This window comes from Henckelia pumila, chromosome 4 (assembly GCF_033568475.1).
Source record: "Henckelia pumila isolate YLH828 chromosome 4, ASM3356847v2, whole genome shotgun sequence".
Lineage (NCBI taxonomy): Eukaryota > Viridiplantae > Streptophyta > Magnoliopsida > Lamiales > Gesneriaceae > Henckelia > Henckelia pumila.
Window position 1 is genome coordinate 39,327,026 of NC_133123.1, and position 72,089 is coordinate 39,399,114.

The window sequence follows — 72,089 nt, forward strand, 5'->3', positions numbered from 1 at the left end:
CTGCATATTCTTGGCGCCCTGAGTTATTGTTTAAACCCTTGTTTTAAATACACTTAGGTGCTGCATATATTATATATATCATTGCTTATGTATTGGGCTTAGATCTCACGTCCAGTTTTTTCTGTGTATCTGGACACCCCATTCGACGGGGCAGGTGTAGATGCAGGATTGTGCACCAGGAGCTTGGAGTAGCCAGTGACCAGTGAAGACAGCAGGATTAGCTGTAGGTTTTTTCCCTTTAGGCTTAGTTATTCGATTGGGTTGTATAAATCGAATTTATTTAACCGGTTGTATTCTGTCGGTCTGCTTTTATTTAAGTCTTCCGCAGTAATTTCTTTAATGCATGTTCAATTATGCTCCTAACTCTGATTAGGTAGTGGATCCGGGTTGGGTCACTACATTTATTGGTATCAGAGCATATACATGCAAGAGACTTGGGATATAGTACTAAGACTTTGGGTTATCCTTGTAGGATTGGTAGGACCTAAGGATAATTTTCTTCATTGCCAAGGTCTGCGGCAGGAGTTTTCATTATAAGGAAAGCAGCAGTGATGAGAACATCGGTAGTAGCATGAATATGCTAACTATAGTTCATTATCTGATGCATTAGGATGTTGATCGAAGAACATATGGATTCCTGCAGGAAAATTCTGGGATAGAAGAAAGATATATCACGTCAGATACCTCTGAGGGCTTTTTGGAACGAATGGTGTGTAATAACCCATGTGGTTCCAGTCCAAAGAGATTCTCCACTCGTAGTTGGAGAGATTGTCATGCAGAACATGGTTTTGCCGGTATGCGTGAATTGATGCTTTTGATACGCATACGGGAAAATCCATGTTCAAAAGCATGATTTAGTTGCAAGAAGAAAGCTGACGGTAGATCGTGAGCATAAGAGGTCGATCGACATGCACTGACGCAGAGCATAGCTGGTTAGCTAACACGTGCCATTTCTCCGGAGTTCTTTGCGGGAGGACATGTAGAGAGACTTGGACGGGAGTATGCTTGTATCGATGCCTGTGTCGATTAGAAGCTTCATGCTCAAGGAACGAAGACTAGTACGATGATTTAAATACTGTATTGTTGTAGTTGTAAACAGTGTTTCAGTTGTAATAAATCATCAGATTCGGTTGTATCATTCAAGTTATTGATTTTACATTTTGTATTTTCGGGATACTGTAATTGTATTACACAGGGATTGTAATCAAGAAATTGTACATAACTTGAAACAATGATGCATGTATTATTTATTTTGCAATTCGTGGATGATTGCATGTTTTTGCTAAGGTTGGCTTGGTTTTAGTTGATTAGTGTTCAACTATAGTAGCTCATGGGATTTGAGTGGGCCGACTGTGACTATTTGACTTGTGGTTAGTCTAAGTGTTTTCCTAGGATTGACCTAGTTAGTCAGTGGACTAAAATAGTGCCAGCGATGGGTGGACTCATCTAGAGGCATGGGAATATTGTTCGTTTTCGGACATTGGGCTTTGTTCTAGGTTGTTTCCTTAGAACAGTGTACTGTTTGACCTTTGTTAGGTTGAGACTTGTGATGATGGGATTTCATCAGGATGACAGGTCGAGTATATACCAAGAGTTGTGGACTATGACCATGACTAGATGTGATGGGGCGCGACCCTATGCCAGTGTTACTCTGGGAGTCTTTTTACTTCAGAGGTTACCTGGGAGCCCTTGTGCTTCAGGAGACGGCAGTGGGAAGGCTACTCAGTCTAGGGATTTGATGACAGTCACGACAGGGTATGACCTTGGATTAGATATCAGGTTTGATATTGATGGTTCGATATCGTCAGATGTGTCAGAGATATCAGTAATAGTGTTCTGCTATAGGAACCAGTCTTGGAGGGATTTCCTTGACGAGTGTGTGCTATGAGCAAATAAGTTTGACCTTTGGATTACTTCTAGACGTGTGGATCTAGTAGGTGGATGGAATTCTACCAGCAATGACATGTGGTTGTCATCAGAGTTGTGGATAAAGTTTTCTTGTGATAGGAATTATTCAGGATCCAGGATGGGATGTAGTTTCGAGACTTCGACTCGAATACGAGGACTACTTCATGATGATTGATTTCATCAAGTGTTGGATCATATGATAAGTATTGTACAAAGATTATTGAGATCTGAGGGAAGCATGGCCTATACCCGTGAAGCCTTGGTGATTGTCCAGGTGGGATATCGTGGTAAGCTACCCTAAGTCTTGAATTGTCGTACAGTCTTAGCAAGGAATATGATCAGGAGTGCATTTGAAGATTGTGGAAATCTTTGGTATTCGTTAGTTATGCTTCTTGGACTTAGTTTGTCTTGATGTTCATCTCGAGTGAACAAGACAACGAGTAGTAGTGCTGAGACGGCACAGGATTTGTGCTAATGACTACTAGTGGATATTGATTAACTCTGTCAGAGTTAGATTGGTTAAGTCAGTGTACGAGGCAGCTGTCAGTAGTAAGACACGAGGATGTGTCATTAGATTACTAATAGCTATGGTTCGGTTATCAAGCGTGGGTTTGTTGAAACCAGAGAGTTTGGAGTAATCCAGTGTTTGGAATAGTAGACTTGGGACAGTCGAGTCAAGAGTAATTGATCGAGCCACTTAGGTGTTGACGATCAGTGGTTATCTGATTTGATAAGTGTGAGTATCAATCAGTAAATCGACAAGGTCGATTAGTAAGTCCAATCGGTGATGATTTGGATGTAGCAATCGAGAAATACTTGGGATAGTATTTTGTCGTTCAAATGCTTAAGAGATGAGTACTTGGTACAGTCTCGGAGCAGGTGGTGCTTTGAAATCTCTAGGTTGCCGGAGATGAATTCACCAAAGAGTTTCAATTGAATTGAAGGGTCAAGTTAAGGGTTAACTTGACAGGAGACACAAGTGAAGGAATTGGTAACTTCCAGGATAGTGCTTTTGTGATGATGTCTTAAGTGTACCATTGGAGTTTGGAATCCAACGAGGATTGGATACTCATATGGACATCAGTTGTATGATCGCGAGGTGTGACATTAGCTGGGGTCTATTTTCGAGATCCAAAAAGGGGTGTCACTAAATTTTACCATGTGGTGCGTGAGATCATGGAAATGATCGAAGCAGTCGTTGATCGGCTTAGTGGTCAACAAGATTGTTGTGGGAATTGAAGACTTCGCAAAACAGCGATGCAGCAACTTTGTTCTTTCCAGTCAGTAAATCACATCCGTGCTGACTGTTTGTCAGAGATTTTACGTTCCAGCTATGACGACAGTCAGAAGCGTTGTGTGACCAGCTATTAGAGGACAAGTGTTTCCCAGGATCGGCTAGGGAATCGACGAATTAGTCTTTTCATTGATGTGGCTGATGAGTTCAGCAAGGGAAGCTATTTGACTATTGAGAATCCGTTGGGATTTAGTCCCAGGATCAGTGTGTTTAATCTTGGGAGGTTGGTATGCGATGATGGCTTCATCAGAGACTCCGAGTTAAGTTATACAAGACGCTTGCAACTGTTGAGTTTCGAGAAGGTATAGGAAGCGTTTCCATATGTCTGTGTACTGTGGAATGTCCCAGTCGAACATATTGGTGGAAGCTTGCCTTAGTCTTGATTTGTATACAATGATTACGAGTAAGTATAACTATCGGGAGAATGTATATTGATTGGGAATTCTTGGGTGAATAACCTATGGCTGAGTTATACTAAGAAACATGAACTATGATTTGTACTAGACTGGATGGTCTGAGTTCCCAGTGTTGCCCTTGGGAAGCTGTTTTGCTTCGGTGAGGCATGGGAAGGATAATCAGTCTATGGAATCATGTTAGGCAGTTATGTTGCAGTATAACCCTGTGTCATTTAGATTCTCTTGAATAGGAATTAGGGTTTTGTAGTGTCAGCACAGTGCTGGGATTATTGTTTCCTGACTGGAAGTGTTGTGATACACTAGTACCAGAGGAGTTCGACTGTCGACCAGTAGCGCAGTAATCTTCAATGGAAGAATATTAATGCGGTTAAGCATTAATGGAGCTTATAGGAAATTCGACAAGAGTCTGAGTGTGTCGGAAGCTATTTCGACCAGACACTCGGACAAGTGTCTATAATATATTCTCGAGGGTGGTCTACCCTAGATTTCGAGGATGAATTCTTTTAAGGGGGGGAGAATGTAGTGACCCGTATCTGTAATTAACGATTAATGAGTAATTAATCAAGTAATCATGTTTGGATTAAGTAAAACGTGATTAAGGAAACTACAAAAGGATTAATGGATTCCAGAAATGGATCCAGGACACTCGAAAATGGCTTAGAGGGTTCCAAGACTCGAGTGGGATCAGAATCACCGATCCAGGATCGGAGCCTTCGATCTTGGTGAGATCGGAACCACATCGGAAGCAGGGAGATCGGAACGTCCGATCAGCGATCGGAGCTTCCGATGGTTGTCGGTGACAGGTGTGTGGTTGCATGTGGACCGAATTGACACGTATCGAACGGAGCTTCCGATCTGCACGTTCGGAGCTTCCGATCAGGAACGGAGTTTCCGATCGATGTCTATAAATATAGGTGTGAGGGCTTCATTTCAAAGCGCACCGAGTTCTCTCCTTCACCCACGTGGCTCTATTTAGGGCTTTGGGTACTCTTATTTTAGAGTTGGAGTAGGAAACATATTTTAGTATAGTCAGACAGTGTCTGACATAGTAGTAGAGTAGTGCTCGTGTAGCGGAGCAGTGCTCGAGACTGTGGAGCTGCAGCAGGGGTGTGCCCCTAGTTGCGGGATAGTCGCCATCAGTGGGCTGACGACGGACGCAGGTATAGCTATGGTCTACTTAAATTATTTAGGAGTATGCAATAGCTTAGTTAAGGCTTTTAGAGCTTATTGAATGATGCATGGGTATTTTGCATTGTAGAATTGATGATAGGCTTGGAACCTAGGGTGGGACTGCTAAAAACTGCCTGTAGTGAGGTACGTAAGTACTGACTGAGATGGCCAGCATGATATATATTGTATGTGTTGCATGAGTATGTGCTACTTGTTTTTACCATGATTTTACGGCTTTAGCAAATGCATGTTTTTACGGAGACTGCATCCAGTACGATGTGAGTCTAGACAGTTTCCATCAGTTGAGGCATTTTTTCCTGAGGATTCGTGTCTGGGGACACTCAGACCCTGGTTTTGCTATCACTAGGAGCGACCACGACGGTGGAGCAGACGCTATAGTCGATAGGAGAATATGGGAGCGGCACCGCAGACTAGCTATCTGGCACAGCCCTGCATATTCTTGGCGCCCTGAGTTATTGTTTAAACCCTTGTTTTAAATACACTTAGGTGCTGCATATATTATATATATCATTGATTATGTATTGGGCTTAGAGCTCACGTCCAGTCTTTTCTGTGTATCTGGACACCCCATTCGACGGGGCAGGTGTAGATGCAGGATTGTGCACCAGGATCTTGGAGTAGCCAGTGACCAGTGAAGACAGCAGGATTAGCTGTAGGTTTTTGCCCTTTAGGCTTAGTTATTCGATTGGGTTGTATAAATCGAATTTATTTAACCGGTTGTATTCTGCCGGTCTGCTTTTATTTAAGTCTTCCGCAGTAATTTCTTTAATGCATGTTCAATTATGCTCCTAACTCTGATTAGGTAGTGGATCCGGGTTGGGTCGCTACAATATTTATCTGATCCACATAAGGCACGTTCCCAAACCGGATATGTATTTACTCGTGAAAGAACCGCGATTTCTTGGCGTTCACAGAATCAAACACTCGTAACAATTTCATCAAATCACGCTGAGATTATTGCGCTACATGAAGCAATCCGTTAATGTGTTTGACTAAAATCAATGACACAACATATCCAAATTTCTTGTGGATTATCAGTAGACAAGAAGCCTGTGACGCTGTATGAAGATAATGTTGCATGTATTGCTCAAATGAAAGAAGGATACATCAAAAGGAACAGAACCAAACATATCCCCCAAAATTCTTTGCCTACACTCAAGAGCTTGAGAAGAATAAAAATATTGATATCTGTTACATTCAATCAAGTGAGAACTCATCAGATATTTTCACAAAGGCACTTCCTACGCCAATATTCAGAAAACATATATATAACATGGGGATGCGCAATCTACGAAATATGTGAAGAATCACTCATGTTAACATGAGGGGGAGTTTACGTGGTTGCACTTTTTTTTTCCTTACTATGGTTTTTATCCCACTGGGTTTTTCCTAGTAAGGTTTTTTGTAACACCCGGTATTTTAATATGTAAATTCGCATGCATAATTAGGAAATTTATTTATTTAAAATTTTAGATTATGGGTTAAATAATTATGTGAAATTATTTGTGCATGTTTTAAGTTATTTTTAAGCATTTAACCCATAATTAGTGATTTTTCATGATTTATGGAAATTTAATTATTTTATCGCGTAGACGGGACCGTGGACGAATGAGATGACAACTTTCTATCTAATTTATTTCATGAGCATTTTTAGAGCCCAAAAATATTATTTTGAGTTTTATTTCCTCAAAATTATCAGTATTTAATTTTATATAATTTTAGGAGTCCATTTTTATCCAAATTTAGCCAAAATAATGAATTTTTACTATCTTTAAAATTTCCTTAATTATTTATTTTGGGATTTTATTAAAGTTATCAGATTTTAAATATTATTTAGAGATTTTAAGTTATATATATTGTATATTTAAAACCCTTATTAATATTTTAATTATCCTAAACCTTATTTTATTCTAATTACCCTAAACCTACCCCAAAATCCTACGTTAAATCTTTCAGCCGCCATCCCCTCCCTTTTTCTTCATCTTCTTCATCGGCCATCAGCCCCTAGGACTCCATAGCCACGTTTTTGAAGCTCCAAGTCAAGTTGTCGTCGCCCCGTCGTCTCGAAATCGTTCCACGCGCCTACTTCTCTTCAACCTACGGTGCAAGGCATGTCTCTTTTCATTTTAATGTGCCATATCAGTGTTTATGCATGTGTGTGTGCGTGAGCATCAGTTTCCTTCAAGAATTTTCAGAAAAACGAGATTTGTTATGGTTTTAGGCGTTTGTTCTTGTGATTCTTGATCATATTCATGATTTTCTTAGTCATGGTTCGTACCACTGCTGGTCGAAGGGATTTAGGATGTGTGAGGGTTGCCTAGACTCGAATGGCTTGAGTGGCTCGAGCCAAACGAGCCCAGGAAACCAGCTGTTGCAGGTCGGGTCCCTTGGATGCGCAGAATAGGGCTTCGTGGAAGGGGGCTCGGGTTCGGTTCTGTGGGTTGCATGGGGCTGGGTCAAGGGCTAGGTTCGAACCGCCCAGACGTGGGCTACGTCTGGGCGGCGGCGCTCCGGCCAGGGGCGGCCGGAGCAGGCCGGCAGCAGCCAAGGAGTGGCTGCTGCTCACGGCCGCAGCAGGAACGAGAGTAGGGGCGACGGGTTTAGGGTTTTCAGGGCGGGTCCGGGTCGAATTATGGGTCCGGGTCGGGTCTGGAAGTAAGTGGGTTAAGTTAGTTGGGTCCAGGTCCAGGTCCGGGTCCGGGTTAAGTTAGTCGGGCTCAGGTATTTTATTTTTAAGTAATTATTAAGTTAAAGTGTTTTAATTGGGCTATTTAGATTAATTAAATTAATGGGCTACATTTAAGTTTACTAATGGGCTTGAATAATTATTTTAAGTTAGCCTAATAATTTTTATGGGCTTGGGAGCCCATGAGAATTATTGGACCAGTCTTTGGGCTTTTTGGCCCATTGGGCTAGAATAGAGTGTTATTGGGCCAGAAAATTTTATTGGGCTTAGAAATGTGTTAATGGGCTTAAGTATGTTAATGGGCCAGTCTCAGTGTTAATGGGTCAGAATTTAAGAAATTGGGCTTGAGTGTTAGGGCCAGCAGTTCAGTACAACCCATGAGAAATTGCATGTGTCCTGAATATATATTTAATTATTTTTATGCATGGAAGTTATTTTTAATATTTATATGTTAGTATGAAATTAAATTAAATATATATGAAGGACACACATTTTATTTAAGTACATGCATTCATGAAATAATTTTTATGCATGATTTAATGTTTAAGGTTGAGCAAAAGAAAATAATTTTATGTTGGAAGTTGAAGTAGTGTGACAATTTAAGGGGGATTCGTCCCCATATGTGAACTATTGAAGGGAAGTTTACTGCCAATTTAAGAGGTGATTCGTCACCGCCACGTACGATGGTTTACCACGCTGATCAGTATTTAATGTATGTATGGTTACACTATGGAGACGACCTTTCGATGTTAGAAAATACTTTGCTCAACAATGTTTATGTATTATTATGATATTCAAGTTTAATTTAAGTTTATGTTATGTTCATGATAATTTTTAAGCATGCTCATTCATGTATATGTTATGTATTAGTATTAAAGTGATTTAAATTATTTTAAACTCTTGTTATGTTAGCATGTTGGGCCTCTAGGCTCACTACACTGATATGGTGCAGGTGAGTACGTAGAGGAGGATGTAGTACCCACCGGCGGCGAGGACCTATGAGCGGACATGCAGTAACCCCGTGACCGGTGTCTGAGTCTACGTCATGTTTTGAATATTTTTATCGTGTTATACATTTTTATTTATTTTCAGTGGTGGATATTATTACTCATCTTATTTAAATATTTTCAGTGCATGCAAATTTTATTTATTTTGCTTATGTCAGTATTTTATTAAATGTTTGACTCAGATATTTAATTTATTAAAGGTTGCATTTTTATTTAAGTTATTTATTTTTAAATCTATTTATTCTGTGCATATATGTATGGGCATGTATGTACATATTTTTACTTAGTAAGTATAAAAAAAAATTCGCATATTTATTTATATTTAAAGAGTTAGGGTTGTTTCATTTTTAACGAGGCAGTATAAAACACGTGATAAAGACAGTCATCATATCACGATCATCATCACAAGGGGGAGTGTTGAAAATATGATATTATTATTATTATTTAAAGTTGAATGTTGAATGTTGAATATTGAGTTGTAAAATGTGGAAAATTAGTGTGTGATGATGTAGATGATGATGTTTTAATTTTTGGACTAATTTTCAAATGAAATCTATAAATAGATCTCTCCATTTGTGTATAAAATTACAATTGAGTTGAGAGAAAAATATTATAAAGTGTAGAGTTTGATATATTTTGAGTTTTGGAGTTTTTACTTTTTACCATAAATTTTTACTTTTTCATAACAACAACAACAAAATAATTGAGCTCCAATTTTATGCTATAAATTAAAAGCTATAAATTAAAAAATAGAAAAAAATTCTTCCAAGCGCATTGGATTCTTTCAAGAACACAGCCGGGGCGACCCGTTTGCCAATCGGGCCAAAACCTAATCCAATCAAGCTCCTTTCAAGATTTCTCCTTTTCGCCCATGGCGTCGTCTTCTTCCCTAACGTCTACTATGTCTTCGGTTTTGAATCAACACCACCGTATAAATATCCAGAAACGATGCTCAATTATCACTCTCAGGTTCCTCTCTTCCAGCCCACGAAGTTGTTCGCCGCTTGTCGCGGCGGACCGGTTCTTCCACGGCCGTCGGGACCCCTGTGCATTATCTATTAGATTCTCCAGAAGTTTCTTGAAGTCTCAGCCGCATTCTACGGTATCCGAAGGGCGCAAGAATTCTGAAATTTCAAGTCTACATCATTTTATGCCAAAAGCTACTGCAGCTGTTGTCGACGTTGGCGCTTCTGATACTCAGCTTGAGTAAGTAAGCGCAAGTCTATTTTTATGTGATTTGGATTGATTTAGCTTAATTTATACGGTGGAATCAATGAATTCGAGCTTTGAAATTAGTTGTGATAGGGTGGAATGAGGAATGCTGAAAATGCAAAGAAACAAACAAATTTGTGTTTTGGCAGACAATGAGTGAACAAGGTTGCAGCGAGAATTTCCATCTAAAATGCAATTGAATTACTGATTTTTTGTGTAAGAATTTTGATTCAACTGTACATAATGAAAGCTACTGAATACTGAATTACATATCTTGATGAAGGTTAATTTTTTTGCCGTATTGGATTAACTGATGATGGAAAAAGAATTTGGAAAACAAAAAAAGAAGGATGTGGATCAGCTAAATAATGATTTGAAAGATTATTGTGGTTGCTGAGATTTACAGCTTATCAATAGAGTCTGTGTGCCAGTTCTAGTGCTTGTCCGGTTGTCCCTATTACTTTTAAAAGTTTCTAAGTGGCCATATTTCTACAAGTATTTATTTTCTGAGTCTAATGGCACTTGCAACTTTTTGTTTATCTATGTTTCTCTAGCTCTGAAACCGTCCCTGATGTTCTTCGAAGAGATCGCATATACCATGAAACTTATGGATGCCAAATGAATGTTAATGATATGGAAATTGTCTTATCTATCATGAAGAATGCTGGATACGGTGAAATTGTGGATGTCCCAGAGAGTGCAGAGATAATATTTATAAATACTTGTGCAATCAGGGATAATGCAGAGCAAAAAGTGTGGCAGAGACTTAATTACTTTTGGTTTCTTAAAAGACAATGGAAGAGTAATGTTGCCACTGGGAGGTCGGAGTCCGTGCGTCCTCCAAAAGTGGTTGTGTTGGGATGTATGGCTGAGAGGTTGAAGGATAAAATATTGGACGCAGATAAGATGGTTGATGTTGTCTGCGGGCCTGATGCTTATCGGGACCTGCCACGTCTGTTAGAGGAGGTTGACTCAGGCCAGAAAGGAATGAACACGCTTCTTTCCTTAGAAGAAACTTATGCTGATATCAATCCAGTGCGTATATCAAAGAACGCAATAAGCGCATTTGTCTCTATAATGAGGGGTTGCAATAATATGTGCTCATTTTGTATTGTTCCTTTCACCAGAGGCAGAGAGCGATCACGCCCCGTAGAGTCCATTGTTAGAGAGGTGGCTGAGCTTTGGAAGGAAGGTGTGAAAGAAGTAACACTTCTTGGGCAAAATGTGAATAGTTATAATTACACATCTGCTGTTGAAGAGGTTGAATCTGGGACCAACTGGAAGCATAGCGATGGATTTGTCAGCACATGCAAAGTCAAGAATATGGGTTTGCGCTTTGCTGATCTGCTGGATAGACTTGCAGTAGAATTTCCAGAAATGCGATTCAGATTCACTTCCCCCCACCCCAAAGATTTCCCTGATGAGCTGTTGTATGTTATGCGGGACAGATATAACATCTGCAAAAGCATCCATTTACCTGCACAATCTGGGAGCAGTACTGTACTAGAGAGGATGCGGAGAGGATATACCCGGGAAGCATACATTGATCTGGTAACAAAGATAAGAACCATAATTCCTGATATGGGGATAAGCAGTGATTTCATATGTGGTAAGTTTCATTATGATTTAGTGACTGCATTCATTTTGCTCTATCCCTTCATTGCTTTGTGGAGTATTTACCGAACACTAAATAAGCTATTGCCCTCAATGGAATTATCTGATTGTTGTGCACAATTTGGAAATTTACCCTGAAACTTTATCTTCGGTTATTTATGGTCGATGCCATTATTGATTTTTGTCAGAATCAGCTTCAATATCCCCGCTTCAAGTTTTTGCTCTATTTGAGAATATGTACTTGTCTGAGTTACCATTCTTTGTTCTCTATTGTTTAGCACACTAAGTATAGATGTTTCTGAACATGTCTATTTACTTTGCACATCATTTATATATTCGTTTCTAGCCTATTTACTGTCTCTCAATCTACTTGCTCTACCTGCTTAGTTAAAACATGTTCTTATCATTGCTTTTGGCCTTTCCTGCTCGAATATCCTATTGCTTCGACCTCTGCATCTCTCGTATTCTGTAAGTAGGTGTCATTTCATCTATCCTATTTATTTTGCCTTGCATTTGAGTTTATTTCATGCTGACATGTTGATATGCCCTTGAATCGTATAACATGTCTTTGAGTTACCGTTAGTCTCCCTAAATTTTTGAAGGTTGCTCTTACTTTGGATGTGCAATCTGTTCTTATAATTGCCGTTAGCCTTTCCTGCTTGAATTTTCTATTGCTGCTACTTCTGTATCACTCAAATTCTGTAATTGGAATGTGCCATTTCGTCTATCCTATTTTTTTTTTTATGTTTGAGTTTATTTCACACTGACTTGTCATTTAAATTACCACCGGTCACCCTTAAAATTCGAAGGTGACTTCCGAATTTGGATGCGTACAAATGAATCACTGCTCTTGCTTATTCTACACATTTTGCTCTGTGTGTGTGTGTGTGTGTTTTATATTTTATTTCGCATTGGTTTTACTGACACCGTCACTCATTATACAATCACATAAAGTTTAATTCTTTTGTTTGCCGTTGGCCTATAATATGATGTTCTGTTAAATTTCCTAAATAAATTCAAGCTATAAAATACTGAATTTTTTGTTAATCATATGCTTGTTGCACACCTAGGATAATTTCACTCAAATAAGGTTGCGTTAGCAGGATGTGATTTGCTGTCCCCTGCCCCCACCTCCTTTCTTCAAATTTAATCCGAAGAACCCGTTTTGAGAAATTTAGATCACCCTCGAAATACATGAAGCTGTATTAGTTTAGTTATTACTTTGTTGAAATGTGAAACAAAGGGTAAGCCAAAAGTCATCCTGTTTCGGCAGATGCCATATCTTCTAAAGCATTTGCTCGCTTTGCTTCTGATGATATTACAGGTTTCTGTGGTGAAACTGAGGAGGATCACCAAGATACTCTAAGCCTAGTTCGAACTGTTGTCTATGACATGGCATACATGTTTGCTTACAGCATGAGGGAAAAGACTCATGCCCACAGGAACTATGTTGACGATGTTCCTGATTCTGTTAAGCAGAGGAGGCTAACCGAACTTATTGATGCTTTCAGACAGAGCACAGGTCAACACTACGACTCGAAGATAGGATCCATCCAACTTGTATTAGTTGAAGGGACCAACAAGAGAGCGCCTGATACGGAGCTCATCGGCAAAAGCGACCGAGGCCACAGAGTATCATTTTCTAATATCCCTATTCCGGATAGGATCAAGAATGATGGGAAGCGAAATCCTGAAGTTGGTGACTTCGTGAAAGTTCGCGTACTGAAATCTACAAGAGCATCTCTTCACGGAGAGGCACTTGCGATCACTAAATTAAGCTCGTTTTATGTCAGCACACATGAAGAATCTGTTGCCTGTGCTGACTGCTGACAGAACCTGAACCGTGGTAATAATTTTGGTCTATTTCTTCCATCTAGTGATTCTGTGGGTAACCCTTTTTTGTTCGATGTTATGTGGTCATTCATTCTTTGCTACAATCATTCTGTATATATTAAGGGCGGTCTGAATTTTGGAGTTCTTGGGGGAAAGGTTTTGGGAAAATATTTTGGTGCAACGATTTGGGGAATATTTAGTTTATGTCATGTGAAATGACATTGTTAGGACCATCTTTAATCCATTGAATGCATTATGCACCAAAAGAACATTGTTTCTTCACCAAATACAACTCCTTTTTCATCCATCGATTCTAAAGTTTAAAGTTAAATGAATATATTTTTTTTAAATATTACCTACTATTTCATTTACGACAAATAATTTTTTCTCGAAAATCAGTTCACTAATTTTTAACGTACCAATATATCAAATTTGTATTTAATTAGTTTTTATAAATTAATTAATTTTTATTATATTAATTATCTATTTATATATTAAATTTACATAAAAGTAAATTATGTACACATTTCAACTAAACTAAATTATGTATCAATGTCATGTATTAAATTAAAATTGGTTTTTGAAGAAATTCATTAAATTACCTTTTAATATGATTAATTTTATTTTAAAAAAAAGGAAAAAAGAATTAAAAAAATCCAAGTCTCTTTAACTTATTGGACTATTTTTTCATCAATTATAATACTTTTCTTACATTATAATTATTTACTAATGATAGTATGCTACTATATGAGTTGCATAATGTAATTTTTAGATATTATTATAATATGTTAGTTATTTATAAGATCAAACGTATTATATTTTATCAAAAATTTTAATTGATAATAACAGCGCAACTCAAATCTTTTAAACCGTTTAACAACTCAAATATCACGTTTTGATCTCTCTTCAAGTTGTAGCAATTATTGCATCTCAGCAATCCCGAATTTTTTTTTATTCAAGTTTATGCAGTAAAGAAGCCACATATTTTTTGGATACCCAACCTAGTGACATACAACCCAATCTAGTGAAAAATCTTTGACTTGTTGATTTGTTTAAAGATATGTTACAATCCAATCTAGTGACATACAAAGTATACTCAAAAATTGATGGGCGTTTAATTTGATTTATGTGACATTTTTGTGTCTATGTGACGTACCAGCATTTGATAAACATATGCATGAGAAAATCCCTTCTCCTATATGTCCCTTGTTAAACGACAATTTCAAATCCATTTGTGTTGAGATGAATTTATATTTGGTATGTTTCAAACGTATCTCTTCATTAATTTATGAAATCCAATTAGACAATAAATCGACAAACTGACACATGAAATATGTAAATGACTCCATTGCTATTTGCTACATAACTCAGTTAAAAAAAAAACAAATTTACACTTAACTTAAATTACTTTTAAATCTAATTATTTTTATTAAATTCAATCAGAAACACATTTTTATTTCAAGATTATTTTATTGATTAATTTTAAATATCTTTATTTAAAAATTTTATTATGATAAATATGTATCATATTAGTATATTATACTAGAATTATTAATTCATTTGAATACATCAATTAAATATTCAAATATAATATATTTTTAAAGTATCTCTAAATATATAATAAAATAATATATTTTTCTCTTTCTACGTTATAATGTTATGATTATATGTTAATAAAATTTAAACTCAATAAAAAAATCATACATACAACTAAAAAATATTTTAATATATTGATAAAAATATAATTAAATAAATATATGTCATCGGATTCCAAAGAAATTATTTTCGGACAGTCGAAAGACTCGAAACAAGTATAATCATCATTTTAATTTTTCAGAATATTGTATTAATCTGTTGAGAATTCGGGAAAAAAAAAATTCAACATGAGGATTATAAATCATAAAAACACAAATGTCTTTGAAAAAACAAAACAGCCGTGCATGGAGACTGGATCATCGATATTCGATACGGCTTCATGTGAAAAATGTCACTCATTTTCATTATTTGTGTTGTTCCGATGAGTCGATGACCGAAAGTTTTTGCACTTGATTTAAGTCATTATATTCTAACCAATATATCAAAATATATTTTACCCGTGCTTATAATTTAATAAATATATTATAGTATTAAATATATAATAGTAATACTATAATATATTTATAGAAAAAAAATCTCATTTCATATATTTACAAATATATATATTATATTTGAGAATATAATTATTAATTTATATATATTTATATTGATTATTGAATAATAATTTTAATCTAATGCAAAGAATATGAATCTTATTTATGATAATATAATCTTTTAACTAATATACTCTTTTAAAAAAAATAATCAATAAAATAATCTTGAAAATAAAAATATGCACATAATTAAATTTAATAGAAGCGATTAGATATAAACCAATTTAGATGAAGGATAAAATCAACTTTTTTTAGCTGAATTATGTACCAAATGAACCGTTAAAAATAATTCATTTATCAATAGTTTGTGTACAAAAATATTTTTTACTCATCAACTCCCTCCAAAAATGAAATTTATCGATCCAAACACAACTGAAAATAACTTAAATAATAAGATGGAAAATTTCAAACGCCATGGATTTGAAGATTTTTCAAACAGGTAGTGACTACCACTAAGAGTTTCATATCCTCTTCCCAACATAAAATCAGTAGCAAATTATAGGAGATGTATCAAGCAGTTGCAGCTTTCTTCTTTTCCTCTTCGATTCGTTGCAACTCAATCAATTTTTCTGCCCAAGCTCTGTCTCTGGCTACTGCAGCCATCTTCCGCTCCACCCGTTTCATGAGTTTTTTCTTTGTAGCCTCTTGCAACTGAGCTTTCCGTTTCCTTTTCTCAGACTGCATGGGGATAAAATACAGATTTACATCCGAACCGGGCACAACCAGTCAAGACTAATTAACTTGAACGATCTGAAGAATTGGGCACTCCTAATACCAGAAGAGCGCATGTAGTACAAACCAAGACAAAGTACAGCATAGCAGCTGACATGATAATCTCGAAGAATACAAGTAGTTCTATAAAACCTGATAGTAAAATTTTCTGCGGAGCCCGAGGACAAGAAATTCAAATGTTCAATTCTTGATAGTATCTCATATATAAGTCAACACTTCGAACTCAAACTCGGGTTAAAATGATGACATATGGGGCTTAGTTCATTGGTTCTTTTATGATCATTCCTCAGCTCCAGCTTGAAAAGCACACAACAAATTGCACCATGCACTACTACTAGATGAAGGCAAGTCTGAAACATTTTGCATTTTTTATAGTGTATACGTACCAAAATATATCACATATGTTCTGATGTTCAGCATTGTAAATTGATCGCACGATCATATTTAGTTCACATGTTGGTTCATTTAAAGTCAAACATGCAAAAATTAATGTTCAAGTCAATTCGTACTTGAGGTCAACTTGCAAAGGCAGCTCAACTCCAACTCATCAAGAGACCCTAAAGCCTGCATAGGTTCAGTTGCTTCAAGATGATAGCAAACCAAACTCACATGATTCTTTAATTGCCAAACATAATGTAGGCACAAGCAAAATTGACATCAGTTCTACATGATATTTTCTAATGAAAAAAAGGTTTCTCCCCACTACAGTCCGTGTTTGTTGGCAAGCAACAAATGTCTCTAATGTACTATATGACACGACAATCCAATCCCAACACTTGAACCACCACACAAGAGCTTTAGATTTCGGTGAGTTTTAAATTAGTGTAACTATTCAAAGGGGTTTAGATAAAACATTAAAACCCACCCATTATCTTCTTGATATTGTGTAAACCCCAGAACCTAGATAAGGACATCCCAAGATTTTAAGGATAAAGTGCATTTGATTTCTAGTAATCCTAAAACCTACTCAGAAAAATCAACATAAAACGAAATGAAGGAATCGCGAGAAGAACAAGAATTGACACGCAATACCATAATAAATGCACGACGCTGTTTGATTCTCTTCTTCTCATTCCTTCTCTTCACACTTCCCTGATTCGGTTGGTTGGCAAGTATAGGCTCTCCAGGCACACATTTCACCCATGCATACGGCCCTAACAAATTTCCCCAGTAACAAATTATCGATTGCATTTTACCTTTGATTAACATCTGATCCCATTGTAAAATACTAAGAGCATAAAATGAGGTTAAAAGTTTCATTAATCGAACCTGGGGGCTTCAAGCTTGCTCTTTTGCGTCGAGGTTTATCCATGGGTCTGCGTTTGGGGTATCGGGTCTCGGTGAGGCTGTGGAAGGCTGAGGACGGTGGAATCCACGGGAGATTGCGGTGGAGGGGGGAGAAGATGCGGCGGAGCTCCGGCGATGATATGGTGGAGAAGGTTGATTGGGAGATGCGTGATGCGGGTGAGAGGATTCGGGTAACGGGTCGGATCATGGATCTTAGGGCTCCGAAACCCATAGCTCTGAGCTGAATTTCTCGCGCTTGTGAGGAGCTCAACTTCGACGGCTTAAACGAGAAATGTTGATGTAAGATGCAATACGACGTCGTATACCAATAGTAAAACTAATAATAATAATATATAAAAAAACTTATGTGTTGAAAATATATTATATTATATTAGAATTGTTGAAAATTGAGTTGTATTATTTTGAAAATTAGTGTGTGATGATGTAGATGATGATGATTTAATTTTTGGACTAATCTCTCATTGAGATCTATAAATAGGTCTCTCCATTTGTGTAGAAAAACACAATTTGAGAGAATAAATTTAAAGTGTGGAGTTTGAGAATATTTTGAGTTTTTGAGTTTTATAAATTTTACTTTTCACAACACGTTATCAGCACGATCGCTCGAAGGTTCTCTATAATTTCCGATGCTCCAAAATACAAGAAGAAGTCAAAAATATTCAACAAGTAAGAATTTTTATTTTACTATTTATATATTTTTATTGTGTATATATTAATATATAATATCATGTTATGAATTTTTTAAAAAACTTGTTATAAATCCTATGAGGATGTTAAGACGACATCCCACATTCCCGGTAAGGGATACGACAAGTATAAAAGTCTCTAAGGTTTTTAAAACATTATAATCATATTTGTATAATGTCATGTTATTATATAAAAGGTTGTATATGACACCGATCTTATAATAATGTGATATGATATACATAATTATTTAATTATGATTATCATTATATGCATTGTATCATTATCACAAATTTTTATTCAACACATACTCGATTTTTCTTTACCCCCAACGGTCACAAACGGCTAGTTTTTGACCTATAAATATTTCACTCAAACTCATTTTCAATCACACCAAAATTCATTCTTCATCTCAAAACATTTTCTCCTCGGTTTTTTTTTTCGAAAAAGAAGAAGATGGAGTTTTTGGCTTTTCTAAGGATATTTTTCATAACGATTATGATCATCATGCTCACGAGTTTTGTACTCACCAGCGATTTTCCACCACATGCTTTTTCTCTATTTGTACACTTACTTGTACTCATCGTTTATCCATTATTTTGTATTGTCATATTAATGGAAATTAACTAATAAAATGCATTGTTATTTTTCTAGTATCACCATGTCAAACTTGGCAAAGCTTGAATTCGTTGCATTCGATATCACTGAAAAAAATTATATGTCATGGACTCTTGATGAAGTCCTCATGGTATGGCTCATTATGCAGCATTGTATGGGAGGAGATGCAGATTTCCTGTGTATTGGGATGAGGTCGGCGAGAGGATCTTACTTGGTCCTGAGATCGTACAGTAGACAGCTGACATTGTGACTCAGATTCGGGATCGTATGAGAACTGCTCAGAGTCGTTAGAAGAGTTATGCAGATACTCGACGACGAGATTTGGAGTTCGCAGTAGGTGATCACGTGTTTTTGAGAGTGTCACCTATGAAGGGAGTAGTGCGATTTGGCCGGAGAGGCAAGCTTAACCCTAGATATATAGGGCCATTCGAGATCTTGGAGAGAGTTGGCATGTTGGCCTACCGTTTAGCTCTACCACCAGGGCTAGCGGCAGTGCACAATGTATTCCATGTATCCATGCTTCGGAGATACATCTCAAACCCATCACATATGTTGGATTTTGAGCCTCTTCAGTTGACACCGGAGTTAGCATTTGAGGAGAGGCCTATACGGATCTTGGCTAGGGAGGAGCGCAGATTGAGGACGCGGGTCATACCGATGGTCAGAGTCTAGTGGCTGAATCATTCGGAGGAGGAAGCTACTTGGGAGACCGAGGCAGACATGAGGACTCGCTACCCAGAGTTGTTCGGGTAAGTACTTTAATTTCGAGGACGAAATTCAAATTAAGGGGGGAAGAATTGTAACACCCAGTATTTTTAGTACGTAAATTCGCATGCATAATTAGGGATTTTATTTATTTAGAATTTTAGATTATGGGTTAAATAGTTATGTGAAATTATTTGTGCATGTTTTAAGTTATTTTTTTTTAGCATTTAACCCATAATTAGTGATTTTTCATGATTTATGGAAATTTAATTGTTTTGATCGCGTAGACGGGACCGTGGACGGACGAGATACCAAAATATTTAGCCAAAAATATTTTATGAGTTTTATGAGCCTTAAAATAATATTTTAAGGTATTTTGTCAAGAAAATTTTAATATTTAATTATATATTTATTTAAGGGTTGAATTTTAGCCAAAATAAGTCATTTTAATGACTTTTATTAAATTTTAAAAATTTCCTATTATATTATTTCGGGATTTATACTTTGATATCAGATTGTTATTATTATTTTAAGAGTTTTAAAGATAAAGTTAAGGTATAATTTATTTATATTGAGTAATATCTATTATTAACTTATTATCTACCAAAAATTCAAACCTAAAAATCTATTTCTACCCTACACAAATCTCCATAAGCCTACACCATCTCCTTCTACCCCCATCCTCACGTTTTATCAGAAAACCAAGCCCTCATAACCGAGTTCTTCAAGGAAAAATTGAGAGTTGGTCGTTGGTTCGTCGTCCGGGTGTCGTACACGCGATAATCTTCATATTTAATCATAAGGCATGTTTAATTCCTTCCTTGAACACCATATAAGCTATTATTCTGTTCATGTCAGATTTTTTATTTGAATGTTTATGGTTTGGTTCGAATTAAATTCAGAATTTTTAGGTGAGAACTCGTTTGACACATGGTTGTTGCACTTTTCATGCTCATCCTCACGTTTCTTGTTGTTGGGCGTGCATGGCTGCTGGTCCACGGTTCAGAGGGGGTCTTAGGGTCCCTAGGATGGGTTTTGGCTCGATGGTTAGGGCTGGAGTCGGCTGGTGAAGGGCTGGGTTTAAGGTTGGTCAAGGCTGCGCAGGTTTAGGGTTTAATGGAAGAAGGCTTCGGCTGGTCAGGCTAGGCTAGCCGAGCCATGGTATGGTTCAAACCGGTAGGACCCTGGGAAGGTCCTGCCAGCGGCTCTCCGGCCGGCCATGGCCGGAGCAAGGCGGCAGCAGCCCTGGAGGGACTGCTGCTCGCGGCCGAGGGGAAAAGGGAAAGGGGGGATCGGGTTGGGCTATGGGTGGGGGTTGGGTCGGGTCCTGGGGGTCTGGGTCGGTAGCCGGGTCGGGTCAGGTTGTTCGGGTCCGGGTTCGGTGGGTCGGGCTTGGGTATTTTAATTTCTAAGTATTTAATAGTTTAGGTGTATTTTGGGCTTTATTAATTAGTTAGAAAATTATTTGGGCCTCTAAATAATTTTATTTGGGCTTTAAATAATTTATTTAAGTTAGCCCAATGATTTTTATGGGCTTGGAAGCCCATGAGAATTTTTGGGCCAGTCAGTGGATTTTTGGGCCAGTCTAGAGTTTTATTGGGTTTAATTAAGTTAATGGGCTTAAATATTTTTATTTAGGCCCAATTAAGTTAAATTAAGTTATTTGGGCTAAGATATGATTATTGGGCTTTTATTTAAGTTTAATGGGCTTAGAGTGAGTGACCAGCAGTCTGGACCAACCCATGAAAAATAAATAAGTCCGAAATATATATTTAATTATTTTTATGCATAAAGTCTATTTTAAGTATAAGTATATTATACTATGAAAAATTAATTAAATATATATTACGGACATATTTTCAGTGCATGCATTCATGAAATAATTTTATGGCATGATTTAATGTTTAAAGTTGAGCTAGAAAATAATTTTTATGTTGGAAGTTGAAGTAGTGTGACAATTTAAGGGGGACCAGTCTCCACATGTTAAGGGCAGTTTACTGTCAATTTAAGGGTAGTTTACTACCATTAAGAGGTGATTCGTTACCGTCGCGTACGTTGGTTTTAAGAGACTGATCAGTCGAACTTTTAAGTTTAAGGTTACACTACGGATATGACCATGCGATGTTAGAAAATGTTATGCTCAACAATGTTATGTATGTATTATATGATTATATCTAAGATCAAGTTTAAGCAAGATTTTCAGTCATGATTCATGATTTTTAAGCATGCTCATTCATGTATATGATATGTATTAATGTAATTATGTGATGTATTATTTTTAATCTTGTTATAAAGGATTAGACATGTTGAGTCTTTAGGCTCACTACACTTATATGGTGCAGGTGAGTACGTAGAGGAAGATGTAGTTCCTACCTGTGGTGAGGACGTATGAGCGGACGCGCAGTGATTCCCCGTGACCGCCGGCTGAGTTTTTATGGATATTTTTAAGAATTTTTAAAAAACTCTATTTCTTTTATGTTTGTCAGTGGTGAATTTTAGTACTATTTTTATTAAATAATTTTTATTGCATGCAAACTTTTAAGTGGATTGTTTGACAGTATTCTATTTAAGTTTGACTCAGTTATTTAAGTAAGAATGTTGCATTTTATTTATATTATTTTTAAATCTGTTTATTTTGTGCATATATGTATGGGCATGTATGTACATCTATTTTACTTAGTATTATTTTAAAAAAAAAATCCGGATATATTATTTTAGTATGTTTGGGTCGTTTCAGAAAGATTTGAGCATATAAGGGAAGTGATACTCCCGACCGCCCGTGATGAATGGAATACGTTGAGATTCCAAGACTTTAAAAAAGTCAGTGATTATTGCGATGTATCGAATAGTCTCGCAATTAAAATTCTGTGGACTTGAAGTCACAAAGATGAAAATGCTTGAGAAAACATTTTCCACTTTTCACGCATCGAATATAACTCTACAACAACAGTATAGAGTGCGTGGATTTTCGAGATATTCCGAACTAATCGCATGTCTTCTTGTGGCGGAAAAGAACAACGAATTGTTAGTAAGAAATCATCAATCCCGACCCACTGGATCAACGGCATTTCCTGAAGCAAATGTCGTAATGAAAAATGAAAACAAAAATCAAAGGAATAAACCAGATTTTGGTCGTGGACGAGGTCGAGGACATGGGCGTGGACGTGGACGTGGATGTAGAAATGACCGTGGTCGTGAACGCGATCGTGGATATGAAAATAATCGAGATAGTTATTTCAGTAACTCATCTCAAAAGAGCGTCACGCACCACCCACTAAAAAGGCAGCATGAAAACATGAGTGAAAATAAAAATCACTCAAAAAGAACCGAGAGTGTTTGTTATAGATGTGGCACTCCGGGACATTGGTCACGAACTTGTCGAGCCCCCGAGCACCTTTGTAAGCTCTATAAAGAATCGATAAAGGGGAAAGGAAAAGAGACCAATTTTGTTGAAAATAGTGACCATTTAATTGGTTCAACTAGTTTCAGTGCTGCAGATTTTTTGAATGATTTCGAAGACATTGATTAAAAGATTGGTGGGACTAGATTGTAACAAATTTGTATTTTTCATGCATTTTTGTATTATAAAGCATGTTATATTTTACATTTGTATTGTACTTAATTTTTTTTTATTACATTTTTGTGAAGTTTGATATATGCTATGAGCAAACATGGAAGTAATATCATGAAAATTTGCATACTGGATAGTGGTACAACGCACACTATTCTGCGAGATGAAAGATATTTCTTAGAACTAAAACCAACAAAAACAATGGTGAATACAATATCAGGTCCTGTAGACTTGATTGAAGGTTTTGGTAAAGCGAAATTTTTGTTACCTAATGGTACAAAATTTTTGATAAATGATGCTTTATATTCACCACGATCGAAAAGAAATTTGTTGAGTTTTAATGACATATATTCTCATGGGTATGATACTGAGACAATGACTGATGGAAATCAGAAATATATATGTCTTACCACATATAAGTCAGGAAAGAAAGTTGTAGTTGAAAAACTACCAATGCTCCCTACTGGATTGCATTATACACATATAAGTCCAATTGAATCAAATATGATGATGGATAATTCATCAATATTAAAAAATTGGCATGATCGATTGGGACATCCTGGTTCAACAATGATGCGAAGAATTATTGAAAATACACATGGTCATCCACTGAAAGACCAGAAGATCTTTCAGAATAATAAGTTTCAATGTAAAGCATGTTCAATTGGAAAACTTATTATAAGACCATCACCAGCTAAAATCCAAACTGAATCACCCATATTTCTTGAACGTATTCAGGGTGATATTTGTGGGCCAATTCATCCACCATGTGGACCATTTCGATACTTTATGGTATTGATCGATGCCTCTAGCAGATGGTCACATGTATGCTTATTGTCAACTCGGAATGTGGCATTTGCAAGATTGATGGCTCAAATAATAAAATTGCAAAATCAATTTCCCGATTATACAATCAAGAAAATAAGACTTGATAATGCTGAAGAATTTACATCCCAGACTTTCAATGATTATTGTATGTCAATGGGAATCACTGTTGAACATCCTGTAGCTCATGTTCATACGCAAAATGGATTAGCTGAATCATTGATTAAACGTCTACAATTGATTGCTAGACCAATGATTATGAAAACAAAACTCCCTATTTCTATATGGGGACATGCAATTTTACATGCTGCGGCATTAATTCGCATCAGACCAAGTGCATATCATAAATTCTCCACATTGCAACTTGCATTTGGTAAAGAACCAAATATCTCTCATCTAAGAATTTTTGGATGTATGGTGTATGTGCCTATTGCACCACCTCAACGATAAAAAATGGGTCCTCAAAGAAAAATCGGTATTTATATCGGTTATGATAGTCCATCAATCATTCGATATCTTGAGCCTCAGACAGGCGATGTGTTTACAGCACGCTTTGCTGATTGTCATTTTAATGAAGAAATATTCCCAGTGTTAGGGGGAGAAAAGAAACACATCGAAAAAGAAATCACATGGTATGTACCATCATTGTTACATTTAGATCCAAGGACCAAACAATGTGAAAAAGATGTATAGCAAATTGTACATTTGCAAAGAATAGCAAATCAAATGCCAGATGCATTTGCAGACACAAAAGGGGTGACAAAATCATATATACATGTTGTAATGCCCCAGCTCAAATTGAAATTCCAAAGAAACAGATTGAAGACACTCATGATGTCATTAAACGCCTGAAGCGTGGAAGGCCAGTCGGTTCCAAAGATAAAAATCCTCGGAAAAAAAGGCATAGAAAAGCACGATGATCATAAAATAGAAAATGGTGTTCCAGAAGAAACACCTGATGATGAAAATGTTCTGTCAGAACCACAAACTGACGAGAATCGTGAAATCTCTATCAATTATATTAATACTGGAAAAATATGGAACCGAAAAGACATAGAAGATATTGATGAGATATTTTCTTATAATGTGGCTTGTGACATCATAAATGAAAATGAGGATCATGAACCAAAATCTTTTGGTGAATATAAAACTCGTCATGATTGGGCCAAATGGAAAGATGCCATCCAGGTTGAATTGGATTCGCTGAATAAACGTAATGTTTTTGGACCTATAGTCCTCACACCTGAAGGTGTAAAACCTGTTGGATACAAATGGGTTTTTATTCGAAAGCGAAATGAGAAAAATGAAATAGTCAGATATAAAGCTAGACTTGTTGCACAAGGTTTTTCTCAAAGGCCTGGAATTGATTATGAAGAAACGTATTCTCCTGTTATGGATGCAATTACGTTTCGATATTTGATTAGTTTGGCAGTGTCTGAAAATTTGGAAATGTGTCTTATGGATGTTGTTACAGCTTACTTATACGGATCACTTGATAGTGATATATACATGAAAATCCCTGAAGGATTTAAGATGTCTGAAGCACAAAGTTCAAAACCCAGAGAATTTTATTCTGTAAAATTGCAAAGATCATTATATGGGTTGAAGCAATTAGGCCGAATGTGGTATAATCGGGTATAATCGGCTAAGTGATCACTTGATGAAAAAGGGATATGAAAATGATTCAATATGCCCTTGTGTTTTCATCAAGAAAACAACATCAGGATGTGTAATCATTGCTGTATATGTTGATGATTTAAACATCATTGGAACGAATAAAGAAATTCAAGAAGTTATGATGTACTTGAAAGAAGAATTTGAAATAAAGGATCTTGGAAAAACCAAGTACTGTCTGGGTTTGCAAATCGAAAAAAAAGAATGTGAAATTTTTGTTCACCAGGCAAATTATACATAAAAGATCCTTAAACGTTTTAATATGGATAAATCAAATCCATTAAGTACTCCAATGGTTGTAAGATCATTAAACATAGAAAAGGATCCATTCCGTCCATGTGAGGATGATGAAGTTATTCTTGGTCCAGAAGTACCATATCTAAGTGTCATTGGTGCCCTTATATATCTTGCAAATTGCACTAGACCTGATATATCTTTTGCTGTAAATTTATTGGCAAGATTCAGTTCATATCCAACAAAGAGGCACTGGAACGGAATTAAACATATATTCCGTTATCTACAAGGAACGACAGATTTGGGACTTTTGTACTCAAAAGACACCAATCAAAGTATCATTGGTTATGCTGATGCTGGATATTTATCTGATCCACATAAGGCACGTTCCCAAACCGGATATGTATTTACTCGTGGAGGCACCGCAATTTCTTGGCGTTCACAGAAACAAACATTCGTAACAACTTCATCAAATCACGCCAAGATTATTGCATTATATGAAGCAAGTCGTGAATATGTGTGGTTAAAATCAATGACACAACATATCCAAACTTCTTGTGGATTATCAGTAGACAAGAAGCCTGTGACGTTGCATGAAGACAATGTTGCATGTATTTCTCAAATGAAAGAAGGATACATCAAAAGTGACAGAACCAAACATATCCCCCTAAAGTTCTTTGCCTACACTCAAGAGCTTGAGAAGAATAAAGATATTGATATCTGTTACATTCAATCAAGTGAGAACTCATCAGATCTCTTCACAAAGGCACTTCCCACGACGATATTCAAAAATCATATATACAATATTGGGATGTGCAATCTACGGAATATGTGAAGAATCACTCATATTAACATGAGGGGGAGTTTACGTGGCTGCACTCTTTTTTCCTTGCTATGGTTTTTATCCCACTGGGTTTTTCCTAGTAAGGTTTTTAACGAGGCAGCATAAAACATGTAATAAAGACAATCATCATATGACGATCATCATCACAAGGGGAAGTGTTAAAAATATATTATATTATATTAGAATTGTTGAAAATTGAGTTGTATTATTTTAAAAATTAGTGTGTGATGATGTAGATGATGATGATTTAATTTTTGGACTAATCTCCCATTGAGATCTATAAATAGGTCTCTCCATTTGTGTAGAAAAACACAATTTGAGAGAATAAATTTAAAGTGTGGAGTTTGAGAATATTTTGAGTTTTTGAGTTTTATAAATTTTACTTTTCACAACATTATGAAATTTATTATTTTTAAGATAATCCTTGTTCTATTTTCCCTCAAGTGGTGAAGTATTTTCTATTTCTCCTTAGATAATCCAATATTGTGTTTAAAGAAGAAACATTAGTTATTTTACAAATTATTTAAAAAAGCCAATATCTTTTAAATTTTTTTTCTAACTTATTAATATTTTTTTTCACGATCTGGACGGTAAATATCAAATTATCGAACATAAATTTATACTTTTTCCATTGTTTCACCCACAATATATACTGTATAATTCTCCAAAAGACACAAGCGAGTAATATTTTGAATTTGTGAATGTGGAGCAAGAGGTTCCTCCTATTTAATGCAAGCATGAGCTTTCAACGATTAAACATTAAGGGTGTGTTTGAATAGAAGAATTTGGCTTTATGGGAGAATTTTAAATCAAATGATTAGGTTGATAATGAATTTGAAATTGAAACGAAAAAATAATAATTGAACAACACTCGGTTCATTCTAATTTTGAGTCAAATAGAAGAGGGATCATGTATTTGAGAATTGGATCTGCAATCAAATTCAAACCCACTCAAATCCAAATGCAACCTAAGGTAATCTGAAGCCAAAGAAGGAAACATGAAACAGATCGATTCATAGAGATCAATTACTTCCATCCCCAGCTAACAGCAGGAAATTAATAAATAAAATCCATTATGTGCAAACAATAAATCTATCCTAGCAAAATCAGACAACTTTCAAGGGTTTAGCGCAACAGGAATGCATTACAAGTCGATTGGTGTAAGGTTCCTCTGGGTTAAGCTGCTGCAGTTCCTAATCGGTGCATGTAGATTCCACATCTTCGACACTGACTGGTTGATGCAGCTACATTCACGAAGACAACCTTTTAACATCATGACTCAACTAGCAGAAAAGTACTTCCCAAGAAGATGAAAAATATCGTCAACCAATCATCAGGGAACTTACCGCTTGTGCAATGGGAAACCAGTGAAGGGCACGCAAAAATGCGTCTTCTTTTGAGGGAATGGCATCGTGATTCCATATCGTTAAATTTTCAAATGTAGCACATGTCTTCCAGCAGTTAGAACCGTTTGCATTCTTATCAGCACTTTTCTTCCCCAAGATAGACCCTAAAAAATGTGTAATGTAAATAAATCGCATAAAAACAGCACAGTTCAACAGGCTTGACGCTTACATATGCAGAAAACATCAATGATTCAACTATTTGATTTATAAGAAAAAATTGCTTTGGTCATCACTGTTTAGTATCCCTGCAGATATAGGATCAGCATTTGCTGCTTGACCAAAAAACCATAAAATAAGATAGAAAACGAGCAATTATAAATACCAGAATAGCCTTGGGGAAGGGAAATGGTGGTGCCATGCAATTTCCTTCCTCTAAAATATGCCTCCTCCACTCTTAGGCCATCCAGCTCCATTTCTGTAAGTCAACCAATCTCAAAATCAGGAAACAAGGCAGGTGAGTGCAGTGCATCAGTGTATAGAGTGTACCTCCAGAGGGTTTCGGCTTGAAGTAGTGAGAAACAGATGTGGGGCCATTGTACTTGATGCAGCAGGGAAGCTGATGTATCTTCCCCGTCAGGTCCGTCACAATCTCCCCATCCCGTCCCAGATCAATAGTCGACCTCTCATCCGTGCTGTCCATGCGATCAATGATAGAACTAGGTATTTCTCTAGGAAAATCCCAGATAAAATCCCCTTCTTCCCGCGCCTTGCGTGACAAAATAATGATCGCAGCACATATGAACAAAGTGACAACAGCAACACTTATTATTTCAAGATAAAACGATATAATTAGACTGCAGTATAATGTTTATAAAAAAAACACCGAATTCATCGTCATTCTTATCCTCCTTACTGATTTGTAACTAAAAACATTGTGTCATAATGATGTAAAAGTACAAAAATAAGAGTATTAAAGTTCATGTGGTTTTAGTAAAAATCCAAGTGAGATGCGAATTTTATGATCGCAGTTTGATTTCTCTTTCTTTTTTTTCCAGCTACATTACTTTAGGAATATAATCCAAAAGGCAAAAAGTAGCTTATGTAAGTTTGATACTAATAACAGGACTTGCAAGTAAGCAAAGGACAGCCCATATTAATCGTAACACGGCAATAAACCAATATGCTGCCCTAAAACCAATCAATCCCCAGCCGCACTGAATCAATTTCAATTGTACATGAACTAGAGGTAACAGAGCAACCTTAAAAATGAAATTACCCGTCGTAAACGTTTAATCCAGCATAAAGTCCGATGAACCAACAAAAGTACACAGTAGGGAGATTCAAACACTTCACAAAACACATACACTACCCAGATTTAATTTGACCATGGACTTAGTTTCTGGGATAACCATACCAAGCTCGGAACCCATTAAAATTCCGACAAGAAAAGAGAAAAAGAACGAAACCCATGAAAATTCACGAACCATTCGAATGCTAATTCTTGCAAAAATAAAACCAGTTTACCCAAACATCCATTTGAACAGAAAATAAGAAAACAGGGTAAAAAACGAACCGCGATTTTCGTCTCCTACCTTGCAAGCTTCGAAATGGAAAAGGTAGACGGATTAATTCGCCTCAGCTTCCTCCTCCAATTTTCCCTCCAGTCCAGTGTTGGAACCAGGATGGGTATGGGTTGAACCCGATTTGTACCCAATGTTAACGGGTGGGTCAGATAAATCCATGGAACCATTTCAATTTTTTTTTTTTGACGTATCTCATTTTTAGGTAATAAATAAATTAATAACAAAATTCGAAAAAATAATCAACAACCAAATTTGACTCTCTTTTTTAATTTCCAAACAAACACTTTCTTTCTCTATTTTTCATCAAAAATATTTTTGACTCCAAAACACGCATATTATTTTGTTTCTTCAACAGATAAAAATTTTACTTCTCCAATAAACAGGAGCAAAAATAACATAAACACAACCAAAAAAATTTACACACAATATGAATACCAAATCTAATTCTAGATTTAGATGTCATGGTTCGAAGAATATTATTACAAGTTTACAATCATTCACATGCTAATATCCTTTCAACGTTGTTCCTGAAAAAACAAAAATATATAACCAATTCTTAAGCCCATGCTACCTAAATATTTAATGATATTTACAAAGAAACACAATTATTGTAACAATCTATGAACTAGACAATAAAACTGCTACTGCATTTCATGAGAGCATGAATCAGATCCCTGCAGGCCATCCGCCTTTCCTAGGATCACTGACAGCCGTTAGTACTCCATGAATAACATTGTCGTTTCTCACTTTTCGACCAGAGTTCACCGAGCTGCTTAGATTTTGAACCACAAGCTGACATATTGCCCCTCCTGTCTTTGCCTTCAGTTGATGACCTCTGTCTCTCAGGAAATGCTTGTTCTCTTCGGAAAGTTCGATGTGTTCGCCATCCACAACGGTCCAATTCTCATAAGACACGATGTTTGGAATCAGCTGGATGAAAAATGTTTAACCAAATTCATGATTTGACAAATGCTTCCTAAATTTTAGGATTCAAATTTAGAATACGGCAATACCCTGTGGTAAACTCTTGCACTCTGTACAGCTGCTAAGGGTTCCATTCCTAAGATAAAATGGTTGATGAAAACCTGCACAACTGCAGGTATTATGTCTAAGCCACCGCTGCCGCCAAGGACCCCTACCAACTGATCATCCTATAAATGGTTTACAAATAAATTGCATTAGCACATAAAATAGAGTCTCATCCTATAAATGTGCTTCATCTAATCCTGATCATGGCTGAAAAATCGTTCGAAACATGGTCCAACACCTTACCTTGAGGACGATTATGGGTGTCATGGAAGATAAGGGCCTCTTGTTTGGTGTAATAAAATTAGTTGGAGCAGGAGGGAGTTTGTCAAGGGATGCGTCAGTCGGTATCGAGAAATCATCCATTTCATTGTTGAGAATGATGCCAGTACGCGGAGAGAGCACACCGCCTCCAAATGCATAATTTACTGTGGTTGTCATGGACACGGCATTTCGATCTGAATCCACCACACAGAAGTGGCTTGTTCCATGATCCCTAAGTTGGCTCCACCTAAAAAGAACGAATAATTTTAGAATCATTTTGATATCAAAAAATGATGTGCGATCCAGTAAGGGATGCAAAAAAGAACCTGTGCATATAATACTCGGGAGGAAATGTAGTATTGTCAAATATCTTTTTTTGAATTATCTTTGCGAAAGAAGGGGAAAGCATGTCGGACACAATATCATTGATACTGACAAATTTGGGATCTCCAAGATTCATTCGAATAGCAAACATGTGTTTCAATGCTTCAATAAGACGATGCAATCCCAGAGCACCCTTCATAGCATCTCGATGACTTCCATAACTATCTAAGATATTCAGAACCTATAATTCATCAATCATCAAATAGTAATCAAATATAGACATCTTCGATCCAGTTATAAGGTTCAAATAGAGCATAAACCCACCAAAGAAACGCCAACTGTTCCGCTCGAAGGAGGAGCCATTCCTAGTATCTTGTATCCCATAACATTTACAGCCACAGCATCAATGGCATTTACCCGGTAGTTTCTCAAGTCTTCCATAGTCAAAATCCCACCAGCATTCCTCACATCTTCAATCAATTGTTCACCAACCGTGCCGTTATAGAAAGCTTGGGGCCCTTGTTTGGCTATTGCCTCTAAGCTGTTCCCCAGCTCCACGTTGTGGCACATTTGGCCAGCTTTTAATAATTCACCATGTGGTGCATAGACTTGTCGTAAGCCAGGATCAACCATTATCTTTTCCACATTTTTAGCAATGCTTGCTCCAAGGTATGGTCCAACTGTAAACCCATTTCTCGCAAGCTCAATCGCAGGTTCGAACAAAATCCTCCAAGGCAACCGGCCAAATTTCAACCAAGCTACGTGAAGGCCTGCTAACTCGCCAGGAACACCCATGGACAGAGCTCCTCGAAACTTTGCGGCTGCATTGTTCTCATACATATTCTATGCAATGTAAATGCAAATCATCAGTATCAAGCAACCATGGATGAAACCTTACACACTATATACCAATTCACAGTAGTTTCCATTAAAGATGTATGAAAATAACTTTCTTTATGGTAGTTAACTTTTCGTAACGAAGAAAATAAGGAAAAACGGAACTTCAGAAAATTTTCGACCTCATATGTATGCTAATGAAATTTTGATCTTGAAAACTTGAGCTGCTCATTGTACTGATTTAAAGTTTATTTGAAACTGTGGGAAAATAATGTCATCACACATTGTGTTATGAACAGAATATAAAATCAATACTTTTTTACACACGGTGACAAGTGTAATTTATTTTTTCATTCTTGTAGCATTTAACTGATATAAAATGTACTATATATTCAATGCATAAAAAATAGGAATCGTCATCAAAATCTCAATTCACAAGCTTTTGAATAATCACGCAAAGCTCAAACTCCTCAATTATATACATTTATTATCAAACGGCTTGCAAGCCAGATCAGGACATTACACCCCTACCTGTGAGGCAGCTTCTGGAGCAGTTTCTCTCATGTCAATTGCAAGGGCATCGGATGATGACGAGGATCGAACAACCATAAAACCACCGCCTCCGATTCCACTAGACATTGGACTAACAACTCCAAGGCAGATTGCTGTTGCAACAGCAGCATCCACCGCATGGCCGCCTTTTTCAAGCATCGAAACACCAATTTCCGAGCAACGGCCATCATCAGCAGCAACAATTGCATGCTGAGACTGAACGACGTCACTTTTGCCGAACCGCAATCTCCCATTTAACTTGTGATCGTCTTTTCCCAACCAAGGGCTCAAGTCACCTCTGAGAGAAATGCCTGGAATCAAATACACATCAAATCAACTTGGTAATTCATCTGATTTTGATCTAGATTAATCGGTTTCATTTCTCATCCCCTTTTCCCCCCCAAACTGCATGTAAAACAAATAAATACATACAAGAACCAGCACTTAACACAATTTTGCTATGCAGATCAAATAAGAATTACATTGTATGGATCTAAAAAATCCCCCAAAATAATATCTAAAAAAAAAAGTAAAATTTTTCAAAGGAAAAAGGAAAAGTAACAAGAACTCACATGCTATGGCTAAAAGAACAAGAAAGACACATAAAGTTGAGTTGTTCCTCCTTTTGTGATTCAGAAGTGAAGCCCGGAAGTCCTGCTGCCCCATGGAATATACTTTCTTGCGCCTCTCTTTTCTTCTTTCGTCTGTTTGTGTACAGTTTTGGTGAGACGGAGAAAGGGAAAAGCAGTCTATTTGTGATTACGAGTTAAGGAGTGTAGAACAAGAAGTGTGTCATCTTTCTTTGGGGGCTAGCGTATCGTATTTTGATTCTCTGGCCATGTTGGCAGAGAATCAAACTAAACTCAACTTTTTCTGTATCCAAACTAACCCATAAAATAATAATAATAATAATAATAATAATTATAATAATAATAATAAATTTTAAAAAACACAAGTCACCTGAAATATTTTTTTATATTCACCACGACATTATTTGTTCTCACCAAGCACACATTGTAATAACTGTAGATGCCCTAAAATTTTTTTTAATACCTGTTACAGTAATCGATGGTGACAATTGATGCTCTACGAGTAAATTCAACTAATTAATACTATTAAGGCATCGTTTGATTTGAGTGATAAGATAATTAATCCATAGATAAGTAATATAATATAAATTAAAAATAAATAAGAAAAAATAGTTAATACATTATTTGATTTGATGATAGATTATAATTTATTTGATTTAATTGATGTAAAATTATTAATTAATAAATAGATAAATAATTTGACGAAAATAAAACGAAATTGATTAAGATGAGTTATACATAGATTAATAATATATCAAACCAAACAATGCCTTAATGGATGAGTGACTTTGTTATTCATCATATCGAAAATATTGACCAACATTTTTTTTAGTTCCACTTCAACATTATATTACAAGAAATTTTGTGATTTATTAAATGAAAACGATATATCTGGTTAAATTAATTCATATTTGGTCTTGTATTTGTTTTCACATTAAACGACCAGGTCTAAATAATCGTTTTTCCATTTTTATTATCTCTTTATAATCTATAGTTATATTAAGACCATGGTATTACTTTTTGTTATTTGTCAATATTATTTCTGTTCATTTTAGTATTGCCACTTTATATCTGAAAAAAAAAGGAGTAATTGAAAGAAACGTTTATAAAACCAAGCATCCAATTTTAAAGAAATATTGAAAACAATCATTAGTGGACAGACAAAGTTTTGAAAATGGGTAAAAAATTTAATTTTTTTTTTAAATGACAATTTTATTAGTTGTTGGGGGGGGGGGGGGGGGGGGGGGGGGGGGGGGGGGGGGGCGGAGAATAAATCTTCTTCTTCTTTTTTTACCTTCCAAAAAAACATCATGACAAAGGAAGTCGATATTTAGTAACCTCATTTTGTGTTATTCATATTTCATTTGTAAATAAATTTACACTTCATTTTAAAGTTGAGTATAATGTAGATAACATGAAATAGAATGTAAATATCAATTCCACGTGACAAATTACACATTATAAAACACAACATTGCTTGTTTATGGTTTTTTTTTTTAATGCTTCATGGGTTGGATGTCAAATTGTCGAGGGCAGTAACGGGAATATATTATAACTGATCGGCGGATGATTCAATGCTTAACATTTTTTGCCCGAGATGTTCGTACCGAATTTCATCTCGTTTGAGGTTTTTTTTTCGATAGAAATGTTTGTACAAAATCTCATACAAATACACAGAACATATTTTTCCGGATGAAACATAAAATCACCTTGATCGGGTAACCGAAACATATTATTTAAGACACGTAAATTATACCGGCTTTCTTATTTTATTTCAAATGTTTACAAAAAATTATGCCTACCATAAATAAATTATGTATGAAATAAATTCTATATAATAAATATTTATTAAAAATAATCATTTTTTCATAAAACTAATTTTCAAATTAGAAAACTCCATGAACCACATTCAAATATTATCACTTTCTCATAGGAATTTTTTATATATATATATATATAAATTATCTTGATTTTTGCATTATTTTGAACGGGAGAGGACCTATGTATGTATAAGCGACTGAAACAACACATTCACATGCAGTCCAGTTCAATCAGGCTGGGCTGAGTCTGGTCAGGCTAATGACCCCTCTGTTTGTTATTTAAGCAAAAATATACTGAATTTTTTTTTTGGGACGAAAATTGATTTCTCAACATAACCGATTATTAGAAACTAACTGAGTGTTTGCAAAATATTATGTTTTAGTTTGCAAAAGATTATGCTTTTATAAAAGTGATTAAATTTATAGATTATAAAAAAAATTAAAAAAAAATTAAAAATTAGTAGTGTTTGAAAACAATTGTGAAAATCTAAAAATCAAAGTTGGGTAGTATTTGATAAATAAAATAAGTGATTAGAGTGCTTTTAACATTAATCTTTTATTAAAATCACTTTTGGAAAATAATAATCACTATATGACTAGCTTTTGAATTTTAATTATGTTAAGCATAAGTTAACACATAATTTGGGTTTAAGGGAGTGTTTTGGAGAGCTTTTACTTATTTAAAAGTGATTCTAGTAGAGATTATTTTGAAATTGGTGAGAAGCTAAAGTAAAAAGTGTTTGGAAATAAGAGTTAAAAGCTAATACAAGCTAAAGTTTAGTGTTCGGAAAATAATTGCTTTCAAACTTAATTTTTTAACTAAATGACAATCATACTTTTATTTGATTATTTAATTTTTTATACTCACACTATAAAAAATAAGTTTATATATTATTTTACATTATAAATTTTGTATCAAAAATATTTTATTTGTTATAAGATGAATACTTGAAAAAATATATAAGATTAATAAAATAAAAATATAAAAAATGAAAAAATTTGTATAAATATACAAGATATGCACAAAAATGTATGAAAATGCAATATATATATATATATATATATATATATATTTATTTAAATAAATGCTTGAAATAATAATGTAAAATTTTTTAAAAAATACTTGTAATAATAATGTAAAATTAAAAAAATATTTTTTTTAAAAAAATACTTGCAATGATAATGTAAAATTAAAAAATATTTTAAAAAAATAATAAAATCATATGTAATATGATAAGTTTATTAAGAGTATATATATCAACTTGTAATTTTATACCTTAAAAAAAAACAGAAGCTAAAAAAAACATCAAATTTTAGCTTCTTGCTTTTGAGTAAAAGTTGTAGAAGTTAAAGCAGAATTTAACATTCACAAACATTGAAAAACACTTCTACGCAACTAAAAGTTAAAAAACACTTTTTACAAGCTCTACCAAACACTTACACTCCCTAAGAAACATACAAAAATGATTTTTAGTGATTGCAAACACTCCCTAAAAATAATAGCATATTGTTTAATATTCTATTATTAGAAACTAAAAATAATATCATATTGTTTAATATTTACTCGTGAAACAATAGTAATAACAACATTTATAGTTATTATATTTGACATATGTTAAAAAAAATGGATTCTAAAATATAATCTTAATTTAAGACAATAAAAAATTGAAAAGTGAACAGATTCAAGAGTACTGTTTGAATTGAGTGATAGGATAAGTAATACATAGATAAGTAATATAATGTAAATTAAAAATAAATAAGAAAAAATAATTAATACATTATTTGATTTGATGGATAAATTATAATTTATTTGATTTAATTGATGTAAAATTAATAATTAATAAATGGATAAATAATATGACGAGAATAACACGAAATTGAATGGGATTAGTTATACATAAATTAATAATATATCAAACCAAACAATGCGCACATTACCTAAAATAATAGACAGTTCCCAAATCCCACATGATAATTCATAATTTTATTTATCTTATCTATTCATTCTCTTTTACTAATATAGCTAAAAGAAAAAAAAAGTGTTGGGCTAGACAAAGTTTCCTACGTTAAAATTACAAATTTTAGATAGTATTGTATTTTCAATGATAACGTTATCAGTGAAATTACCAAATTTGGGTACTTTTGTATTTTCAAAATAGCGTTACCAATAAAATTAAAAATTTTGGATAGTTTTGTATTTTGAAAACTAACGTGTAAATATAGCATCTTTCAACAAAAAATTGATAAAAATCCATATACATATAATCAATATTCACAAGTGTCCGTCGGTTACCTGGATTCTAGCTAATGCTGTGGATGCCTTGATTGCTTTCTGTTCCGATTCAATTTCCCTTTCACTGGCAGTCTAATTTCAGGGTTGAGAATCAAGATTTCAAAGTTGATGCAAAGCAACTAATATTTGGAAGAAATGAGAGAAACCAGACAGCACACAAAATGAATGCAGAAGAAACGCACATCCAAGTAAGAAGAACAAATGAATTCACATGCACTAACCAGCTTGAAAGCGTTATGGGCCGCATGCTCTTCTTCGGCTCTCCGTTCAGTGGCAGCCAGTTCCTTCCTCAAAGCCTGATGTTGCACCAACCTTGACGACATTAGAACTCTACTATAACCAGTCTCCTTACACCATTAAATTATCAATAACATCGATTTCAGATACATGTGTAAACCTCTAAAGCTCTCTTTATACCTTCCCACAATTCATTTATAAAGTATCTTGAATCTCATTTTGTTGCTAAAAATTAGCTCAAGAGGTTCATAACTATTGCACCAAACCAAATTGACACTTTAAGATGTGGATTATATTCAATTTCAGCATCACTATTCTTCGTTGTTTTAATTTTAACTCCTTCAATACTCGACCAGAATTGGGACTATAAAACCAACTCAGCGGAGAACATTTTCAACACTTTTAAGTGTTTTGGTCATATTCCATGGTTAAAATGGGCCGCAACAGACCTAGTACACGAACAGAGCAGCAAAGTTCAAAAGTTCATTACAAATAGAATATAACTTCAAATCAGTCCCATTTTTTTTCACTCCATATTTCATTAAACTTGATTACTTGAACGTAGTATTCTCTACTGAATTTATTAAACTATGAAATATTCCAAAAGAGCTAAAAGAGCAGCACAAAATTTCTGTCAAGAAGACGAAATCACACCCCCTTGCTAAATTCAACTAAAACGAATTATCGAGCTAATTTCGTTTCTAAGAACTTATGCCACTTAAATATATATTCAACAGCTCAAACCAAAATGCAATTTATAGAAACAAAGACTATCCAAATCCCAAAGTTTCACTGAACCAGCCACCCTAAACCTTCGAATTCTAAATAGCAGTAGCACAATCCCAGTGAACTAACCATTCTCATCAATATCTAATTATTCAAGTCATATAAAATACATAATCATAAAAGTAAGCTCGAGAGATGGCTATAAATTCGTCCTACATAAAAGCAGAATTCGAGCCATGTAACTCGTAAATTCTCAAGTTCCGAGTAAAATTTTCCATTAGCCAATCTCCACTCAGTTCCTAGTACACTCAAAAACTTGATGAACGTATTGTAGGCTGCCCTACTTCATCAATGAATTGAAATGGGCCGGCCAACACAAACAGCACCAAATTTGTATTTCCACAGCAACCCCCCACAAACAACGTAGTAATTCCTTGAACTTCAACTGTGTGTTGTGTACCGCCCAATCCACCACTTCAGTCAGAAATTTACACTAAGCAAACTCTACCTACAATCATTTCCGGCAAACAAAAAAAAGAGAGAGGAATAAAACCAAACAACAGCCATTGTTCCTCACCTGGTGTATCCCGAACGGAGATCTGAGCGGATCAAAGAAGAAGCAACACCACGATTTCAGCCCCTTTTTTCCTCGCGCGGGGTGGGTGGGGGAAATGGACTGGGAAGGAGTTTCTGGCGTGTGGGAGAGCACAAAGAAGAGTACCAACCACCGGTGGGGGAGAATGATATTTAGCCTTTTTTTTCGCCAAGTCAGAGTGCCATGATTGGCTGGAGCAAAAAAAAAATGGGGACGAAATCCGGTCCGCATTCATCTGGTGTACATTATGCTCCAAATCATGCTGTATTTTGTTCACGAATTTTTAAAATTTAAACACATTAAACGCTGTATATAAATAAAAGACAATAAACCACAGCAAAAAAACAAAAATGTATATCTTTAAGGGGTAGCTTTCAGGCTTTGATTGACCCAAATGATGTGAGCCCCACATAAAAATATGTGGGGCTCACATCATTTGGGCCAATCAAGATCTAACACGCTGCACACAAGGTATAACATCGAATTTTTTCATTCGAATAATCTTGAATACAATCTTTGGTGGATCGTTTTATGTCTTAAAGCAAAGTCAAAGACGTCCCGATGAAAACATTTCCATTGTGATCCGATAATATTTATTGAGGATAAAACGTAATTGTGCTTAAAGAGCTGATAGATATTTCATGGACTTTAATTGGATTCTACTACAAATACGTGTAATAAATGAAAATAATTGGGTCGTAACCATCACATCTTAAGCACGGGAAATTCGAAGCTACAGAGGGGTATTACCCCCTCTGCAGCATGGTTGATATTCATTGGCCCAAAATCATGAATATTAAATATTTAAATTAAATTTAGCTAACACACACTATTTTATTTTAAAATAACAATTTTGTTAGTAGGTATACCTTTTCTTATACATATTATTTTATGAGACAATTATGAATAAATCCCCAAACCTAAACCTTTCTTTCTCCCAACTCCCTTCCTTAAAGATTCTTTCTTTGCACTCCCTAAGGACCACAAAACTTGATTATTTTAATATTTAATTCTTGTACTCAATATGGGTTGTTTTGTGCTTAGATCTGAAAGTTTTATACTTATATCTAAAGATCTCTGTGCTTATATCTCATGTTTTAATGCTTATTTTGGAACAAAGAATTATGTGCAAAAAATAGTATTAGAGCTTTAGGTTAAATATTCAGACTTAATATTATTCGTTAACTCATATTTTTCTTTGTTGAGGAGAAGATTTTTACAAAAGATGACTTCAAACGAAGGTTTGAATCAAGAGGATTTTATTTATATGAAATCCTATAAACAAGTTAATCTGTTCACAATAGATTACTTACGACAGAAAGATGATTTCTAACTCTCAATTTTTAGAAATTACCCCAGATTCCTCTAAACTCTCCGGACATCTTAGAGAAATTCAAAAGACGGTACAATATTACAGCAATCAGCTGTATGAAATACCTCGGCAGATTGAAGGAATCCTTAAGAAACAAGAAGAAATTCTTGTAACCCTAAAAGATCTTCAAAGTAAAATCACAAATCTAGAACAAACTTCAGGTTCTAGAAAAGGAAATACAGGAGGAAGGTTACCACTCTCGTTTGGTACCGAACCGTTGTTACATCAGAAAGATAAAATCAAAATGGTTCAAAAACCTTTAACTGATGATGAAAGGATGATTAATCTTATAAAAGCAGTATTAGAGAAAAACACTATCTGATGACTACTTTAGAGAGATTAAATCTCGAGGATCTACAAGATCTCGCGGATTCTTTTGCGAATCTCAAAGTAGTAGATCTAAAAATGAACTCCCTTGAGGGTGAACAACCCATAGGGAATCCCCCAAGATATGCGGTTAAAACAGAAGAACCACATAGTGAGTTTCAGGTTGGAGAAAATTCACATCCAGCAGGAACCAGATCAAGAAGGAGTAAAATTCCACTCCATCAAACTCCTTACGGAAAAACTGTTTTAGATCCAATACATCCTTACGGGGTTATGTTAAACCTTGATGTTTTGGACTTCAAAAATAGAGAAGATCTTATAGATGATTGGACGTCAGCTATGAGAATTGCAGCAGGGACATTAGATATCAATAAAGAAGGATTTATTAAACTTCTAGAAATGAGTCTCATGGGATCTGTCAAGATTGCTTGGGAGATGACTATGCCAGATACGAAGGAATCAATCTTAGCAAGAGAATCCCTCAGCGAAATTGGAGAAAGAATGGCCACCCTATTTAAAGCACAATTCATAGGGGTAGACTATTTCAACAATCAAGATACAGAGAAAAAGAGAAGATATACTCAAGCTCTGTATAGCCTCGAGTTACATGATATCTGTTTAGTTGATGAATACATTATGTTATTCACTAAATACAGATGGAATTCAGGAGTCGAGGAAAATGTAGCTATTCAGCTATTTTTCGCAAAAATGCCAAGTCCCTGGAGAGAAATGCTGATTAAAGAATACGTTCCAGGTCATCTTGACACTTTGGCAAGACGCGCGTCCTTTTTGAAAGGAAAATTGGCAGAATGGTGCCATATGGCAGCATTACAGAAGAACTACAAGAAAATAAGAGGTATAAATATACGTACACCTTTATGTTGTAAAGATAATGATCTTCCAACGATCATTGGAAACAGATCACAGGGATTTAAAAGGAATAAATTCAGAAGTAATCCCTACAATAAAAGAATGAGAAGTTCTTGGAAACCAAGAACATTTTGGTCCAAACAAAAGGCCAGATCTTATAGGTCAGGAAGAAGAAGTGGACCTACAAGAACATCCCCAGTAACAAGCTCATCACAAAGCAGGGGAAGAACACCATCAAGAAGAACTTTCAGAAGAACTCATACAAGAGCAAATGAAAGTTTCAAGGATTGCAACTGCTGGACGTGTGGAGCAAGAGGACATATATCTACAAATTGTCCAGAAAACGAGAAAAAAGGAGTTAAACTCTTTGAAACAACACCAGATATGGATGATGCGGTCTTCTTTCAAGATCTAGTCCAAGTATATCAATTTGAGGATATCCCCTCAGATGAAAGCATATACGAAGAAGAGATATTGTTTAGTCAAGAAGATTATGAGGATGGATCAGAATCAGAATCAGAATAAAGAAGAAGTGTTTCGGCATGAAACACATGAAAGTTTGGCTGGATTCTTTAGCCAAACCACGATATCTCATAATATGGTCCAAAGGATTATGAGAGAAAATCCAACGTTACAAAAGTACCAGGGATTTTCGGCAGGACAAGTAGAAAGAGTCTTAGGCAACCTAGAGCTTAGACAAAGAAGACATAATTTGATTTACAAAGTATCCAGAAGGAAAATGGCATTCCCCATGGAGTTAACAAGTAATCAAATAGAGATGCAGTTAATTCCTTTTGAAGAAATAAGAGAGGAATTGCAAAAGTTGAAAGGTGAGGTAGCAAGGACGATGTCTTGGATTCATATTGGAGCAATCCAAATAATGATCAAGGCAACTTTTAAAGAAGGAATAGATTCACCCATAGATATCGTAGTATGCGATAAAAGAATGAGGAATATTTAAGATGTTGTCCTGTGTACTGTCTCAGGAAATCTTTGTGCAGGAAAAATTGTAGAAGTTATCTATCCAAGAATAGCCTACAATTTAGCTGACAGGGACTTTAGTCGAGCCTTGACGTTGCATCAAAACTTCAAGGAAAAGAGACTAATGAAGGAAGGTAATAGACCATATTCTATTACATATCAAATTTCATATGCTCTTTCTAATACTCATCATTTTGAATTATTTATTAGAAATGAGTTCATTGAAATTCCAGAAATCTTTGGGAAAGTTTCTCATGCAATATACCCAGAAAGAATCGAGTTTCCTTTAATTCAGGAAACAGACATTCAAATCCAAGACAGACCGGTTCTATACAGAGACCTTAAAATAGAACCTCGAAGATTATATTTTCAAGGAAACCGAATGACAAGTAGGAGATGAGACAAATCTCCTATTCAAGAAATTCCACCAGAAGAAAAAGATTTTTCTATAATAGGAAAACTTAGATCTCCAGAAGGATGGAAAGAAGTGAAAATAGTATTCGATATTACAAGTCATCGGAACCAGTTCCCTTGTAACTCGATTTACTATTTGGAACAACATGAAAAAGGAACTTACCAAAGATTGATAAATATTGGAGAATTGGAAGTTCAAATATGTGGAATTCCAGGAAAAGAAGTGGATCAACTCATTCTTGGCCTAGAGTTTCTGGAGGACCATAAACCATGGAAACGCCTTGAAAAAGGAATAGAGTTCATGGCAAAAGAAAAGACTTGGAGGATTCAATAAGAATTCTACGAAATGGAAAACCAAGAGAATTGGATAAGGGACAATCCCTTAATCAGATTCGAGAACTCTGTTTAAAAACAGAGGAAGAAGCAGCTGCTGAAATTAGTAAGTCATTAACATAATTTACTAGATCGCATTGAAGAGGTAGAAAGGAGTAACCATACTCTACCTTCTGAAGCCTTAGGAAGACTAAAGGTGAATAGTCTTAATCGGATTACTAAGTTACAACACAGTCTGTTAAAAATGGCAGGGCCATTTAGTAATCCCTTTAAAAAATTACAACAAGTCCTTTCTCCATATACATTCCGATAGGGATGTTGTATGAACAATATAAGGCTGAATACTTTGCAGCTTATATTGATTCGGGAGCAGGAATTTGTACAACAAAAAGAGGAGTCTTCCCTGAAAAATGTGAAGAAGATTTGCCAAAAATTGCTGGACGATATTTCTCTCGAAGAATTTTAATTCTTTGCAAAGGAATAAAACAAGCAGAGATCCTTATAGGAGGAGCAGGTCAGACACCTTGGTACAAGGTAAAGACACCACCAATCTATTTCCATGATACAGGAGCTGATATCCTGTTAGGAAATAACTTCTTACAAATGTTTAAGAAGTACACACAAGACAATGAGTCAAGAAGACTTATGTTCACTACTGAAACGCCTAATACTAATAAAATGCGGAAAAACTTTTTTTTTTTTTAAATAATACTATACATATACGCCCATACATATATGTATATAAAAATAACATATATTTCTTAAATAACCTGAAAAATATTAAATAAATAAATAAATCCTTAAAATGTTTCTTGCATCAATTTAAAATGATAAACAATGCTGCTGAAAAATCTCATATGCGGAACAATAATAAAATAAAACATGTTTCAGAATTTCATCATAATAGACTAAATAACTGCGACGGTCACGGGGCCACTGCCATGCTCGCTCATACGTCCTCGCCACCGGTAGGAGCTACATCATACTCACCTGCATCATATAAGCGTAGTGAGCCTAGAGGCTCAACATGTCTAATCCTTTATAACAAGGGTTAAAATAATGCATCACGTAAATACTAATACATATACATGTATATGAGCATGCATGGAAACATTTTTCATAACATAAATGCTGAATCATAAATCTTATACATAACATAACTTTCTTCATCATACATAACATAATTGAGCATGTCATAAACATAAAAACTGTGTATGGTCATATCCATGAATGTGACTAATAACCGTGCCGACTGATCAGTCTAGAAACCATCGTACGTGGCGGTGGATAAATCCACCTCTATGCTGGTAGTAAACTACCTCTGTGCCAGTGGTAAAACCACTTCTATGCCGGTAGTAAAACTACCTCTGTGTCAGTGGTAAAACCACTTCTATGCTGTCACATCACTTCAATTTCCATAAAACTATTTTTCATGCTCAATTCTTAATCATAAACACATCATAAAATATTTCATGTATGCATGCACTTAAAATGTGTCCGTAATATATATTTAATTAATTTTAATAATAAATATATTTTTACTTAAAATAGACTTCATGCATAAAAATAATTAAATATATATTCCGGACTTAGTTTATTTTTATGGGTTGGTCCAGACTGCTGGTCACTCACTCTAAGCCCATTAAACTTAAATAAAATCCAATAATCATATTTTAGCCCAAATAACTTAATTAAACTTAACTTGACCTAAATAAAATATTTAAGCCTAATTACTTAACTTAAGCACAATAAAACTCTAGACTGGCCCAAAATCCACTGACTGGCCCAAAAATTCCTGTGGGCCTACGAGCCCATAAAAATCATTGGGCTAACTTAAAAATAATTTTGAAAGCCCAAATAAAATTATTTGGAAGCCCAAATAATTTTATTTCTAATTAAATGGCCCAAAAACCCATTAAAACATTAAACATTTTAAAATTAAAATACTCGAGCCCGGCCCACCTAGCCCGGACCCGAACCTACCTGACCCGACCATAGACCCTACTGACCCGACCCACTACCCTGACCCGACCCGGAACCACCCAGAACCCCCAACCCGATCCCCCCTCCTCTCCTTACCTTCGGCCGTGCGAGCAGCAGCTTTCCGGGGCTGCTGCCGCCGTGCTCCGGCCGTCCCCTGGCCGGAGCACCACCACCTACCCCTAGCCCTCTTCAAGACGTTTCCAACAAGCTAAAAACCAGCCCAAACCGATCCCTAACGAAGGAGAACGAAGCAAAACCATCTATCCCTTAATCTGCTCGCGTCCTGCGCGCGACGCCGGACTTCCGACCGTTCGGCCGCCCAGCTCCGGCCACCACTGGCCGGAGCACAACTTGGATTACCTTCCCCTATGTCTTGTGGTTCTAACCCAACTGGAATCAGTCTAAAAAACGCCTTATGGACCGAGAACGACCCAATCTCCCAACATCGCTCAACCTGCGCACCCTAGGACCTGTTCTGAACCAGCTCCTCTCCTGGCCATGCATGGCTCGAACCACTGGACCCAGCTCGACCCTAGGCACCCTAGGACACCCCTTGACCGAGCCACAACCTCTGGACCGAACCATGTTGGTTAAAAAAACGTGAGTATGACCATGTGTCCACCAAATTATGCAACAAGCAACCAAAACTCCCATAGAATTCGAAATATTCATGAATAATTCTGAAATAAAAATATCATGCATGAATAGTAGCTTATATGGTGGTCAAATAAAAGTTTTAGACATGCCTTTGATTTTTAAAACGAAGCTAGACCGCGTGAACGACTCCGGGACGACGGACCTACGAAGAACTCGAATTTTTCTTGAATAAATCGGCTATGGAGGCTGAAATCTGCTGTGGGGCGTGAAGAAGATGATGGAGAAAGGTTGGAGGCAGCTAAGGGAGTTGTCGGCTGATAAGGATTTGTGTAGGGTAGAAATTGATTTGTTTTGGTTTAAATAGAATAGATAATGATTTAAATAAATAATAAAAATCAACATAAAGATAATATACCAACAAAACTTTATTTAAAAGTCCTCATAATAATAATAATCTGATGTAAAAGCATAAATCCCGAAATTAAAATTAAGGGAATTTTTAAAAGTGATTAAAAGTCATTATCTTGGCTAATTTTGGATAAAAAGGACTCCTAAAATTATATAAAATCAAATACTAAAAATTTTGAGATAATAAGACTCAAAATAATATTTTAGGGCTCTAAAAAGGCTCATAAAATCATTTGGGTGGAAAGTTGTCATCTCGTCCGTCCACGGTCCCGTCTACGCGATCAAATATTTAAAATACTAAAAATCATAAAAATCACTAATTATGGGTTAAATGCTTAAAAAAATAAATTAAATCATGCATATAAATCACATAATAACACATAAATTCATTTAACCCTTATTTTAAAAATTAATTTCTCCTAATTATGCATGCGAATTTACGTATTAAAATTCCGGGTGTTACAATTCTCCCCCCCTTAAATTGAATTTCGTCCTCGAAATTCGACGGAATCTGTCTGGGAGGCATTCTGTACCACCACATATTTCTTTACGTAAATCGCAATGCATAACTAAGGGTTTCAAAAGTCTTACTGAACATGAAATACTTAAAATTAATACATATGCTCCTTCTAAATCTTATTAAAACATTTAAAACTTACAGACCAGTAGCAGGATTTCTGAGCTTCACGTGACAGATGGACACCCTCCGAGGACCGTGCTCTGATACCAATTGAAACGCCTAATACTAATAAAATGCGGAAAAACTTTTTTTTTTTTTAAATAATACTATACATATACGCCCATACATATATGTATATAAAAATAACATATATTTCTTAAATAACCTGAAAAATATTAAATAAATAAATAAATCCTTAAAATGTTTCTTGCATCAATTTAAAATGATAAACAATGCTGCTGAAAAATCTCATATGCGGAACAATAATAAAATAAAACATGTTTCAGAATTTCATCATAATAGACTAAATAACTGCGACGGTCACGGGGCCACTGCCATGCTCGCTCATACGTCCTCGCCACCGGTAGGAGCTACATCATACTCACCTGCATCATATAAGCGTAGTGAGCCTAGAGGCTCAACATGTCTAATCCTTTATAACAAGGGTTAAAATAATGCATCACGTAAATACTAATACATATACATGTATATGAGCATGCATGGAAACATTTTTCATAACATAAATGCTGAATCATAAATCTTATACATAACATAACTTTCTTCATCATACATAACATAATTGAGCATGTCATAAACATAAAAACTGTGTATGGTCATATCCATGAATGTGACTAATAACCGTGCCGACTGATCAGTCTAGAAACCATCGTACGTGGCGGTGGATAAATCCACCTCTATGCTGGTAGTAAACTACCTCTGTGCCAGTGGTAAAACCACTTCTATGCCGGTAGTAAAACTACCTCTGTGTCAGTGGTAAAACCACTTCTATGCTGTCACATCACTTCAATTTCCATAAAACTATTTTTCATGCTCAATTCTTAATCATAAACACATCATAAAATATTTCATGTATGCATGCACTTAAAATGTGTCCGTAATATATATTTAATTAATTTTAATAATAAATATATTTTTACTTAAAATAGACTTCATGCATAAAAATAATTAAATATATATTCCGGACTTAGTTTATTTTTATGGGTTGGTCCAGACTGCTGGTCACTCACTCTAAGCCCATTAAACTTAAATAAAATCCAATAATCATATTTTAGCCCAAATAACTTAATTAAACTTAACTTGACCTAAATAAAATATTTAAGCCTAATTACTTAACTTAAGCATAATAAAACTCTAGACTGGCCCAAAATCCACTGACTGGCCCAAAAATTCCTGTGGGCCTACGAGCCCATAAAAATCATTGGGCTAACTTAAAAATAATTTTGAAAGCCCAAATAAAATTATTTGGAAGCCCAAATAATTTTATTTCTAATTAAATGGCCCAAAAACCCATTAAAACATTAAACATTTTAAAATTAAAATACTCGAGCCCGGCCCACCTAGCCCGGACCCGAACCTACCTGACCCGACCATAGACCCTACTGACCCGACCCACTACCCTGACCCGACCCGGAACCACCCAGAACCCCCAACCCGATCCCCCCTCCTCTCCTTACCTTCGGCCGTGCGAGCAGCAGCTTTCCGGGGCTGCTGCCGCCGTGCTCCGGCCGTCCCCTGGCCGGAGCACCACCACCTACCCCTAGCCCTCTTCAAGACGTTTCCAACAAGCTAAAAACCAGCCCAAACCGATCCCTAACGAAGGAGAACGAAGCAAAACCATCTATCCCTTAATCTGCTCGCGTCCTGCGCGCGACGCCGGACTTCCGACCGTTCGGCCGCCCAGCTCCGGCCACCACTGGCCGGAGCACAACTTGGATTACCTTCCCCTATGTCTTGTGGTTCTAACCCAACTGGAATCAGTCTAAAAAACGCCTTATGGACCGAGAACGACCCAATCTCCCAACATCGCTCAACCTGCGCACCCTAGGACCTGTTCTGAACCAGCTCCTCTCCTGGCCATGCATGGCTCGAACCACTGGACCCAGCTCGACCCTAGGCACCCTAGGACACCCCTTGACCGAGCCACAACCTCTGGACCGAACCATGTTGGTTAAAAAAACGTGAGTATGACCATGTGTCCACCAAATTATGCAACAAGCAACCAAAACTCCCATAGAATTCGAAATATTCATGAATAATTCTGAAATAAAAATATCATGCATGAATAGTAGCTTATATGGTGGTCAAATAAAAGTTTTAGACATGCCTTTGATTTTTAAAACGAAGCTAGACCGCGTGAACGACTCCGGGACGACGGACCTACGAAGAACTCGAATTTTTCTTGAATAAATCGGCTATGGAGGCTGAAATCTGCTGTGGGGCGTGAAGAAGATGATGGAGAAAGGTTGGAGGCAGCTAAGGGAGTTGTCGGCTGATAAGGATTTGTGTAGGGTAGAAATTGATTTGTTTTGGTTTAAATAGAATAGATAATGATTTAAATAAATAATAAAAATCAACATAAAGATAATATACCAACAAAACTTTATTTAAAAGTCCTCATAATAATAATAATCTGATGTAAAAGCATAAATCCCGAAATTAAAATTAAGGGAATTTTTAAAAGTGATTAAAAGTCATTATCTTGGCTAATTTTGGATAAAAAGGACTCCTAAAATTATATAAAATCAAATACTAAAAATTTTGAGATAATAAGACTCAAAATAATATTTTAGGGCTCTAAAAAGGCTCATAAAATCATTTGGGTGGAAAGTTGTCATCTCGTCCGTCCACGGTCCCGTCTACGCGATCAAATATTTAAAATACTAAAAATCATAAAAATCACTAATTATGGGTTAAATGCTTAAAAAAATAAATTAAATCATGCATATAAATCACATAATAACACATAAATTCATTTAACCCTTATTTTAAAAATTAATTTCTCCTAATTATGCATGCGAATTTACGTATTAAAATTCCGGGTGTTACAACTACAATTTGTGATCATAAAATTATCGTTCAAAGACTCAAAGTTGCTTTTTATCGACAATTGCCGATAATATTTCGTAGCCAGCGTGGTGATAAGGGTCAACTTTTTCACCCAAAAATGAAAGATCCAAGAAGGTTTGGAGAAACCATGTTGAAAATAACAACAGAACAAGAACTCCAAACAGAGGATATGGAGCTTCTCAAGGTAACTCTAAATCATAGAGATATAGAGTTAGAAAATAAGGTATCCCTTGAAGATGTCAAAAAGAGGCTCAAAGAAAGTTATAATGAGCATCCTTTGGCATGGTGGGATAGAAATCAATTCAAAGACAGTCTTACTCTAAAGGAAGGCAAAGAGTATGAATTCGTCAGATATAAGCCTATCCCGATGAACATAACAGATCAAAGGGATATGAGAATGATTATCAAGGAACATTTGGACTTTGGTCTAATCAAAGAAGGAGTTTCACCATATAGTAGCCCAGGTTTTCTGGTCAGAAATCATGGTGAAATAAAAAGAGGGAAACCCAGGTTAGTTATTAACTACCAAGGTATTAATAAAATCCTGGAGTTTGATGGGTACTTCATACCTAGTAGAGAACATCTAATTAGCTGTGTACGAAATACTAGAGTGTTCTCAAAATTTGATTGTAAGTCTGGATTCTACCAGATAAGAATGGAAGAAGGCAGTAAGAAATTCACAGCCTTCTTTACTCCACAAGAACATTATATTTGGGAAGTTATGCCTATGGGATTGGCTAATGCACCCCAGATATTTCAAAGAAAGATGGATAACCTTTTTAAAGATTATTTCAACTTTATGTTTGTTTATATTGATGATATTCTTATAGCATCAAAAAATATAGACGAACGCGTTAAACACTTAGAGATTTTCTCAAAAATTTGTAAACAAGAAGGACAGGTGTTATCTGAAAAGAAAGCAGTCATAGCAACAAGGAAAATTGAATTCCTCGGTATTGAGATTGATGAAACTGGAATAATTCTACAACCCCATATTGTGGAAAAAGTAAAGAATTTTCCAGATAAACTCAAAGATGTAAAACAACTCCAGAGTTTTCTTGGAGTAGTTAATTTTGCAGGGATGTTCATTAACAATCTAGCAATGTACAGAAAGGTGTTCAGTCCTTTGTTAAAAAAGGATGCTAGGTTTATATGGACCGATGACCATACTAAAGGGGTAAATCAATTAAAAGAGATATGTAAGAATCTTCCAAAAATGGCTATACCCGTAGATGAAGATGATCTGGTATTATTTACGGATGCCAGCGACGATTGGTGGGCGGCAGTCCTTACCAAAATCACTCCAGATGGGAAAATACCATGCAGATACTGTAGCGGTCTTTTTTCAGAATCTGAGGCCATTAGATGACATATCAACGAGAAGGAATTTTATGCGGTTAAAAGGGCTTTTGAAAAATGGCCATTATTTTTACTTGCTAAAAAATTCACTCTGAAGGTTGATATCACCCAGGTAAAAGCTTTTCTAAAGAATAAGATTGAATCTAAACCTGAGAAAGCTAGGTTATTAAGATGGCAAGCATTATGTCAAAATTATATTTTTGATATTGTTATTATTAAATCTCATGAAAATATTCTTGCAGATTTTTTAACAAGAGATGGAAGGCAGTGACGTGGATTCCATCCTGAAAATGCAGAGGCATCTCAGGGAACACCTTGGGTTGCTTCAAAACGAGTTCAACCAGTTAGCCATTAATGCTGAAATGGCCGGCAGGTTACAACAAGCTGATCGGATCAAAGTATCTAATCAAATTACAGGATGTATGCAAGCTCAAACACAACTATGGGCTGCTATTCAAGGACCAATTGTGAAGGCTATAGAGAAACCATTGGTTTCTCATAAACAAGATATACTAAAACCATTGGTTTTATAAGAACAAGAAATACAACCACCGGTTGTGAAACAAGATGTTGAGGAATCTAAAACTCAAGAAACAAGAGCTAATCTATCATCAGCCTTTGATGATCTGGATGAAGCAACAATTGATGAGGATAACTCATCAAGTCAACCCTCCGCCTCTGGGGTAAAAGAGGAAGAGATCAATCTTAGGCCCAACACTGACAAGGACAAATATAAGATTGATACTAATCCATCTATTATTTCTCCATTCCAGGTTTATCAACAGAAGTGGGAGAAATTGAATACAAGGAATGAAATCAACCCGAACACTTGTAGGGTTGATGTTGCAGGAATATATCCAAGGGTTTGGATAAAAAACAATGTCAATCCTAAAGATGTAAAACTCTGGTATGAATTTGGGGCTTTGGCCTCAGTTTATACAACGTCACCAAGCTTTTTGGAGATATCACAGTTACCAAAATGGATTCAGGAAGCAGTCCAAGAAACATGGGCAAATAATGATCATTTGTCCAGAGGAGATGTGCTTGAGTTATATTTTTTCAGTGCAGCTCCAGAACCAACAGTGAAAGGATCACACGAACCCTTTCATTTTATCAAGCTGAGGAGACCTGATATAAACAGTCATAAATTTATCAAGGATCCTAAAACTGAAGAAATACCCTTGGTGTCCACTTTCGGGGAAAATGAGATCTCAACCAGAAGGGCATGGGGTATTTGGGTCTGTCTTACTGAGATGGAAAAAGTCAAGTTTCCATTCAAATTTTATCAGAATTCTATGAACGGATCGTTCCTGTTGAACACAATGACAAGAAAAACTACGGCATTTGCGGAAAAACTCTTCGAAAAGAAGAGAAATCTTTTGTGGAACAACAAGCTGCCGGGGAGTAAAGAAACTCGCCGAAAATTTTGTAACATGGCTCATATTGGACGATGGTCAGAGAATATCTGCCCAGAATGCCCAAATCAGAAGGAGCCAGAATTTGGAAAAACCTTTAGACCCCGAACGGATCGAAAGGATTTTTCCGAGACAAGCAAAGGTGGACAAGGACCACCAAAGATGCGTTTTCACAGGGGTCTACTTCAAAAGCAAAAGATGCCCCGACAACAATAAAGCAGGCATGTGATGAGAATAAAGCCAAAAGAAAGTGGCAGGCATATGATTCCTCCACTAGTAAAAGATGCCATCAATAATGGCATAAAAAATTCAAGACAGCTGCCTCCTCCACTAGTAAAAAATGCCATCAATAATGACATAAAGAAATACAAGACACCTTTAAGATTCCCTGAAGTTTCTCGGTGAAACGAGTGGAACTACAGCTATAAATACAGGCATTTGAGGAAGCTGAAGACATCGATCATTCCCTTCAATTTTCTTACGAATAAAATTGTTGTAATATTTCTCTTTCTATTGTAATAAGTTTTCGTTTATGTATTTCAAGAACGAGGCTACTATGAGTAGCTAAACAAGTTGTCTTCTCCTCTTCAAAGGAGTTGATTTATGTAATAATATTATGTCTGAATAATTTTTCTAAAGTCTCTTGTTCTTTCATGTTCATATTTTATAATTAAATTTATATACCATACGCCTTAAGGTAGAAAACGAATTAAGGCTATGCTGGGTGTCGTTGAAGGAGCTTGTGTAGAAACCATCTGTTGCGACTGCGTGGTTGGAGTGTGAGGAGCACTTCGTAAAACTCGGCAAGTATGACCTGACGACATTATGGTCAAAGAGGTATTTAAATTTGATTTACTTTACGAAAGCATGTTGGACCCTAATCTAAAGTATATAGGCTGGAAACCTTGCGCAACCAATAGTTCTTTACGACATGAACTGGTTCGATAGGTAAAACAACGCCAAAGTACAAAAGATTAGTTGAATACTTGTTTAATCAAAATTGGGGACCACTAGGGAGTGCAAACTAAAAAATTTGAATGTATGGAGTTAGGAGAAATTTATGTTTAGGTTTAGGGATTTTAAAATAATTACCCCTTATTTTATATGTAATTTCGTTGTATTGAAATTAGGTATATTGTGCTATACACCCTCGTTCTACTTTTTCATGGTGGAATCCTCTTTGCTGTTGGTTGCCACGTAAGTAGATTCTTGGAATTGAACCATGTAAATCTTTTCTTGCTATTTGTTAGTAGCTGGTCTCCTGTATGAGTGTACATAATAAATAACCGGTGAATGAGAGTTGGAAGAGTGCATGTGGCTTTATAATTGAGCCGGTCTCAAGCACACAATAAACTGCTTGTGAGTGGGCACCAGAAAACTTTTCCGTCGTGGTCACTCTGATGCCTAAGAGTGCTTGGATTAAAAAGCTAGAAGAGAAAAAATATTTTTTTTAAAAAAAAAATACTTTTATTACGTACTTCAAATGTATTTGGATACATATGCAGTATTTTTAAAAGCACTTATTTAAGCCAAAATAAGATAGTATTTGAGAGCGGTAGCTTCCTAAAAGCTCTCCCGCCCAAACACTAAAAGATCATATGTATTTATAGTTTTTCGAATGATTTTTTCATAACTCAACTAAAAAAAATGTTTTGAAACTATTTATATATCCAAACACAAAATTACTTACAAAAATACTTTTAAAAACCAACTTAAAAAAATACTTTTTAAAGAAAAATGCTTCTTGAACCAAACTGATCCTTAGGGCTTATGAAAAAGAAAAACTATGAGAGAATATGCACTAAAATGCAATATTTTAAACTTGAACCCTAGAAAAGTTTCAAATGAGAAGATTATAGGAAGATTTTGTTTCCATTTGGAATTCAAACTTTCATTTTTATCAAAAAAATATTTTTGTCTTGAAAGATATGCGGATATCTAGATAAAAAAATAATATATTTGATTCATCTTTTCCGACCCATAGATTGAGTTCGGGTCAAGAACCCAGCATTTACGGGGATATCACTATTCTTTTTCGTGAATTTTTATGGATGCTTGAATTGATACTGGTATTTTTTTTTATTCTTGTCTTTGGGTATCATACTGTTCGAATTTATTATTATATCTAATCATTTATTCATCGTAACAAATTTTCTTCGAATTTATTCATTTTAAGATTGACACGTGATACGATACAAGTGGATCAGGATGGGTATGAAAACGCATGGTGGGAGCTAAGAACTTTTCCTCTCTGTAACTTGTCCTTCTTCCTACTAAATACTAATCCTTCTTGTTCAATCTCAGGTCTCGAATTATTAGATTAATCCTAGCTAACACATTCAAATTACCTTTGATCGATTTGACCGTGGATAAATAGGCAATTTTTTTGTAGTGCGGATAACATATCTAATTCTCAATTTAGAGAGCATGCTTAGAATATATAAAAAGTAACAATCATAGGCGTATATACTCCGGTCACAATCTTAGGGATATCTATCATGCATGCATATGCGTGTTAATATTCGGACGATGTTGTTCATTAAAATATATATATATGCTTCATAAATCTTGAGCCTTTTTGCATTGCTTTGCTCAAATTTGATTGATGCAATCGTGCTCTAGACTTTTCAGTTTCATATATGGGCCAAATTTTGTTGAAAAACTGGCATCAAACCAAAATGGATCAATTATATATAATTTCTGAAATCATTGAAAAAAATCGGATCAATATATTGTTGGTGTTAAATATTATTGGGTTCGACATACTTACTTTCTCGAGTTTTCTTGCAGAATAGAAAAGGAATTGAGCGGTTTGAACTTTGAAACTGGAAAATCGATATAAATAAAATGAACCCAATAGATGAGAACACTCAGTTAATAGGACAAAATGATATATAGATATACCCTTTTAATTTGTTGTAGTTTTTATAAGTTAATTGTGGTGAATGTACAATTTAGGGGTGGGAAAAAATGCCGAATTTTCGATATACTAAGGTTAACATACAGAATTTTCGGTATACTAAGGTTAACATACAGAATTTTTTGTATACCGAAAATTTCGGTACGATAACGATATAAAATTTAAAAATTTCGTTATATATTAGAATACCAAAATAATATATAATTTTTTTAAAATATATAATATTTTTAAGCAATAAATTTATAAGTTTTTAAAAATATAAGCTTTTTTCGATATAAATATATCGATATTCTATCGAAATTTCGGTATATTAGTTAATTATGTTCATAATATTATATTTTTATAATATTTTCTTAAGTTTTTTGTATTTTTTAATATTGGCTTCAAGCGTGTATTATATAATTTACAATTACATAGTTATGTATATTACTTAATTTGGCTATCAATCAAATAAAATTAGGTAAATTTATTTCGAATTAATAAAAATATTACAAAAATAATAATAAACTTTAATGTCAACAAAAATTTATCTCAAAAGAAATATCCCAAAAACTTTTGCGGAAAGAGAAAGGCTAGTGTTCGCTCGGCTTGAGGAAGACTCCCTTTCAGTCAACCGTATAATTGCTTACAATGTACGGACAAAATATAGTAATAATTGTTTTTCTTTGGAGAAAAAAATATATTTAGGTATACATAAGTAATGCCTCATATTCGACGATTGTCCCAACTATACCAATATGGATTTTTTTGAAATGCCTCTGTCTTCACTCATACACACTTTGAAAAACATTTCAATGAATCATTCATTTCATAATTATTTCAAGTCAAGCACATTTGACTTTTGAAGTTCTCATGTGACGAGCTCTCGAAAATAAGATACACATTGTTGATATGAGTAGTATCCAGAAACGGAACTATATGGGGGGTTAGGCTGGGGTTCAGCCCAGTCTAGCCCAACTCATATAGTTAGTATATATATATATGTATTTATTTATTGAGTATTATATATATTTATTATTTGTAGTTAATTGGATTTTTTAATTTATTGATATATATGAGTTTTATTTCAAGTTATTTAGGCTTCTAAATTTTGTGTATATATAGACCATTTCATGAAACATTCAATATATTGAACATTATATGCTATTGAGTAGAAAATAACATCATAAATACAAAGTAAATCTATAATTATGTACATTATCAAATTCAAAATTTTATACTTTATAAAATATAAAACAATTATTCAAGTTATTTCAAAGATAAAAAATATTTTATTCATTAACACATCAAATTTTCATGAAATTTTTTATAAAATACAATTAAATTTTTGAATTACATTCACTATTGAATATAGAAAATATTTATAAGGATATTGACATATTAAAATTTTGTGTCATTACTAGCATGATTGATGTTCAAACTTTTTTTAAATCATAAACAAGTTGAAAGATATATGAATAATAAATATTAACATATATCTAATATGTATATTGATCCAATAATTTTTATTCATATTTTTTTCATATAAAATTAGCCCCCCGGCCCCTACGGAAAAATCATGGTTCCGTGCCTGGTAGTATCTGTCAAATCTTTTAAACTCTTCTCAACTGTCTCAAATCTACACTATCATGATAATTGCTAAGTCCTAGCATGCCGGAATCCCTCTTCTTTTGGTGTGAGATCGGTTCATTCATTTACCCTCTCCTAGAACCCTACCAAGAGTCGCTCCCCGTCCATGCAATCTCTTGGTACCGACGATCACTTCTCACCCTTTTATCAGCATCGAACGTCACAAATTCAAATTGTGGAACAAATTTTAAAACACAATTCATTTTTTAACCATGATTACAACTTCAAAAGGTACACAGTGATTAGGTATATAAATAGAATATTATAGTTAAAGGTAGTTCTCTTGTGAGATTGTTCACGGATTTTTATTCAATAGACGTGTCAATTTTACCCATATTTATAATAAAAATATAATACTTTTGGCATAAAAATATTTTTGAATATATAATCCAAATAAGAGATCCGTCTCACAAAATAATCAATCCATGAGACGGTCTCACATGAGTTTTTGACTATAACTAGATGCCTATCAATTTTCCAACGTAACTCTAATTCTGTCTTAATAATTTGCATTGTAATAATTATCTACAAATAAAAATGCAATTCATATTATGAATCATTTCAGTGTTAATAAACAATTGAATTAATAAACTAAACATGCATATTATTATATCTTTCGAACAAACTCTTTCTTTTATATCTTGAACTTTTATCTTTGTCCTTATTTTTTTCATTTTCCATCTGTTTTTAATTCTGTATAAAAGAATCAATTATAATCTCATAAACATTAGTAGCAATCTTGTGATGTCATCTCTATCAATCATTTGTATTTTTCACTCGTTATTATTTTATTCTTTTGTTGGACGATATCTTTTTCATGCTAAATATATTTACTTGCAAGAATAATAATAATTTCATCATTCACAACTGCATTCTGGTGTTACGTCTTTTATCAGTTGTATGCATTGTTCTAAAAGGCGCCGCCTAGGCGCTAGGCTGTTGCTCACCGCCTCGTTTTTTTGCTAGGCTATGCCTCTAGGCGTTTTCAGCCTAATCTCCCAGTTAGGCGGCGCCCAAGCCGCCTAGGCGAACAAAAATCCACTTAGGCGGTTACTATTTTTTGCAAAAAAAAAATAATAATAAAAAACTAAAAGAGAGAGTGGCGACGCGAGAAACAAACACGGAAAAAAAGAAGAAGCGCAAAAAAAAAAGTCAAACAAAAAATTAAATCTCATATTACATATGAAGACTTGATATCTATTAATATCTATGTAATTATTTTTGTTGTTATTATTATTATTATTAATAAAATTTTATAAGAGTTTCGTATAAAAACTGAAAAACATAAGGCATAAAATTTATATTTTATAGTAAAATTCATGAATATTTAAAAGTATTTATTATTTAGGTTTAAAAATAAAAATCGCCTAGGCCCTGCCTAGGCGGTCGCCTAGGAGGCTAGGCGCTAGGCGGTGGGCCACCGCCCGCCTACCGCCTAGCGATTTTTAGAACATTGGTTGTATGTCAATATCGTTAATGATTGATGTATTTGTTGAAAACCATATTTTCTTTTTAATTTCTTGTTTTTTGAAATTTATTGGTATCCTTTTGCTTACAATGCTTTCGTTGTTGAAATTTTTTATTGAATTTTGAATGTTAGTTACAAATGTTAAAATGTCATCATTTATTTCAACTGTATTGTCTATTTTGAGAGTAAATGCATATTCATCTTTATTTGATATATCTAAATGCTTGTGGCATATTGAAGTGTTTTCGTCCTATATATAAAGCAAATTTTATTAATAATTGCTATCATTATATAGTATTTGTAAGAAAAAATTATTTGCCTTAATAATGGATCAAATCGATACAATATTCAAAGTGCAACAAAAAAAAACATTTGAAACATTTTCGAACAATGTAACTATTGTAGTTTCATTGTCATCATTTATGTTGGAGATCAAACTCTAGAATTTCGGTGATTACAAAGTCAAAACAAAACCAAGTAAATAAATTAATCGGACTTATCAAATATTAAAGACTAAAGATTTCTACGAAAGTTTCCAGATCAAAGTATCGTGATTAAATCAAGATACAGATCAAGCTCCACAGATCTTATTACACTGGATCGATTGACACAAGATCAAATGGTCAACAACCAGATCGAAGCTTCATCAGGAATCTATCCGTTGCTGTAATTGAAGAAAACGACAAAATCATTTAATGAAAATTTGAACGTTGATCGGCCTTCGCTTTAAGTCAAGATTTATGAGCTATTTATGAGATATGCTGGCAGCCCAATATCAGAAATTGTTGGCGGCTCACTGTCTACTTTTGGAAACTATAAATACTCAATCATTTCGAAGATTCAAGACACGAGACCAAGAGTGAAAATTACAAAGCAATCAAATTCAAAGTCGAAAAAGCATTTACTCAATATACCAACTCAGATACTTATTTCATCATATCAAAGTCTCGATATTCTGAGTTAGAACACAACACATATCGATCAAGCTCAAAGATACACTTCAAATCGATCCAGATCAAAGCTACAGCTTCCCAGTTCAAATCATCGAAGCATACTCTGTTGCTTCATCTTGTAAACTCTAAGTAGAAAAACTGTTCTACTTCGAGTTAGAGTATTGCTAGGAGTTCCTATCAAAGGATTGATTGGATTGGATTTGTACAAAGGAAATGTATAAGTCAAAGTCTTCTAGTGGAATCCTTCTGGAAACAGAAGAAGGGATGACGTAGGAGAATTCATCTCTGAACATCCAGAAACAACTCTATCTCTTTACTGCAATTATTTCATTTCATTTGCATTAGTACTATTAGGCATTGGGGTAATTATTTTAAAATCCCTAAACCTAAACATAAATTTCTCCTAACTCTCTACATTCAAATTTTTTAGTTTTCACTCCCTAGTGGTCCCCAATTTTGATTAAACAAGTATTCAACTAATCTTTTGTACTTTGGTGTTGTTTTACCTATTGAACCAGTTCATGTCGTGAAGAACTATTGGTTGCGCAAGGTTTCCAGCCTATATACTTTAGATTAGGGTCCAACATGCTTCCGTAAAGTGAATCAAATTTAAATACCTCTTTGACCATAATGTCGTCGGGTCATACCTGCCGAGTTTTACGAAGTGCTCCTCACACTCCAACCATGCAGTCGCAACAGATGGTTTCTGCACAAGCTCCTTCAACGACACCCAGCACAGCCTTAATTCGTTTTCTACCTTAAGACGTATGGTATATAAATTTAATTATAAAATATGAACATGAAAGAACAAGAGATTTTAGAAAAATTATTCAGACATAATATTATTACATAAATCAACTCCTTTGAAGAGGAAAAGACAACTTGTTTAGCTACTCATAGTAGCCTCGTTCTTGAAATACATAAACGAAAACTTATTACAATAGAAAGAGAAATATTACAACAATTTTATTCGTAAGAAAATTGAAGGGAATGATCGATGTCTTCAGCTTCCTCAAATGCCTGTATTTATAGCTGTAGTTCCACTCGTTTCACCGAGAAACTTCAGGGAATCTTACAGCTGTCTTGTATTTATTTATGCCATTATTGATAGCATCTTTTACTAGTGGAGGAATCACATGCCTGCCACTTTCTTTTGGCTTTATTCTCCTCACATGCCTGTTTTATTGTTGTCGGGGCATCTTTTGCTTTTGAAGTAGACCCCTGTGAAAACGCATCTTCGGTGGTCCTTGTCCACCTTTGCTTGTCTCGAAAAAATCCTTTCGATCCGTTCGGGGTCTAAAGGTTTTTCCAAATTCTGGCTCCTTCTGATTTGGGCATTCTGGGCAGATATTCTCTGACCATCGTCCAATATGAGCCATGTTACAAAATTTTCGGCGAGTTTCTTTACTCCCCGGCAGCTTGTTGTTCCACAAAAGATTTCTCTTCTTTTCGAAGAGTTTTTCTGCAATTGCTGTAGTTTTTCCTGTCATTGTGTTCAACAGAAACGATCCGTTCACAGAATTCTGATAAAATTTTAATGGAAACTTGACTTTGTCCATCTCAGTAAGACAGACCCAAATACCCCATGCCCTTCTGGTTGAGATCTCATTTTCCCCGAAAGTGGACACCAAGGGTATTTCTTCAGTTTTAGGATCTTTGATAAATTTATGACTGTTTATATCAGGTCTCCTCAGCTTGATAAAATGAAATGGTTCGTGTGATCCTTTCACTGTTGGTTCTGGAGCTGCACTGAAAAAATATAACTCAAGCACATCTCCTCTGGACAAATGATCATTATTTGCCCATGTTTCTTGGACTGCTTCCTGAATCCATTTTGGTAACTGTGATATCTCCAAAAAGCTTGGTGACGTTGTATAAACTGAGGCCAAAGCCCCAAATTCATACCAGAGTTTTACATCTTTAGGATTGACATTGTTTTTTAGCCAAACCCTTGGATATATTCCTGCAACATCAACCCTGCAAGTGTTCGGGTTGATTTCATTCCTTGTATTCAATTTCTCCCACTTCTGTTGATAAACCTGGAATGGAGAAATAATAGATGGATTAGTATCAATCTTAGATTTGCCCTTGTCAGTGTTGGGCCTAAGATTGATCTCTTCCTCTTTTACCCCAGAGGCGGAGGGTTGACTTGATGAGTTATCCTCATCAATTGTTGCTTCATCCAGATCATCAAAGGCTGATGATAGATTAGCTCTTGTTTCTTGAGTTTTAGATTCCTCAACATCTTGTTTCACAATCGGTGGTTGTATTTCTTGTTCTTGTAAAACCAATGGTTTTAGTATATCTTGTTTATGAGAAACCAATGGTTTCTCTATAGCCTTCACAATTGGCCCTTGAATAGCAGCCCATAGTTGTGTTTGAGCTTGCATACATCCTGTAATTCGATTAGATACTTTGATCCGATCAGCTTGTTGTAACCTGCCAGCCATTTCAGCATTAATGGTTAACTGGTTGAACTCGTTTTGAAGCAACCCAAGGTGTTCCCTGAGATGCCTCTGCATTTTCAGGATGGAATCCACGTCACTGCCTTCCATCTCTTGTTAAAAAATCTGCAAGAATATTTTCATGAGATTTAATAATAACAATATCAAAAATATAATTTTGACATAATGCTTGCCATCTTAATAACCTAGCTTTCTCAGGTTTAGATTCAATCTTATTCTTTAGGAAAGCTTTTACCTGGGTGTTATCAACCTTCAGAGTGAATTTTTTAGCAAGTAAAAATAATGGTCATTTTTCAAAAGCCCTTTTAACCGCATAAAATTCCTTCTCGTTGATATGCCATCTAATGGCCTCAGATTCTGAAAAAAGACCGCTACAGTATCTGCATGGTATTTCCCCATCTGGAGTGATTTTGGTAAGGACTGACGCCCACCAATCGTCGCTGGCATCCTTAAATAATACCAGATCATCTTCATCTACGGGTATAGCCATTTTTGGGAGATTCTTACATATCTCTTTTAATTGGTTTACCCCTTTAGTATGGTCATCGGTCCATATAAACCTAGCATCCTTTTTTAACAAAGGACTGAACACCTTTCTGTACATTGCTAGATTGTTAATGAAAATCCCTGCAAAATTAACTACTCCAAAAAAACTCTGGAGTTATTTTACATCTTTGAGTTTATCTGAAAAATTCTTTACCTTTTCCACAATATGGGGTTGTAGAATTATTCCAGTTTCATCAATCTCAATACCGAGGAATTCAATTTTCCTTGTTGCTATGACTGCTTTCTTTTCAGATAACACCAGTCCTTCTTGTTTACAAATTTTTGAGAAAATCTCTAAGTGTTTAACGTGTTCGTCTATATTTTTTGCTGCTATAAGAATATCATCAATATAAACAAACATAAAGTTGAAATAATCTTTAAAAAGATTATCCATCTTTCTTTGAAATATCTGGGGTGCATTAGCCAATCCCATAGGCATAACTTCCCAAATATAGTGTCCTTGTGGAGTAGAGAAGGCTGTGAATTTCTTACTGCCTTCTTCCATTCTTATGTGGTAGAATCCAAACTTACAATCAAATTTTGAGAACACTCTAGCATTTCGTACACAGCTAATTAGATGTTCTCTACTAGGTATGAAGTACCCATCAAACTACAGGATTTTATTAATACCTTGGTAGTTAATAACTAACCTGGGTTTCCCTCTTTTTATTTCACCATGATTTCTGACCAGAAAACCTGGGCTACTATATGGTGAAACTCCTTCTTTGATTAGACCAAGGTCCAAATGTTCCTTGATAATCATTCTCATATCCCTTTGATCTGTTATGTTCATCGGGATAGGCTTATATCTGACGAATTCATACTCTTTGCCTTCCTTTAGAATAAGACTGACTTTGAGTTGATTTCTATCCCACCATGCCAAAGGATGCTCATTATAACTTTCTTTGAGCCTCTTTTTGACATCTTCAAGGGATACCTTATTTTCTAAATCTATATCTCTATGATTTAGAGTTACCTTGAGAAGCTCCATATCCTCTGTTTGGAGTTCTTGTTCTGTTGTTATTTTCAACATGATTTCTCCAAACCTTCTTGGATCTTTCATTTTTGGGTGAAAAAGTTGTCCCTTATCACCACGCTGGCTACGAAATATTATCGGCAATTGTCGATAAAAAGCAACTTTGAGTCTTTGAACGATAATTTTATGATCACAAATTGTAGTGAACATAAGTCTTCTTGACTCATTGTCTTGTGTGTACTTCTTAAACATTTGTAAGAAGTTATTTCCTAACAGGATATCAGCTCTTGTATCATGGAAATAGATTGGTGGTGTCTTTACCTTGTACCAAGGTGTCTGACCTGCTCCTCCTATAAGGATCTCTGCTTGTTTTATTCCTTTGCAAAGAATTAAAATTCTTCGAGAGAAATCTCGTCCAGTAATTTTTGGCAAATCTTCTTCACATTTTTCAGGGAAGACTCCTCTTTTTGCTGTACAAATTCCTGCTCCCGAATCAATATAAGCTGCAAAGTATTCAGCCTTATATTGTTCATACAACATCCCTATCGGAATGTATATGGAGAAAGGACTTGTTGTCATTTTTTAAAGGGATTACTAAATGACCCTGCCATTTTTAACAGACTGTGTTGTAACTTAGTAATCCGATTAAGACTATTCACCTTTAGTCTTCCTAAGGCTTCAGAAGGTAGAGTATGGTTACTCCTTTCTACCTCTTCAATGCGATCTAGTAAATCATGTTCATGACTTACTAATTTCAGCAGCTGCTTCTTCCTCTGTTAGTAAACAGAGTTCTCGAATCTGATTAAGGGATTGTCCCTTATCCAATTCTCTTGGTTTTCCATTTCGTAGAATTCTTATTGAATCCTCCAAGTCTTTTCTTTTGTCATGAACTCTATTCCTTTTTCAAGGCGTTTCCATGGTTTATGGTCCTCCAGAAACTCTAGGCCAAGAATGAGTTGATCCACTTCTTTTCCTGGAATTCCACATATTTGAACTTTCAATTCTCCAATATTTATCAATCTTTGGTAAGTTCCTTTTTCATGTTGTTCCAAATACTAAATCGAGTTACAAGGGAACTGGTTCCGAGGACTTGTAATATCGAATACTATTTTCACTTCTTTCCATCCTTCTGGAGATCTAAGTTTTCCTATTATAGAAAACTCTTTTTCTTCTGGTGGAATTTCTTGAATAGGAGATTTGTCCCATCTCCTACTTGTCATTCGGTTTCCTTGAAAAGATAACCTTCGAGGTTCTATTTTAAGGTCTCTGTATAGAACCGGTCTGTCTTGGATTTGAATGTCTGTTTCCTGAATTAAAGGAAACTCGATTCTTTCTGGGTATATTGCATGAGCAACTTTCCCAAAGATCTCTGGAATTTCAATGAACTCATTTCTAATAAATAATTCAGAATGATAAGTATTAGAAAGAGCATATGAAATTTGATATGTAATAGAATATGGTCTATTACCTTCCTTCATTTGTCTCTTTTCCTTGAAGTTTTGATGCAACGTCAAGGCTCAACTAAAGTCCCTGTCAGCTAAATTGTAGGCTATTCTTGGATAGATAACTCTTACAATTTTTCCTGCACAAAGATTTCCTGAGACAGTACCCAGGACAACATCTTGAATATTCCCCATTCTTTTATCGCATACTATGATATCTATGGGTGAATCTATTCCTTCTTTAAAAGTTGCCTTGATCATTATTTGGATTGCTCCAATATGAATCCAAGACATCGTCCTTGCTACCTCACCTTTCAACTTTTGCAATTCCTCTCTTATTTCTTCAAAAGGAATTAACTGCATCTCTATTTGATTACTTGTTAACTCCATGGGGATTGCCATTTCCCTTCTGGATACTTTGTAAATCAAATTATGTCTTCTTTGTCTAAGCCCTAGGTTGCCTAAGACTCTTTCTACTTGTCCTGCCAAAAATCCCTGGTACTTTTGTAACGTTGGATTTTCTCTCATAATCCTTTGGACCATATTATGAGATATCGTGGTTTGGCTAAAGAATCCAGCCAAACTTTCATGTGTTTCATGCCGAAACACTTCTTCTTTATTCTGATTCTGATTCTGATCCATCCTCATAATCTTCTTGACTAAACAATATCTCTTCTTCGTATATGCTTTCATCTGAGGGGATATCCTCAAATTGATATACTTGGACTAGATCTTGAAAGAAGACCGCATCATCCATATCTGGTGTTGCTTCAAAGAGTTTAACTCCTTTTTTCTCGTTTTCTGGACAATTTGTAGATATATGTTCTCTTTCTCCACACATCCAGCAGTTGCAATCCTTGAAACTTTCATTTGCTCTTGTATGAGTTCTTTTGAAAGTTCTTCTTGATGGTGTTCTTCCCCTACTTTGTGATGAGCTTGTTACTGGGGATGTTCTTGTAGGTCCACTTCTTCTTCCTGACCTATAAGATCTGGCCTTTTGTTTGGACCAAAATGTTCTTGGTTTCCAAGAACTTCTCATTCTTTTATTGTAGGGATTACTTCTGAATTTATTCCTTTTAAATCCCTGTGATCTGTTTCCAATGATCGTTGGAAGATCATTATCTTTACAACATAAAGGTGTACGTATATTTATACCTCTTATTTTCTTGTAGTTCTTCTGTAATGCTGCCATATGGCACCATTCTGCCAATTTTCCTTTCAAAAAGGACGCGCGTCTTGCCAAAGTGTCAAGATGACCTGGAACGTATTCTTTAATCAGCATTTCTCTCCAGGGACTTGGCATTTTTACGAAAAATAGCTGAATAGCTACATTTTCCTCGACTCCTGAATTCCATCTGTATTTAGTGAATAACATAATGTATTCATCAACTAAACAGATATCATGTAACTCGAGGCTATACAGAGCTTGAGTATATCTTCTCTTTTTCTCTGTATCTTGATTGTTGAAATAGTCTACCCCTATGAATTGTGCTTTAAATAGGGTGGCCATTCTTTCTCCAATTTCGCTGAGGGATTCTCCTGCTAAGATTGATTCCTTCGTATTTGGCATAGTCATCTCCCAAGCAATCTTGACAGATCCCATTAGACTCATTTCTAGAAGTTTAATGAATCCTTCTTTATTGAGATCTAATGTCCCTGCTGCAATTCTCATAGCTAACGTCCAATCATCTATAAGATCTTCTCTATTTTTGAAGTCCAAAACATCAAGGTTTAACATAACCCCGTAAGGATGTATTGGATCTAAAACAGTTTTTTCGTAAGGAGTTTGATGGAGTGGGATTTTACTCCTTCTTGATCTGGTTCCTGCTGGATGTGAATTTTCTCCAACCTGAAACTCACTATGTGGTTCTTCTGTTTTAACCGCATATCTTGGGGGATTCCCTATGGGTTGTTCACCCTCAGAGGAGTTCATTTTTAGATCTACTACTTTGAGATTCGCAAAAGAATCCGCGAGATCTTGTAGATCCTCGAGATTTAATCTCTCTAAAGTAGTCATCAGATAGTGTTTTTCTCTGATATTGCTTTTATAAGATTAATCATCCTTTCATCATCAGTTAAAGGTTTTTGAACCATTTTGGTTTTACCTTTCTGATGTAACAACGGTTCGGTAATAAAACGAGAGTGGTAACTTTCCTCCTGTATTTCTTTTTTTAGAACCTGAAGTTTGTTCTAGATTTGTGATTTTAGTTTGAAGATCCTTTAGGGTTACAAGAATTTCTTCTTTTTTCTTAAGGATTCCTTCAATCTGCCGAGGTATTTCATACAGCTGATTGCTGTAATATTGTACCGTCTTTTGAATTTCTCTAAGATCTCCGGAGAGTTTAGAGGAATCTGGGGTAATTTCTAAAAATTGAGAGTTAGAAATCATCTTTCTGTCGTAAGTAATCTATTGTGAACAGATTAACTTGTTTATAGGATTTCATATAAATAAAATCCTCTTGATTCAAACCTTCGTTTGAAGTCATCTTTTGTAAAAAATCTTCTCCTCAACAAAGAAAAGTATGAGTTAACGAATAATATTAAGTCTGAATATTTAACCTAAGGCTTTGATACCATTTTTTGCACATAATTCTTTGTTCCAAAATAAGCATTAAAACATGAGATATAAGCACAGAGATCTTTAGATATAAGTATAAAACGTTCAGATCTAAGCACAAAACAACCCATATTGAGTACAAGAATTAAATATTAAAATAATCAAGTTTTGTGGTCCTTAGGGAGTGCAAAGAAAGAATCTTTAAGGGAGGGAGTTGGGAGAAAGAAAGGTTTGGGTTTGAGGATTTATTCATAATTGACTCTTAGGCATTCAATCTGTGAGGAAGATTATTTTCGCCTGACTTGCTCAGATCTTTCGAACAGATCAAAAGTTTTAAGCAAACGAAACTTCTGTCTGATTCTTACAAATCAGATCGAAGTACTCGCAAAATTTATATTTTGTATTCACCACCCCCCCTCTACACATATTTCGATCCTAACAAGTGGTATCAGAGCGGTTCTTGCTTATCACCTGAATCGTCTTTTAAACTATGGAATCTTTAGCTATGACATCGTTTAGCAAAATCCCTATGTTTTCAAAAAAAGATTATGATGACTGGAAAATTTGTATGCAGGCACATCTATCAGCACTGGATGATGATATGTGGTTCGTTGTAACAGATGGACCAATGAAGATTATGAAAGTCAACATTGCTGTTGCTATTACTGAAGGTGCTCCTCAGATGATAGAAAAGCCTCGATCTGAATGGACTTCTGAAGATAAAAGGAAATCCAATCTTGACAATATTGCCAGAGATATTCTATACAAAACTCTGGACAAAAACATGTTTAGCAAGATTAAAAGTTGCACTACTGCCAAAGAAATATAGGAGAAGCTCACTCAATTATGTGAAGGAAATGATCAAACGAAGGAAAACAAACTCATGGTGGCTATTCAAAAGTTTGACAATATCAAGATGAAATCAGGAGAAACAATGAATGAATTTGATGAAAGATTCAGCAGCATTATGATCGAGCTAAATGCATTTGGAAAGAGTTACAGCAATCGTGAAGTAACACTCAAAGTCATGAGAGCTCTGCCACGAGAATGGAATGTAAAGACAGTCGCTATGAGGGAATCCAAGGATCTCAATAAGATCGAACTACATGATCTATTTGCAGATCTTAAAGCTTATGAATTCAAACTGGGAGTTCGAACTGAGGAAGACACATCAACATCACAAGTTACCAAAGCTCTCACTGTAGCAGATGAAATTCCAGAAACCAAGACTGCAGAACAAATCAGTAGCAATGCAATGTCACTATTTGTAAAGAAGTTTGGAATATTCATGAGAAAGAATCACAAAAGTTTCCAAAGAGCTAACAAATCAAGCTTCAAACCAAAAGAACCAGTTAAAGAAAATCGAGCTTGTTACAACTGTGAAAAAGAAGGACACTTCATAGTTGACTGTACCAAACCCAAAAAGGATGAGAAAAGAACATCATACAAGAAGAACTCAAGAGAAGAAAGGAAAAGATTCAGCAGGAAGAAAGAAAAAAAGGCTCTCTTAGCAAATGAAAGCAATAGCAAATGGGCAGAATCAGATTCCACCTCATCCGACTCAGAAGCATCGTCAAGTGAAAGTGAAGATGAAGCTGTCAAATGTCTTATGGCTAATAACACTGACATTCCAGACGATGGAGAGGTACTTGACTTTACTTCTGATGAATTTAGTAAGGAAGATCTTATCAATGCATTAAATGAGATGGTTAATGAATATTGAAAGAGTGGGTGCCACGTTAGCCAACTTATGGCTAAGGGCTTTTATGACTCTATGTATAAACAATCTTTGTTTAATATAATTTACATTCATTAATGGCATTTTCTTTGTCTTTTTTCATATTGTTATATTGTGATATACTATTGTTGTTTTGATAAAGACCTTGAATATAATATAGTGTAAGTAAGATGAGATAGTGAATAAAGAGAGATCACTATTATGAAACACATCTTATAGTCACTGTATATTCTAAACAGTTCCTAGTCAATTGAGCCGTCCGCTAATAAGGATAAGGATTGCTCGAGATTGAGACTAGCATTTGTGATGCCAAGTACCACGTTTCATTGGTAATGGACATGGAGATGTTCAAAGCATGCAAATGGATATTCATATGATGAATGATCGAAATACCCTATTCGGACTTTCCAAGTGGTTATTATTATTTGAGTGGATAAGTCCGCGGTTTTGGTTGTACACCATTAGTCCTTACTACTTGAAACATCATTGAGACTCTATATACTAGTACTGTACTTTGACTCGTTTACCGACTCTATTGGGGTGACCAGGTGTCGGGATTAGGTACAGTTACGACACATATAGGAGTCGTTGCTTTGTTGTCAAGGATTCACCACATACTTGCGAGTGTGGATATCCTATGCGATCTGAGGAGATATTAGTGTGACGAATCTCTGGCCAGAGTACATGATGTGTTTTAGGTTACTCGGTTTCCTAGTAGCACATGCGATGTCACTATTTGATCTTCAAGATGCATTGCATAGTTATCGAATCTCGAACGACTCTCGATGCACCAATGGTTGTTGATTTGATCGGGATATATGGATGAAGGGACCGTACTGTACGCTAACCAAAATCTACTGGTTCTTGCAGGAACTATCAATGATACCTAGGGAATCATGGGGCGATGTTGCTAGGCGCTCTTACCATGATTCGATGGGTAAGTCGGAAATTGTTGTTTCGAGTCACAAGGAGTTGTGAGCCCACGGCTAGCTGTATCCCTGAACCATTGAGGGTCACACAAGTAATGGATTACTAAACCCCGTTGAGATAGTTAAATTTAAAGAGTTAAATTTAATGAAAGAGAAGTTGGACTTCTTAACTAAAGGGAGTGGAATTTCCTAAAATGACATATGGATGTGCATTTTTGGAAATCACTGAATTCGGATTCAGAAAAATTATCTTGACTTTAAAAGATGCAGAAATGTTTTCTATGCACACTGGTGAAATCAGTTTATCAATCGGAGTTATGATGAATTTTATATTAATTTCTATAATAACAGGCTTGGCTTGTTGGGCTTAAGTTATGGATTATGGGCCCTAAGGAGTTAGAGTCCTAATATAATTATAACTTAATCTAATCTAAAAATTATCTATAAATATAGGTGCAGTGTTCGAAAATTAGATGTATTCCATCCTTGAAATTTTCAAAAATCACTTATAATATTCTAAGGAAATTTTCGAAATTCTTTTCTCCTTTTTGAGATAATTCAGGCTGTGATTTTTGTGAAAAATTACATTCTGAATTGACAGATCAAATCTGTTTATTCTCTTCGATAAACATCTGATTGATTTCTAGTGCAATCAATCAGAAGGTTTTAGTTTTTCTGTTCGTGGACCTAATTCCGGAGATTGATCGAGCAAGTCATCAGTTCCTGGGATTTACAAGAAGAGCAGATTAAATTCTGTTGGAGTCCATAATCAAGCCTTAGCTTGAAGAGGTAAAAATATTTAATTGTGAATTTATATTTTTACTTGAAAAATTTTAATCGTTTGGATTTGATACCCACGATATGAAATCGTTCCATATCGAAAAATAAAATTTTAAACTTCCGCTGCTCCGGGTATCACATCCTTGTGATCAGAGAACGCGTGTTCCAATAGTGGTATCAAAGTCAGGTCGTAAACTTTGATCAAACGATTAAAATTAATCGATTGTACAAAATTTTTAGCTTCGGTATTTTGAAACATAACGAAAAATTTTAAAATTAAATTTGAAGGGAAACAAGGACAATCGGGCAGCGAGCGTCGCTGCCCGGGGCAGCGATTTAATCGTTGCCCACCTCCACGTGGGCAGCCCTGTCCCATGTGGAGGCGAGGCTGCCCGGAAATGTCCCGGGCAGTCCGGAATTTTTAAAATTTGATTTTTTGGATTTTTTTTGAAATTTTTGAAATTTTAGTTTTTGGTCCGATCGAAAATTGTTTTTGATTGGTCCACGAGGCATCGGATCAAATTGTTTGAGTCCGAAAATTTTAAAATTGATTTTTGGATAAATTTGAATTTTTGGAAAATTTATAAATTTTATCCGTTAAATTAGATTTTATAAAATTAATTATTTTGGTACAATTGATGATAAGATATGATCTTATTAAAGGATAAGATAAAATTTGATTTTGTCTTTTTAATTATGATGTCATTGCATGTTATCCAATTATTTAATTATTGAATTAATTATTGGATAAAAGGATGATCGATTGCCATGACCAATATTATAGGTGTATGTTAGGTTGTTTACATTTGGTTTTATTGTTCTTGGGTTTTATTAATGGGCTTGGTTTATGGCCCAATTTGAATTGTCATTTGTAATAAAAAGTGTGCCTGGTTTATGGCCCGTTCCCACCCTTAAATATGTATCCCTTACTTGTCATCGAAATTTATTGTAAATTTATTAGACTTAGTAGGAGATAAATATTTGAAGACAAAGGTGGGTCCAACAGACAATAAAGACCGAAGAAATGTAAATTGGAAGCTCAATGTAATAGGATTGCATTGCATACTTGCAAATCACCTAGGATTGGACTTAGACTCGTGATTGGAAACCACGGGTCGATTAGTGATTGTGATCGATCATCCTTTAAATAATATATGATATTATTGTTGTATGCATGTTTAGACTAAATTGTATGAATCCCGCAAGCATACAAATATCGCATGATGAGACAATTTTCAAAATTAAAAATCCTTCATTTTAAATATGATTTAAAATTGATATCAACATAAACAAAAGGGAATTTAAATATTGTTTAAATGTTCCTACCTTCCATCAACGATCA

General features: G+C 35.2%; 4 protein-coding genes across 9 annotated transcripts; 1 reads left to right on the plus strand and 3 right to left on the minus strand.

Moving 5' to 3' along the window:
* The first annotated feature begins 9,324 nt into the window (after nucleotides 1-9,324).
* LOC140864491 (CDK5RAP1-like protein) lies at nucleotides 9,325-13,430 on the plus strand. Its single transcript, XM_073268717.1, has 3 exons — nucleotides 9,325-9,708; nucleotides 10,269-11,323; nucleotides 12,653-13,430. Exons 1-3 carry the CDS (start codon nucleotides 9,374-9,376, stop codon nucleotides 13,156-13,158), a joined length of 1,896 nt encoding a protein of 631 aa, XP_073124818.1. The 5' UTR covers nucleotides 9,325-9,373; the 3' UTR covers nucleotides 13,159-13,430.
* A 2,311-nt stretch (nucleotides 13,431-15,741) lies between these two features.
* Nucleotides 15,742-17,675, minus strand: LOC140866633 (uncharacterized). Its single transcript, XM_073271661.1, has 3 exons — nucleotides 17,352-17,675; nucleotides 17,115-17,236; nucleotides 15,742-16,028 (listed from the first exon to the last, which is right to left on the minus strand). Exons 1-3 carry the CDS (start codon nucleotides 17,599-17,601, stop codon nucleotides 15,861-15,863), a joined length of 540 nt encoding a protein of 179 aa, XP_073127762.1. The 5' UTR covers nucleotides 17,602-17,675; the 3' UTR covers nucleotides 15,742-15,860.
* A 9,863-nt stretch (nucleotides 17,676-27,538) lies between these two features.
* LOC140866785 (uncharacterized) lies at nucleotides 27,539-29,584 on the minus strand. 4 transcript variants are annotated; one of them, XM_073271832.1, is made up of 5 exons: nucleotides 29,484-29,584; nucleotides 28,438-28,657; nucleotides 28,274-28,366; nucleotides 27,892-28,055; nucleotides 27,539-27,789 (listed from the first exon to the last, which is right to left on the minus strand). In XM_073271832.1, exons 2-5 carry the CDS (start codon nucleotides 28,589-28,591, stop codon nucleotides 27,739-27,741), a joined length of 462 nt encoding a protein of 153 aa, XP_073127933.1. In that variant the 5' UTR covers nucleotides 28,592-28,657; nucleotides 29,484-29,584; the 3' UTR covers nucleotides 27,539-27,738. The 4 variants fall into 4 exon arrangements, with proteins under 4 accessions (XP_073127933.1, XP_073127935.1, XP_073127934.1 ...); XM_073271834.1 differs by having other exon boundaries at nucleotides 29,465-29,583; XM_073271833.1 differs by having other exon boundaries at nucleotides 28,438-28,712; nucleotides 29,484-29,505.
* A 329-nt stretch (nucleotides 29,585-29,913) lies between these two features.
* Nucleotides 29,914-38,941, minus strand: LOC140863051 (glutathione hydrolase 3). 3 transcript variants are annotated; one of them, XM_073266169.1, is made up of 10 exons: nucleotides 38,721-38,940; nucleotides 37,402-37,476; nucleotides 37,181-37,252; nucleotides 33,050-33,181; nucleotides 32,457-32,788; nucleotides 31,413-31,931; nucleotides 31,091-31,329; nucleotides 30,747-31,011; nucleotides 30,488-30,625; nucleotides 29,914-30,404 (listed from the first exon to the last, which is right to left on the minus strand). In XM_073266169.1, the coding sequence occupies exons 4-10, from the start codon at nucleotides 33,141-33,143 to the stop codon at nucleotides 30,141-30,143; spliced, it is 1,851 nt and encodes a 616-aa protein (XP_073122270.1). In that variant the 5' UTR covers nucleotides 33,144-33,181; nucleotides 37,181-37,252; nucleotides 37,402-37,476; nucleotides 38,721-38,940; the 3' UTR covers nucleotides 29,914-30,140. The 3 variants fall into 3 exon arrangements, with proteins under 3 accessions (XP_073122270.1, XP_073122271.1, XP_073122272.1); XM_073266170.1 differs by having other exon boundaries at nucleotides 37,181-37,299; XM_073266171.1 differs by lacking the exon at nucleotides 37,181-37,252 and having other exon boundaries at nucleotides 38,721-38,941.
* Between the last annotated feature and the right edge of the window lie 33,148 nt (nucleotides 38,942-72,089).

Bases quoted from the DNA above. Each gene is read 5' to 3' on its own strand.
- LOC140864491 (XM_073268717.1), top strand. From the start codon at position 9,374: ATGGCGTCGTCTTCTTCCCTAACGTCTACTATGTCTTCGGTTTTGAAT. The intron at 9,709-10,268 runs GTAAGTAAGCGC...ATGTTTCTCTAG, and splicing joins GCTTCTGATACTCAGCTTGA to CTCTGAAACCGTCCCTGATG. The intron at 11,324-12,652 runs GTAAGTTTCATT...ATGATATTACAG, and splicing joins AAGCAGTGATTTCATATGTG to GTTTCTGTGGTGAAACTGAG.
- LOC140866785 (XM_073271832.1), bottom strand. From the start codon at position 28,591: ATGGACAGCACGGATGAGAGGTCGACTATTGATCTGGGACGGGATGGG. The intron at 28,056-28,273 runs GTATTTATAATT...CACATTTTTTAG, and splicing joins CCTTCCCCAAGGCTATTCTG to GGTCTATCTTGGGGAAGAAA. The intron at 27,790-27,891 runs GTAAGTTCCCTG...TCGTGAATGTAG, and splicing joins GGTTTCCCATTGCACAAGCG to CTGCATCAACCAGTCAGTGT.
- LOC140863051 (XM_073266171.1), bottom strand. From the start codon at position 33,143: ATGGGGCAGCAGGACTTCCGGGCTTCACTTCTGAATCACAAAAGGAGG. The intron at 31,012-31,090 runs GTTCTTTTTTGC...CGTTCTTTTTAG, and splicing joins CCCGAGTATTATATGCACAG to GTGGAGCCAACTTAGGGATC. The intron at 30,405-30,487 runs GTATTGCCGTAT...TTTTTCATCCAG, and splicing joins GTGCAAGAGTTTACCACAGG to CTGATTCCAAACATCGTGTC.
- LOC140866633 (XM_073271661.1), bottom strand. From the start codon at position 17,601: ATGGGTTTCGGAGCCCTAAGATCCATGATCCGACCCGTTACCCGAATC. The intron at 17,237-17,351 runs GTTCGATTAATG...GAAATTTGTTAG, and splicing joins AGCAAGCTTGAAGCCCCCAG to GGCCGTATGCATGGGTGAAA. The intron at 16,029-17,114 runs GTATTGCGTGTC...ATCCCCATGCAG, and splicing joins AGCGTCGTGCATTTATTATG to TCTGAGAAAAGGAAACGGAA.